This window comes from Papio anubis, chromosome 5, assembly GCF_008728515.1.
Source record: "Papio anubis isolate 15944 chromosome 5, Panubis1.0, whole genome shotgun sequence".
In the NCBI taxonomy this organism is placed as follows: domain Eukaryota; kingdom Metazoa; phylum Chordata; class Mammalia; order Primates; family Cercopithecidae; genus Papio; species Papio anubis.
This window is the reverse complement of record NC_044980.1, coordinates 51,582,748-51,654,668: the sequence shown is the minus strand read 5'-3', so window position 1 is coordinate 51,654,668 and position 71,921 is coordinate 51,582,748. Positions and strand designations below refer to the sequence as shown.

At 39.7% G+C, this 71,921-nt stretch overlaps 2 protein-coding genes and 1 pseudogene across 9 annotated transcripts; 2 read left to right on the top strand and 1 right to left on the bottom strand.

The window, feature by feature from the left end:
- The window catches only part of LOC110743465, a 7,867-nt pseudogene extending 296 nt beyond the window's left edge, over positions 1 to 7,571 (top strand).
- A 20,991-nt stretch (positions 7,572 to 28,562) lies between these two features.
- MIER3 (MIER family member 3) lies at positions 28,563 to 61,442 on the top strand. 2 transcript variants are annotated; one of them, XM_009208447.3, is made up of 13 exons: positions 28,563 to 28,633; positions 30,075 to 30,099; positions 33,929 to 34,074; positions 41,989 to 42,123; positions 43,329 to 43,449; positions 45,278 to 45,363; positions 45,530 to 45,602; positions 47,632 to 47,783; positions 50,286 to 50,367; positions 52,163 to 52,254; positions 57,014 to 57,141; positions 57,223 to 57,365; positions 57,471 to 61,442. In XM_009208447.3, the coding sequence occupies exons 1-13, from the start codon at positions 28,625 to 28,627 to the stop codon at positions 57,926 to 57,928; spliced, it is 1,650 nt and encodes a 549-aa protein (XP_009206711.1). In that variant the 5' UTR covers positions 28,563 to 28,624; the 3' UTR covers positions 57,929 to 61,442.
- On the bottom strand, positions 33,848 to 71,687 carry SETD9 (SET domain containing 9). Of its 7 annotated transcripts, none has more exons than XR_648008.4 (7): positions 71,206 to 71,687; positions 69,417 to 69,781; positions 67,843 to 67,966; positions 66,976 to 67,091; positions 66,006 to 66,111; positions 45,885 to 46,020; positions 33,988 to 34,064 (listed from the first exon to the last, which is right to left on the bottom strand). XR_648008.4 is itself a non-coding variant. In XM_009208443.4 (6 exons), exons 1-6 carry the CDS (start codon positions 71,301 to 71,303, stop codon positions 34,046 to 34,048), a joined length of 828 nt encoding a protein of 275 aa, XP_009206707.1. In that variant the 5' UTR covers positions 71,304 to 71,687; the 3' UTR covers positions 33,848 to 34,045. The 7 variants fall into 7 exon arrangements, 5 of the variants coding, with proteins under 5 accessions (XP_009206707.1, XP_017814833.1, XP_017814832.1 ...); XR_648007.3 differs by lacking the exon at positions 33,988 to 34,064 and adding an exon at positions 43,357 to 43,440; XM_009208443.4 differs by lacking the exon at positions 45,885 to 46,020 and having other exon boundaries at positions 33,848 to 34,064.
- Positions 71,688 to 71,921: the final 234 nt, after the last annotated feature.

Genomic DNA, 71,921 nt, shown 5'->3' with positions numbered 1-71,921 from the left:
TCTTTTCCTCCCGTCCTCCCTCCCACTTTGATGTCCCTGATAGGCTGTGTTCAAGGAGACTTCACCAGCATAGGAGGTCAGGGCTGGCTGCCCGGAAAGACCTCTGTGGGTGGGTGACAGGTGCCAGGTGATACCGGGGAGCAAAAGAAGTTGACTAAAGATCAGTTGCTGAGCATACTGTAAATATTTAGAATCTCAACCCAGAGAGTTTTCCAAATTTTCTTTACCTCTCTAATAGTAACTCTGTGATACCACCTATGAGGCTACTCCAGGAGCAGCACATGGGAAGAGAATGTTCCAGAGCCCAAGGATTACAGCATGCCTGGCACTGTGATCACGCTGGGGCCACAGAAGCATTCAAGGATCCCACAGTACACTGACCAGCACACTGACCATTGTTAATCCACTGCCTTTTTTGTCCTGTCTGGAACCTGGTTCTTTATGTTCCTCTTCCCACAGAACAGTCTTTCAGTTCCAGCTCAGCTACAGCCAACCCTCATAGAGATCCTTAAGCAAAGACTACTTTGCTTCTGAAGTCTCAGTCTTCTTTCCCATGCCCCATTTCTTGCATCTGGGTTTTGGTCTTTGAGCCTATTCCCATTAACCTGGAAGGTGTCCCCATATCCTATTTGAATAGGAGCCTCCCTTTGCCTTGCCAGTTTCGCTCCCAGGGACCAGACCCACAACTATTGATACGGGAGAGCTGGGAAGGGAAGAGCATGGTCCCTTTAAATGATGCAGAACCAGGGAAGGTAAGTGCTGGGTAGAGGAGGGCATGGTCCCTGGCTCGGGCTCTACCCCCACGGACATAGATGAGGACAGGCACTTCTGCCTTTGCACCCAAATGTTAAATTTTCCAAGACCACCCTGGCTCGCCACACCTCCACCCTGGATCAATAAAAACCTGAGACCCTAGCAAGGCAGAGAGAGAAGCTGCTGGATGGCAAGAGCAACACATCAGCAGAAGAAGACACAAGCAGCTGGATGGCAGGAGGAGGTCGGGACATCAACGGGAGCACGCTAGTGGAAGAGCACACCGACAGAGGTCTGCAGGCCATCAACCAGCAGAACAACTCGGAGTTTGGCCGGACAGTCAGAGGAGAGCCCGGTCTGCTGAGCGGCTGGATTCCAGAGGAAAACCACCTCCCTTCCGGTTCCCCCATCTGCTGAGAGAGCTACTTCCACTCAATAAAACTTTGCACCCATTCTCCAAGCCCAGGTGTGATCCAATTCTTCCGGTACACCAAGGCAAGAACCCAGGATACAGAAAGCCCTCTGTCCTTGTGACAAGATGGAGGGTCTAATTGAGCTGGTTAACACAAGCCACCTATAGACAGCAAAACTAAAAGTGTACCCTGTAACACATGCCCACTGGGGCTTCAGGAGCGGTAAACATACCCCCCTAGACACTGCCGTGAGATTGGAGCCCCACAGACTCCCCGTCTGTCTGCTCCCCTAGAGGTTTGAGCAGTGGAGCACTGAAGAAGTGAGCCACACCTCCGTTCGCACGCCCTGCGAGTGGGACAAGGGAACTTTTCCTGTTCCGCTATCTCCACTCTTTTTTTTTTTTTTGAAATGGAGTCTTGCTCTGTCGCTCAGGCTAGGGTGCAAATTCTCTCCAAGTGAAATGTTTTTAAAAGCAAAAGACAAAATGTTGTCTAGTTTTACTATTTCCCAATTTTACGTTCTAGAACGTGACTGTTAAAGTATCCTTAGGGCATATGCTCTGCAGCTCCCCTTTATGCCAAACTTCCTTATAATGTGATTATTCCGTATTATTATTTAAATCATTTTTATGTGTCTTCAAAGGACCTACTTAGTAGCAGGATATCATAGAGAAAAGAGCACAGGGTTGGGTCGTGGTCCCTGTCTCCCTAAAATGTACTAGCTATTTAAACCATGCAAAACCCTGACCTTTGTGGGGTGCAGTTTTCCCATCTGGGACATAGGAATAGCATTTCTCTACCTGCCTTATAAGGTTGTGAAGATCAAAAGATAAAGCCTTTTATGAACTTAAAGCATTATGCTAATGTCAGATATGGCTGTTAGAGTACAATAGTGTTAAAGATATATAAAGTTGGTTTCTTCGACACTTTTCTTCATCACCAAAGATATTTATTTATTTGTAAACCTTCCTGAAAATCACCGGTGTATTATCATTTTATTACAAACCAGTTTGTGGAATAGGTTGAAAAGCATTATTGTTTTCATTTTATGGATGAGAAAACAGAGGCTAAGAAAAGACAAGTATGGGATTTTACCTAAGACACTGCTGATAAACTGTAGAACAAGGGTGAGAAGCCAGTTCTGCTTCTTTGGGCTACGCTTCTTTTGTTCTCTTCATTTGGGGTCTCTCTCTAACCAGCTTTAACCCTCGTGCTGTCCCTTTGTCTAATCGCCTCTGTGCCAGGGGCAAAAACTGAAGCAAGCCCTTGGGTGCCAGGCAGGAAAGTGAGGAGCTGAACACTAGTGGATGGGTGGAGGGCCAGGCTGTGCAGAGCAGTGGGTCCAGGGGAATTGCAGGGTGAGAGCAAAGTTCAGGGACCAAGCCAGAGATCAGTTACCAAAAGAATTAAAAAATTCTGAGTGGGTAAATACGACAGGCAAGAACAGTATAAACAGATCAGAATCCAGGCAATTGCAGTTGACCAGCTGTAACACATGGGAGCCAGGCTTAGGCACACAGTGGTCTGGATCAATTTTCTGAGAAGGGTTCTGTTTGCATCCCTTTGAAGTTCCAGGCCTTGCTCTGAGGATGTGCCACAGCATGCATCAACACAGACTTATTGAGGTTTTATTGCGAACCATGAGATGAATTAGGTGCAAGAGATGCAATTATGAATAGGCACGTATAAGGTTCATGTTCAGAAGCACTTAGACTAGTGCAAGGTTTTCCACCTGGGCACTAGTGACATTTTGATGAGGAGACTGTCCTGAGTACTGGCGGATGTTTAGAATAGGCCTCTACCCACTAGATACTACTTCCACCTCTCCAGTTGTGACAACCAAAAATGTCTCCAGGGATTGCCAAATGTCCCCAAGGTGTGGGGGCACAGGAAAGGACAGATGACCCAATGTTAGGAATCACTGGTCTAGTGTTAATAATGATTAACAATTACTGAGCATTTACGAGGTGCCAGGCACAGAGTTTGACACAAGCAGCCAAAAGACTGATGATGGAAACTCTTAGCAGGCCCTACTTAAACATTTCACCAGATTCTCCAGGGCGCTCCATTTCCTCCACAACCCTAGCGACCAACTCCAATGGCATGTGGACCATTTGCAGCCAAGCGCTCTGGTTTGCCTGGGTGCTTCTGCTCAACATAACACAAGTTGAGTATGTTGAGTCATATGCTTATGAGAATTGTATTTGTTCCCAAATGCTTTGAGCCTATTGTACTTCTTAGAGTTGTACAATTTAATTAAAGAGTACATAAACTTATTAAACATAAGTGTGAAGAGTTGTTCCTGAGAAAATTAAGTGCAACGCTTTGGAAAGATATAATTTAAAAAAACTTTCTGTTCAATTAAATCTGAATAAGAGCAACTGTAAAAAGGCAGAAAAAATTATAAAAATCTAGAAGATGTAAGGTCTTGTTACACTTTATCATTATTTTTAGAGACAGGGTCTCACTCTGTCACCCAGGCTGGAGTGCAGTGACATGATCATAGCTTACTGCAGCCTCAACCTCCTGGGTTCAAGCAATCCTCCCACCTCAGCCTCCTGAGTAACTGGAACTACAGGCATGCACCATCCTACGCAGCTTTGTTACACTTTAATGAATACCAAACAGGACAGACATGGTGGTGAATGCCTATTGTAGTAGTTCCAGCTACTCGGGAGGCAGAAGCAGGAGGATCGCTTGAGCCTGGGAGTTTAAAACCAGCCTGAGCAACTTCATCTCTAAAAAAATAAAAAATTAAAAAATAAAGAATCGCAAACTGAAAATTGTCACCAATGTACTATTAATCTAAATTAAGTAAGAGGCAAAGTGTGAAGTACAGTGAGCGGATCATTCTCAAAGAAAAGATCTATGCCCTACATAAGGATGTATAAATAAGTGAATATTTTTGTATGTTTTAAGTTGAAAGAAAATGTTTAACGTATGTATGGTATTTAATGATTATTTTTATCAGCCAACTACCTGTCTTCCCAGTTGCTTTAGATGAGTAGGATTCTCTTGTATTGTCCTTGTCTTTGAGATGAAAAGTTGAAAGACAGGGAACTTGCTGGGTGCTTACTGGAAATGGTGCAGGCCTCAGGCTATTTGAACAATTGAATTCAAAACATGGATATCAGACCAAATCGCTTAATGTATATCAACAATATGAATGACAAAATTAAAGAAGAAGGATTGAAGACATTCCCATGTGTCCTGTTTTCTCAGTTTGGCCATGTGGTAAATATTGTGGCTCTAAAGACCATGAAGATGAGTGGGAGACACTGGGCTCATCCACAAATGCCTTGAGACAGTTACAAGGATTTCCATTGTGTGACAAACCAATGCAAATCCAGTATGCAAAAACAGATTCTGATATTATTTCTAAAATGTGTGGCACTTTTGCTGACAAAAGAAAAGAAAAAAGCCCAAACTGTGGAACAGACAGCAACAACTGCAAACAGAAAGCCTGGTCAGGAAACACTGAATTAAGCTGATACCCAAGGAAATTCAACACCAAGTCCTCAGGTTCTTACTACCCTCCGAATTCTGTTTCATTTTTAAGTTAATTTACCAGCAGAGACTCATGAGATGATGTTATCTGTGCTATTTAATCGGTTCCCTGGTTTCAAGAAAGTACGTTTGGTACCTGCGAAGCATGGTATTGCTCTGGTTGAATTTGAAAATGATAAGTAGGCTGGAGCTGTCAGGGCATCTTTACAAGGATTTAAGGTCACTTTGTCCTACGCCATGAAAATCACCTATATCAAGAAGTAATACTTGGGATAGTCATCATTAAAAGACTCAATATTATTTATAGTGTTTGTTTTAGTAACATTTGGTCAGGTCATTCTAATAGTTAGGGATGGGGAAAGTCAAAGTGAAAAAAAACAGAGAAGTGACTTAACTAGGTAACATCTAGGACAGGGTGACCCAGGAATGAAGTCTGTGTGCCTGGCTGTGGTTCAAGCTCTGGACCACAATGTGATGCACAGACAACCCCCTCCCCCAACCCTGCAATGATGCTCTCGATCACGCTAAAATTAAAAATGGCTGTTCAAAGCCATCATGAACAAAGTTATTAGATGGCAAATTAGGAGATGACTGCAACGTCTAAAAACAACCAGAGATCATACAAAATTGAAAAAGAAGAATTGAAGATATTCATCCACATCCTGTTTTCTCAGTTTGGCCATGTGGTAGCTACTGTGGCTCTTGTATCTAGAATATACAAAGAATTCCTAAAACTGAAACGAAAAAGAAAGGAATGCAAACACAAAAATGACTAAAGTGCATAGTAGGCAATTCCTTTGACAGAAAAAGAATCCCTAAAGACTAATATGTATAAGAAGTGATTAATAATTTTAGTAATCGAAGAAAAGGAATTTGAAACAACAAAGAGATACCACTCTATGGCTCTTAGGCGGGCATAGGTTAGCAGCATAATGCCATGAATAGGCACAGATGCAAAGATGCGGGAACCCATGCACTGCTGGTGAGAATCCAGGTGTGAGCAGCCACTCCAGGGGCAACCTGGCCCCACCCTACGACCCAGCAATTTCCCTGCTAGGTGTACATCTCCAAGAAACCTTTATACATCCTCCTTAGGGGATATGTACAAGGATGTTTGGTACAGCATTAGGGTTAGCATGGGTCGTCTAAGAAACAGATGGCAATAAGCAGATTAAACCAATTAAACATACAAAAATTTTCTTAGAGGGAATACCTTTGAGAGAAAATAGGGAGGGATAGGAGAACTCATACCACAATGAAATCTGACCGCAAATGAAGGAGAGGGAAAGAAGGTTGGTGGAAGCATCCTAAGAACCTGGTGGAAGGTTCTCCAAATCCACCAGGAAGTCCTCAAGCCCTAATCAGCCATGGGAAGAGTCCCTGTCTCCCAGGAATGAGCCTGTCTTAGTCACCCTGCTGTGCTCAGTCACTGGCTAGGAGCAGTCCACAGGAAGCATGGCCTCAGGTAAAACCCAGAGCTAGCTTTCAGAGCTCAGAGCTGAGCCTTAGGTCAATTACACTCCTGCAGTTGGAGGTCTATGAGGCATAGTCTCATGGGTTCCACATGTTATTTGGAGTAACAGGGACAGGAAGGCAACGTGTATGCCAATCACAGAGACTGTGGATAGGTAATGTGCAGTAGACACCACCAGTGAGCAGTTAGAAGCAAAGAAGTAGATGTATACCTAACAGCATAGATGGGTCTTTAAAACAAAGTATAGAGTGAAAAAGGAAGAAACAGAATGGGATATCCAATATAATAATATTTCCAAAATGTGAGATACATATACATGCATACAAAATGGTAACACTCAATATTCAAGCCTACACATGTAAACAAAAAGACTCCCACTGTGCTCATTAGAATGGTTGCTAAGGTGGAATATGGGGGTAAAAAGGACTAAATAAAGGAATATACGAAAAAAGGACTTGAACTGAGCCTGAGTAACTCAATCTAATGACTCTGAGGGTCTAAATAAACAAATCAACATAGTGCTCACCTCATGCTTCCCCCATAGTCATGACACAGAAGCAGCCTCTCTGGAATTCTTTAATAGCAGCAACTATAAAAGCAGTCTTCTGTTGTAAAAACAGCAGCTCTTTGCACAGAAGTGTCTACGCTATCCCTGGTGGTTTAAATTCAGCTGGCCCTATCAATGCCTCACTTTGAAGCAGCGCAGACCCAGCCACAGCAGCAGCACAAAACAAAAAATAATCACAAACTGAAAATTGTCACCAATGTACTATTAATCTAAATTAAGTAAGAGACAAAGTGTGAAGTACAGTGAGCGGATCATTCCCAAAGAAAAGATCTATGCCCTACATAAGGATGTATAAATAAGTGAATATTTATACCTAGGTCAGGAGGGTCTGACCTAGGAACTGCCTCAAGCTGCCTGCCCACCTGCTCTCTGTCTCAGCTTCTGCCTTCCAGCTAATGTCTGGGTTCTCCATTCCTGCCCTGGTCCCCTAGTTCTATTGTTTGTTTTTGTAATGGCTTTATTGAAATATAATTCACATGCCATACAATTCACACATTTAAAGTGTGCAATTCAATAGCTTTTCCTATAATTGTGTAGCCACAATTTCAGAATATTTTCATCACCCTCAAAAGAAACACTGTACTCCTTATCCATCGACCTCTAGTCCCTTCATGCCTCCCCCACTCCCAGCACCAGGCAATCACTAATCTACTTTTTGTTTCTATAGATTTGCCTATTCTGGACATTTCATAGAAATGGAATCATACAATAAGTGGTTCTTTGTGACAGGCTTCTTTCATGTAGCCTAATGTTTTTAAGATTTATCATCTTGTAATATGTATTCTTTTTAGGGTCGAATATTCCATTGTAGCGATGTATCTTTTTCTCTTTCTTAAAGACAAGGTCTCACTGTTACCCAGGCTGGAGTGTAGTGATGTGATCATGGCTCCCAGTAGCCTCAACCTCTCAACCTCCCAGACTCAAGCAATACTCCCACCTTAGCCTCTTTAGTAGCTGGGACCACAGGTGTGTGCCACCACACTTAGCTAATTTTTTAATCTTTTTTTTAAGAAACGGGGTCTCACTATATTGCCAAGGCTGGTCACAAACTCCTGTATTCAAGCAATCCTCCTTTCCAAAGTGTTGGGATTACAAGTGTGAGTCACAGATCCGTATTTTGTTCATCCATTCTTTAGTTGATGGACATTTGGGTTGTTTTGGCGACTATGAATAATGCTGCTATGAAATTTGTATATATGTTTTTGTGTAGACATATGTTTTCATTTCTTTTGGGTGTATAGCTAGGAGTGGAATTGCCAGGTTGTGTACTAACTCTACTTTTAACCTTTTGAGAAACTATCAGACTGTTTTCCAAAGCAGCTGGATCATTTTGCATTCCCACCAGCAGTGCATCAGGGTTCCAATTATTCCATATCTTCATCTACTCTTGCTATCATCTGTCCTTTTGATTAGGATCCTTCAGTTTTTGCCATTAGCTCCCAGCTCCTCCTGAACTCGCTGACCTTAGCCGACCTGCACGCACTTGGCATCTTCCTTGGCTTCAGCGCTCTTTGGGATTCCCTGTGAAAGGCATCTTTTACCACACTAGCAGAATTAGCCCTTGGCTTCCTCCACTAGAAAATAGGGGTTGCAGATAATGGGGTTCTCAGATTCTACCCCCAAAATAAAAGAATAGAAAAAGGGGAAAGCTGAATGTAGCTGACAGCTACCTTAGCCCTTGTGGTAGTTAATTTTATATATCAGCTTGACAGAAGGGATGCCCAGTTAGGAGGTAAAACATTATTTTTGGGTGTGTCTATAAGGAGTTTCCAGAAGAGACTGGCATTTGAGTCTGTAGACTGAGTAAAGGCTCACCCTTTCCAACATGGACAGCCATCATCCAATACACTGAGGGCCAAATGGAACAAAAAGGCAGAGAAAGGGTGAATTATCTCTCTTTTCTGCAGCTGGAACATCTATCTTCTACTGCCTGCAAACATTGTAGCTCCTGGTTCTCAGGTCTTTATACTTGGTCTGAGTTGCATCACTGGTTTTTCTGTATCTCCAGCTCCCAGACAGCAGATCATGGTACTTCTTGACCTCCATAATTGCATAAGCCAATTCCCATAATAAATCTCATCTTTATCTCTATTATCTATCTATCTATGTATCTCCTCTTGGTTCTATTTTTATGGAGAACTCTGATTAATAGAGCCCTTTTCTTTTTCTTCTGCTCTAGTTGCTAGAATGACAAGCTGAGGAATCCAGGACGGTCTGACCTAGGGACAGCAGCAATTCTGGAATTCCAACCTGACAGTGACAAGAATGACAGCACAACCACGGCAATTACCAATTTAGAGATAAGCTTTCATTTCCTTAAATCTTTTCATTTTCTGCAAATGCAAAAATAAGAGAAAGAAGGGTCAGCATTGGGCATGGTAATAACGAATAAATCTCTGTTTTTACTGACAGTAATTTACAGTTGATAATGTTAATTGCTTCTGTTATCAACGACATCATTTTTATGGCTGGTTTATTTAGTAACAACTGTTGGCAGTTGTACCATTTCTATGTGTTTCAGGCTGAAGGGTCCTAGTTCAGGGTGAGACAGATTTGAAGATTATCATGGTTGAAGAAGAAATGCTGTCATCGCAGAGGAAAAAAAATACCAGAAAAGTTATGGATTATGTTTCTTTTTAACCCTCCATTTTGAGGCTGGGGAGGCTGGGATCATTTAAGTAGAGGTTTATTCCTTTGGAAAATTGACTTGAGTTTGGATTTCTCAAGTGTATTTGAATTTCACCCCAGGAAAGCAGGCTCAGTGAGGATGTTTTCCTAAGTAATGATTATATGCATGGCAGAGCCTTTACTTAACAATCATTTAAACTTGGGAATAGATTAAATCCATTAACTAGGCCAGTGTTTTTCCCCTTACTGTGGTCATTAACCAAATTGCTAGCTTTAGTTGGAACTCAGATAACTATTTAAAGATACCCTAGACCTATTGTTTTAGCATTTTTATTTCAACAGACATTACTAGATGACTAATTTTCAATATTTAGTTTTACAGAGTTTAAGTATAAACTTTCAAAGCATAAATTCTTTTTATTTTTATTTTTAGACAGGGTCTCTCTCTGATGCCCACGCTGGAGTGCAGTGGCATGATCGCAGCTCACTGCAACCTCTGCCTCCTGGGTTCAAGTAATTCTCCTGCCTCAGCCTCCCGAGTAGTTGGGATTGCAGGTGTGTGCCACCATGCCCGGTTATTTTTGGATTTTTAGTAGAAACAGAGTTTCGTTATGTTGACCAGGCTGGTCTCAAACACTTAACCTCAAGTGATCCACCCGCCTCAGCCTCCCAAAGTGCTGGGATTACAGGCATAAGCCACCACATCTGGCCTCAAAACATAAATTCTTTTTTTTTTTTTTGACATGGAGTGTCGCTCTGTCGCCCAGAGTGCAGTGACACAATCTCGGCTCACTATAAGCTCCTCTTCCCAGGCCCAAGCGATTCTCTGGCGTCAGCCAGAGATTACAGGCACCCGCTACTGGGTGGGATTACAAGTAGCTGAGATTACAGGCACCCATTACTATGCCTGGCTAAGTTTTGTATTTTTAGTAGAGATGGGGTTTCACTATGTTGGCCAGACTGGTCTCAAACTTCTAACTTCAAGTGATCCACCTACCTTGGCCTCCCAAAGTGTTGGAATTACAGGCGTGAGTCATCACACCTGGCCTCAAAACATGAATTCTCTTGCTAAATGTAATTCATATACATTTAAGTGCCCTTGTTTTAAGGGTACTGATTAATGAGTTATGCATTTGTGTAACTACCACCATAATCAAGATATAAAACATATCTATTACCCTTTTCTTCTACCTTTTGCTGTCAATCCCTACCTATTTTCTGGCCCCAGGCAGTCACTAATATACTTTTGTTACTAGATTAGTTTTGTCATTTCAAGAATTTAATATAAATGGAACCAGACTGTGTTTGAAATTCATCCATGTTGTTGCATGTATCAGTTTTTTTTCCTTTTTATTACTCAATATTATCTCATTGTATGGATATATCACAAGGATAAAGTTTACCCCAGGAATGAAAGCTTGGTTTAACATTGAAAATCAATAATTATGATTCACTATATGACCAGAATACATGTGAAAAAGCATATGATCATCTCAATATAGTTAGAAGAGGTACTTGACAAAATTCAGCACCCATTAATGATGAATACTCTCAGCAAACTAGTAACAAAAGGGAGTATTCTTAATATGACAAGGGCTTCTACAGGAGATATGATACTTAATAGTTGCATTGGTTATCAATTGCTATGTAACAAATTACCCCAAAATTTAGCAGCTTAAACAATAAGCACTCATCATCTCACAATTTCTGGGAATTAGGAATTTGAGAGCCACTTAACTGGGTGAGTCTGGCTGAAGTTCTCTTAAGAGGTTGCAATCAGAATGTCAGCTAGGGCCACAGTCATCTGAAGGCATGAGTGGGACTGGAAGAGTTACTTCCGAGATTGCTCATTCACATAGCTGTTGGAAGAAGGCCTCAGTTCCTTAATTGTTATTTGTAGGAAGCCTCTTATCCTTACCATATGGATCTTTTCATAACGTTTCTTGAGGGTCCTCATGGCTTGGCACATGGCTTCCCCCAGAATAAGTGATCCAAAAGAAAGAAAAAACAAGGAGGAAGCCACAGTGCCTTTTATCACCTAGTCTTTGGAAGTCATATACGATCATTTCCACTAGAGTATATTCATTAAGAAGCAAGTTACTAACTACAGCCTGCATTCAAGAAGAGGGGAATTAGGCTCCACTTTCTGAGGGAGGAGTATTAGAGAAATTATGCATGCATTTCAAAACTACCACAATGTGAAAGATGGAATGTTTCCCCAGGAAGATCAGAATAAAGTAGGATCTATAGATTCAGCACAGTCTGAATCAAAATATCCAAAAGCATTTCATAGAAACTGATGAGCTGATTCACCTAAAATTCATATGGAAATAACGAAGATGTTAAAAAGCCAAAATAATTTAGAAAAAGAACAAAGTTGAAGGGTTTATGCCACTTGATCACAAGGTTTATTATAAATCTATAGTCATCAAGACAGTGTGGAATTGTATGGACAGACATATAGAGCCATGAAACAAAATAAGGATTCCCCAAATAGATGCACATAATATAAAATTAAAAATATGATAATAAAATATATATATTATTTTTGTCAAAGGCACCAAGTTATTGTAATGGAGAAAGTTTTTCAAAAAACACTGCTGGAACAACTGTATGTTTATATGGAAAAAATGAAACTTGACCCTTAACTAATACTAGGCATAAAAGCTATTAATAATTCAAATAGATCATAGACCTAAATGGTAAAGTTAAAACTGTAACGTATCTTTTTAAATTTATTTTATTTATTTATGTATTGTAGACATGGGAATCTCATTATGTTACCAAGGCTGATCTCGAATTCTTGGGCTCAAGCAACCCTCCTGCCTCAGCCTCTCAATGCGCTAGGACTACAGGTGTGAGCCACCATCCCTGGCCAAAACTATAGCATATCTTTAAAAAGATTGTATTAGCCAGGGTTCTTCAGAGAAACAGAACAAATAGGAGAGAAATAGATACAGATGTAAGAGGCAATTTATTATGAGAATGGGCTCATATGATTACGGAGGCTGAGAAGTCCCATGATAGACCATCTACAAGCTGGAGAACTAGGGAAGCAGGTGGTTTAGTCCCAGTCTGAAGGCTTAAGAACCTGTGAGAACCAATGATGTAACTCTTGGTTTTAGGCCAAAGGTCTGAGAACCTGGGGGCTGCTTGATACAAGTCACTAAGTCCAAAGGCCAGAGAATCTGGAGTTCTGATGTCCAAGAACAGAAGCCCGGGATATCCTAGCTTCAGAAGAGAGAGTGAATTCATTTTTTCCTCTGCCTTTTTGTTCTATATTTGCCCTCAACCAATTGAATAATGCCTGCCCATCCTCATATTGGGTGAAGGTGATCTTCCTTATTCAGTCCACTGATGCAAATGACAATCTCTTCCAGAAACACCCTCGCAGACACACCCAGAAATAATGCCTTACTAGCTATCTGGGCATCCCTTAATCCAGTCAACTTGACACCTAAAATTAACCATCACAAACATGTAGGATAAAAATCTTTGAAAAATTGGATTAAGAAAAAATTATTATGCATAGGCTACAAAAAGAAACCTTAAAAGAAAAAGCACTGACACATTGAACTTGATGAAAATTAAAATATTTGTTTCTTTAAGTATTACTTCAACCGAATAACAGAGCTTAGAGTAGAGAAGGCTGTGTGTAATCCAGGTATTAAGGTTCTCATTGACGAAGGGCACTGGTCAGGCAGTCATTAAGTGATAGTGATCAGGAGTTGAGGTAGGATGAGAGAATGCTAGGATTCTTAGCAGATGAAGCATCCTGACTTAGTATCAAAGGAGCAAGACATAGACCCTTCCTCCTGACCCTGAGGCTTGTGCAGTCTGAAAGGATGGTGCCCTAGGGCATCAAGGAGAAGAGGCAAATTTCAGTTAAGGCAGGTGGTAGGGAAAAATGCCTAGGGAAATGGTCCAAGATGTAAGTGGCACGTTGATTAGAGTGTCCTTGTTTGGGTGACTATAACAAAAAGACCATGGATTGGGTAGCTTTAAAAACAAACATTTATTTCTTACAGTTCTACAGTCTGGGAAGTCCAAGATCAAGCCACTGGCAGATCCAGTGTTTGGTGAGGACCCTCTTCCTGGTTCATAGTTGGCCATCTTCTCCCTGTGCCCTCACATGGTAAAAGGGACAAGGGGATTTTCTACGGTCTCTTTTCTTTTCTTTATAATAGAGATGGGTTCTTACTGTGTTGACCAGGCTGGTCTCGAACTCCTGGCCTCAAGCAATTCTGCTACCTTGGCCTCCCAAAGTGCTGGGATTTCAGTCATGAGCCACCATGCCTGGCCAGGGGTCTCTTTTCTAAGGGCACAAATCCTATTCATGAGGGATCTATCCTTAGGAGCCAATCATCTCCTAACAACTTTGCCTCCTAAAACTATCTATCACCTTGGGGATTAAGTTTCCAAATACAAATTTTGGGGGAATACAAACATTCAATCTCCAGCACAGAGTGACTTTGGTGGAATGACTGGGAGGAAAGTGAGCCATCCTGGGAAGCCACCCTGGGAAGAGGAAGCCCTGAGGATAGAGGACTGGAGAGACAGGTTTTAAACCATGGCTGCTGGAAAGCAAGGACATAAGACCAGGAAGACTTAGTCCTCTCAGTCTCCTAGAACAGTGGTCTTCAAATATTTTTGCTTGATTATTCTCCCAAAGTAATTTTGAAAAACGCTCTCACTTTAAAATAATTGAAATATAACTTATGTAAAGTACACAAATCTTAAGTGTAAGGCTTAAGTCATATATTTATACATGTATGTTACCACCACCAAGATCAGGGTATAGAACACTTCCAGCAGCTTGAGAGGTTCCTTCATGCTCCCTTCTTGTTGATATCTGCTCTCTCCTTCCCACAGATAACCACTATTCTGACTTGTATTTCCATCTCTCACATTTTTATGTTAACATGTAGGGCTGAGTGTGGTGGCTCACGCCTGTAATCCCAACACTTTGGGAGGCCGAGGTGGGCAGATCACTTGAGGTCAGGAGTTTGAAGCCAGCCTGGCCAACATGGCAAAACCCTATCTCTACTAAAAATACAAAAATTAGCTGGGCATCGTGGCAGGCACCTGTAATCCCAGCTACTTGGGAGGCTGAAGCATGAGAATTGTTTGAACCCAGGAGTCAGAGGTTGCAGTGAGCCGAGACTGCACCACTGCATTACAGCGTGGGCAACAGAGCCAGACTCTGTCTCAAAAAAAAAAAAAAAAAAAGTTAACAAGTAAAGATTTCTATTATAAATGTAAACAGTTGCAAAGGATGTAATCCCTGTCATATTTTATATATTATACCTTGCCCTGAAGATTTATCCAATTTAGCTTATAGAAATGTCTGTCATCAATCTTTTGTTTTCTAAGATACAAGATTCCACTCTGTCACCAGACTAGAAAACAATGGCACAATCAGAGCTCATGGTAACCTAGAACCCCTGGGCTCAAATGATCCTCCTGCCTCAGCCTCCTGAGTAGCTGGGACTACAGGCATGCACCACCACACCTGGCTTGCCATGCAAGATATTTTTTTTAGATGGAGTTTTGCTCTGTTGCCAGGCTGGAGTGCAGCAGTGGCATGATCTCAGCTTACTGCAACCACCGCCTCCCGGGTTCAAGTGATTCCCCTGCCTCAGCCTCTCAAGTAGCTGGAGTTACAGGCATGCACCGCCATGCCTGACTAATTTTTTGTGTTTTAGTAGAGACGGTGTTTCACCATGTTGACCAAGATGGTCTCAATCTCCTGACCTTGTAATCTGCCTGCCTCGGCCTTCCAAAGTGCGGGGATTATAGGCGTGAGCCACCGCGCCCGGCTGCCCTGCAAGATTTTTATACCCAGATAGTATATTTGGGGTTTGGAAGAGAGGTCACTGTGAAAAGGAGGTGGAAAAGTAGAACTTGCAGAGTGTGGTAAACCAAATTTAGGAGATGGTGCAAATGGAAATGGAAGATATGTTAACCAATCAGCTTAAAGTGACCAGTTCCCACTTGCCCCTGGGAAGCCTATGTGTACCCCTAGGGCAGGTTTTCTCAACCTTGGCACTACTGACCTTTCGGGTCAAATATTTCTTTGTTGTGAGGGCTGCTCTGTGCATTGAAGGATATTTAGCAACATCCCTTACCTCTGTTTACCAGAAGCCAGTAGCATTCCTCCACTCAAGTTGTGACAACAAAAATGTCTTCAGACATTGCCAATGTCACCTGCGGGAGCAAAATTGTCCTGGGTTGAGCATACTAAGGTACTCCAGTTTGAGGACTGTTGCCCTAGAAGATAGAGGCGTCACAGAACTCCTCTGTGACCTGGGATGGGGGCCCATAGTTGCAGCGTAGGACCCAGTTTCCCTTCTTTTGTTAGTCCACAGAAGTGGCACCTGCACCTTATTTCCCAATATGCTGGCAGCGGTGGGACTGGAAAGGCAGGGAGCACAGGAGTAAGGGCCAAGTGGTCCTCCTTGCAGGGATGAGCAGAGTGGGGGCAGTGGTCTTCATCTTTCATTCTAGCCTTTGAAGCTAAGGAGACGTAGGAACCTTCTGTAAATATGGTTTGGCAACTTCATCAGAGATATCCCTATGAGACCCCAAGAAATACTAAATAAGACTTGTGGAGGGCTAGGGATCTTTTAACGACAGAGAAGGGCAAGCTTTAGAAAAATTCATTTTTAGTCTTAAGCCCATTTTAAAAACCCCATTCAAGTACAGTCTAGGGCAGTGCTACTCAAAGTATGTGTTTGTTAACTGTTTCCAGTCTCTGATGAGATAAAGACCTAGTGCTAAACTATCAATCAACATACTGCTTCCTTCATTGAGAATATCGTGCTATTAAAAAAAAAAAAAAGTCAGCTGAAATTAGTTTAGTACTTAATGACTTTAGGGCACAATGACATCATTTATTTACAGTCTTGCTCAAGCTCCTTATCACTGCAGCAGTACACACTTGCAGTAGCTAGGACAATACACTGAGGATTTTTAGAGGGTCTTGAAATCAGTTTTGGAAATTTCAATCTTCGTTTTAAAAAATATAGTGGCATAGAAAGATATTAGGGTGCATGTTATTTCAAAAGAATAAGTATTATTTTAGAAAACTTTTGTTTTCGTATAAATGTGCACTATATAAATGTTTATGTGTACTGTGTCACAATGTAAAAATATATTTCTAACTGTGGATATTGGTTAGAAAAGTTTCAAAAGTATTTGTCTGGGGAAACACGGAAGTACAACTGTGCTGATTTTAGGTGGAATCATAGCCCACTGTGATCCCAGATCTTTTTCAGCTATACAGCAGCAGTAGCTACTAGCAATAATTAATCTATATTCCTCAGTTTGCCCAGGTCCCCTGTGGATGGCACCTGTACACACCTGGTTCTTGCATCTTATTATCTAAGGGTGTTCTCTGGCTGAGACAGTAGGCTCAGCCCTCATGAAGGGCAGGCTGAAAGTGCCCAGGAGTCAATGCCAGGAGCAGCTTTTACTGTGGATGGGAATTGGTAGCTAAAACTCCAGCTACGTCACCCCTTTTAAAAACTTTACAATTCAAAAGCATTACACATCATTTCCTAAGAGGGTCCTCTGTGGGACTGAACCCTTGTTGCCCACAGTGGTAAGCTCTTATTAGTACATCATTTGTTGGCTTTCTCCCTTCTGTGTTTCAGTTTCCCACTCCCTTGCAATGGAATCATCTTCCAAATACACTACTTCATCCAAATCTTTCCTTTTTGAAGAACCAGACTGTATTAGTCAATTTTCACACTACTATAAAGAAATACATAAGACTGGGTAATTTATAAAGAAAAGAGGTTTAATTGACTCACAGTTCCACATGGCCAATAAGGCCTCAGGAAACTGACAATCATGGTGAAAGGGGAAGCAAGGACCTTCTTCACATGGCTGCAGGAGAAAGAAGTTCAAGCAGGGGAAATGCCAGATGCTTATAAAACCATCAGATCTCATGAGAACTCACTATCACAAGAACAGCATGGGGGAAATTGCCCTGTGATCCAATCATCTCCCTCCCTCTCTCAATAAGTAGGGATTATAATTCGAGATGAGATTTGGGTGGGGACACAGAGTCAAACCATATCACAGACTAACCCAACTAGATATTGGTCTCTAATTTGTTACTTTAAGAGTTGTCTTTCATTGATTACTTATTAGATGTCAGCTAATATGCTAAGCACTTTACATAAGTAATCTCATATAATCTTTACAACACAGATTGAGGAAAGGAAACTGAGGTTCAGATAAATTAAATGACTCATCTAAGGTCACATGGCCAATAAATAGGGAAATCTTCCATTTGAACTCAGGTCTGTTTTATCCTGATGCCCGCTATGCTGTAACTGTGCTATTTTTTCTCCCATTGTACACTTCCTCGGCCCATAAAGTTATTGACTATCTAACAATTTCTCCAAGTTAGCCTATCTTGTTTAGTTAGCCTATCTTGTTTTTTGGACCAATCTTCAGCCTATGCTATGCCATTCCATATCCTTCCCCTGAAGTGCTCTGAGTGACAGAGGTGCCAACTCCTGTAGGCTGCATTTCCCAGGCTCCTAGATCAACCAGCTTCTTCCTGCATTCAGGCAATGGGAGGTGCTGGCAAGAAACTGGAGGGAAGAAGACAGAAGTCAGACTATTTCTCCCTCTCTCTGTGTCTCGAGTTGCATCTCTAGCATAGCTATATCTTCAGCTCTAACTAGTCAGGCATTAGATGGTTGGTTACAACTTCACCCAGTGGCTCTGGCTGCTGGTAACATTGATTCCTCCTTTTGTCTCTCCAGCTTAGGGGTGGTAGCAACTTTCTGCTCTTGCAAATCTCTGGATTGCTTCACAGTCCTCTGTTTGGCATCTCAGCTCTTTCATGACCTGTGTAAGCAATTCATGGATTAATTTCCTTTGTTTTAAATTCTTAGGCTGGTTTCTGTTTTTCTAGTTGGAACTGACTGATACATTGTCTAGTCCTATATTTCACAGAGTGGTGATGATTCCTCTGATCTGATTATACATAATGCAGGAATTTGTCATTGATAAAGTGATAGCTCAGAATCAGCCCCAAAATTGCTTGCCAGTGTTTGTCTCTAATGAACAAGGTGTTTTCGTTTTTTAAAATTTTTATTTTCCAGCTAGCAGTTATGCCAATGTTCTAGCCTGGGTTCCCTAGAAAGCAGAGCGTGAAGCAAGGACTGGGTGATGATGTTGTTTCTGGGAGTACTTGGGAGGTACAAAGTCACGGCAGCAAGTGCAAGGGAAAAGGGAAGTTAAACAAGGGAAGATGGGAAACCATGCAAGGTGATGCTTACCCATGCTGGTCATTGCTTCACCACAAAGCCACAGGTGACATCTGGTCTCTCAGCAGGTACATCTGCTCCCCTACACTATCTCAGGACAGACTGTGTGGAGACAAAGTGCTTCAGAGTCATCAATCCAAGGAATTTAACCACCTGCACCCTTCGGTCTCCCATTTCCCCATCATCAAAGTTTGCCTCGGAGAGTGTTAATGTCTTCACATTTCTGTCATAGCATCCAACCCCTTCAGTCACTCAGGAAGCCTGGTACTACGCTTGGCAGGCTGGCGCACTGTGTGAGTACAGAAGAGGCAGGAGAAGCCAGACTCTAGGACACAGCTGCCTGGACAGAGCTATCATCCATGGTGGAGGCTGTGAGTCTGGGAGGCAGTTTGAGTGGAAGGAATCTGAGGGGGCACATGTTATGGCTGGAATTCTGTCCCCCCATATTCGTATGCTGAAGTCCAAACCCCTGGTACCTCAGAATGTCACTTTATTTATTTGGAGGCAGGGTGTTTAAATACGTGATTACGTTAAATAAGGTTAAAATTGAGATGGGTCCTAATCCAATCTGACTGATGTCTATCAGAAGAGGAAATTCAGGCACACAAAGAGACATGAAAGATGCAGATACAGAGGAAAAGACCATGTGAAGAGGCAGTAAGAGGGCAGCCACCTGCAAGCCAAGGAGAGAGTCCTCAGAGGAATCCAGCCCTGCTGACACCTTCATCTTGGACTTCTACCCTCCAAAACTGTGAGAAAACAAATTTTTGCTGTTCTTGCCACCCAGTGTGTTATTTTGTTATGGTAGTCCAAGAAAACTAGTACAGCACAAAGGATGTTTCTGAGATAAACAGTTCTTGAAATCCCTTCTTTCTACATAGAGAGGTTCTTCCAAAGGATTGGCCTGTTCTTATACAACTTTGACATCATAATTTTGGGGAGAAATCCACCCGGTGGTGGAGTGGGTTTATTTGTATGAACATACAGATGTTGGGGTTTCGTTATTTCTAAAGCTGTCATGGAAGCTGGTGAGTGAGGAGAGCTGCCTTGCAGCACAGCTGCATAAAATATTCCCATACAGATCCTAGCATAGTGAGCAGAATATGTACCTTTCTATCCCAGATGGAAAGGCCAGGTAGAGCTGAGGTGGCCAACATGGATCTTGTGTGGACCAAGCAAAACCTGTAGCTAGGGGTGAGTGGGGATGTTAGAAGTGACCCAATCATGTCCCAGAGAAAACGCTGAGAGTGAAAGCCTAAGAAGCATGTCCTAGTGAGTCAGACAAGTAAGGGGGCACCACGGTGCACTGCTCTGTGACGCAACATGAAGCGGAGTTAGGCATCAGAGGTGGAGGAGGGAGAAGGGGATGAGAGCAAGTCAGAAGAGGTGAGCAGCAGGGCTGACTGCCCACTGAAGCTAGAGAACTAGTGTCCATAGCTAGGCTTCCTGGTACGTGTATCACATGGGCAGAGCTAACCCAACAAAAGGCCAAGGAGAGAAATGATTTCTAAATGGATTAATAAGTGGATGACTGCTCCTGTATAACAGTCTCCCTAAGGATGCATTAGGAAGCACTGCTTGTCTTCATCGTCTATACCTTGGGCTATTTCTTTCCAAGAAAGTGACTGCTGTTGAACTAGATCCTGATGCATTCATTCAACAAACATTTGCCAAGCACTGTGCTGAGTCAATTGTATGCAAGGAGGGACTGAGATAGCTCTCTCTGCTTACCATCTTTCAAGTACTGTGTAACTCTGATTATTTTTCCTAAATTATTGTTGCAATAAAGTTGATCTGATACACATTTTTAAAAATCCAGTTTCCCAGTTTATTCCAAAAGTTAGGATCTTTAGTTTAGCACATTTTCCCCCCAAATGAGATTGCTTTTTCTCATTCATAATCAAGATTTCACTTAAATGCCATCTTTTTGTTTTATAATGATTCCTGTTTTACTTATTAGCATCTTGATATTAAGAAAGGAGTCCAGGCTTTAAATTTAAGCAAACTTGGGTCCAAATTCAGCTCTATCATTTTTAAGCTGGGTACATTTTAATTTCTTTGAGCCTTAGTTTCCTCATCTGTAAAATAGAGAGAATAACATTCACCTTGCAAGCTAATTGGGAAATAGGAAATAATATGCATTTAATAGTTACTCAATAAATACTTATAACATGGAATTATATTGTATTTATGTTTAGTTTGTGCAAATTAAATGAAGAACAAAGAAGAAAAAATGGTATACTTTTGCTATTCCTGAAATATTTCCTAAGAATAATTTTTTTAAATGAAACTTTAAAAAATGCCTTAGAAAAGTGCCACATTGAAAGTGAATATACAGCTTCCCAAAAAGTCCAATGCAGCCAATTTTCCTTCAGTATTGGGTGTTTCTTTAGTTGAACACCAGATGATGAAGTTGGCTTGTATTTACAGACCATGCTGTACCAAAAAAAAAAAAAAATTGTGTATCTTTAAACACCAGAGTTACACTCAACGCAGCAAGATGTTCACACTAGGAGAAGCCAAACAAGAGTACAAAAGATTCAAGTCTCCCATCTCAAGCTAAACCTGGAGCATATTCTTTGAATGGAATGGAGAACAGAGGCACTGGCATCCCCTAAGTTGTGCATTCTTTATTCCAGATAATTTAAACAGCCATAAAATAAGTCTAGTTTTGCTAACAGTTGTACTAATAATGTTTCATCGAGAGAAATCCCTGTTTATCCTTGCCCTTTATACCCCAGCTCAAACCCAGTAACCTGCATTTGTTGCCCCCAGTTTCTTTGTGCTAAATTCTTATATTGTCAAGTGAAGCTTTTCCCAAATTCTCTTTAGCTTCCATTCTAATACAGTACAACACAGAACTATGAAGTAATCGTCAGTTTTTATGGTTGTTTGGCTCAAGCTTTTTGGTCAATCTCAGAGAAGTAAACCTTTTTTTACCATTAGAGTTAATGAGACACAAGAAGAAATCCTTACAGAGGCAGTTTTGAAATACACTGAAATCAAGGAAATATAGTAAGGTTTTAGGCCATATTTAATACATGTTAAATCTCCCTGTCTTACATGTATTTTAGTCAAAGGTTAAGCATGGTGTGAGGAATGGGGTATTTTAGTTCTTGTTGAGATTTTGCAACATCAGATATATTATACTGTGCCACAAAGGTGGTAAAAAGGATAGCACTTTTCATTTAATGACTTCCTCTTGGCCTTTGTCAAATAATGCATTGCTCTTGAAGGGTTTGGAAAGAACAAAGTGAAGAATCCAGCATCGGTAAGAAATACTAATCATTACTGAAATCTAAGCAAGTATTTTCAACTAGTCTTCACACTCATCTGTCGGCCATAGTTTTGAAATGTTTTCAGAGACTTTCACATTTCCATGAACACTGGATAGAAGCCACAAATAAATATTCTCATGATTTCTCTTATAATATTAATATTTTTCCACTTCTTATAAAAATAAAATGATAGGCCAACTCCTGGACTGATTATCTTTAGCAGCAGCATATTCCTTTTACTATCATCCAATACATGTATATAAGAAAAGTTTGAACATAAATACAATTAATGAAGTATTTCTGAATTTTTACTCATAATTCTCTTTTATTCCAAAGCAAATATCAGATGTTCAGCAATACCAGATTCAAAAGCAAATACTAAGTGCACACATTTCTTAGTCTGCACGGGTTTCTGTAAAAAAAAATTATAAACTGAGTTAAAAATTAAACAACAGACATTTATTTTCTCATAGTTCCGGAGGCGAGAAGTCCATGATCAAGGTCCGGCAGAGTCAGTTTCTGGTGAGGGTTCTTTTCCTGGCTTGCAGACGGTTGCCTTCTCACTGTGTCCTCACACAGGTTTTCCTTGATGCATGTACGCAGAGAAAGAGAGGAGGGAGAACGTGCACCTATGAGAGAGCAAGCTCTCTAGTGTCCCTTCTTAAAAGGACACTAATCCTATTGGATCAAGGTCACCCTTTTCCTGCTCTGCTCTGGCCCCTGGCATCCTGGAAAGCCTGTCCAAACTTCAGAGTTGATGGCAGGTGTTGTCTGCAGTACTCGAGAAGCAGTGGACAAGGTCAGAGAACATCTGGCAAAGGCAAGTTCAAGGTGCTGAAGGCTTGCACAGTTAAGTCCCAAAAGTACCAGCTACCACTTCGGAGGGAGCTGAGAGCCAGAAAACAAAGACAACCCAGGAAGCAGGGGCCAAGAAAGTGGCCAAAGTTTGAATATAACGAGAGCAGCAAGTCCAAGAAAGTAGCATGGAGATCTTAATTACTTCCTTAGAGGCCTCATCTCCAAATATGGCCACACTAGGGGTTAGGGCTTCTACATATGAATTTGGGGAGAACATAAATAGTCAGTCTGTAACATTTGTTTACCAAAGAAATACCGTGCCTTTTATCATATTCTTTGCAATATGCATAACATTACTTGTAGCTACACGCTACATTGTATTATAACAAGCTAAGTGATGAACTATGTATTGATTACTCTTTTTATAACTTATAAAATGAAAAAATTAATTCAATTAGATCTGACATCACTTTAATCTTGAATTGCATGCTTTTAGTAATCTATCTTATAATCCATGTTTTGTAATTTATTTCTCGGTGGTTTCAAATATGCCTCAAAATAAGAATTAATATCCTTCTTAGAACTGAAAAGTGAAATCAGACTTTTCAAGTCAGACTTGGCAGTTTGGTTTGACAAAGGGGACAGAGTTTGCTTGTCAGGTTATGTGGCAGACATTTTCCACAAGTGAAATATTTAGGTCTCCGGTCCAAGGCTTTGACAAAAATGTATTTAAAACATGTGATAAGATATAAACATTTTATTTAACAAAACTGTATATGTAAGAGAGTCTTAAAATTAAGAGTACTCCCATTTTCCTTCCCTTTTCTGAGCCTGTTGAGTTAAACAATTGCCTCTACGTGAAACAGTACAATTAATAGTCATTTGATAAGTCTTGGCAAAGGCTTTTTTCGTAACCTCATCAAAATTGAAGTGAATTATAGTGATGAGCTATAAGAGCTTTGTAAACAATCCTTTTTCAAGTCAGGGAGCTTTTAACTCTTAGCTTCCAGCAAAGTTGAAGGAACACATTGAAAACACCAGTGTATAGATCATTAAAAATAATGTTTGATAGAAGATCATAACATGATGTATTACTAAGGAGATCAAAACTGGGCAATGGTTTAGTAACAAAACCCTTCCATTCCTATCTACTTGTGTATGAATATGGTTTCTCAAACCTTACTTCTATACAAATAAAGATTAAGAATAAAATTGATGTTAGACTCTCATTCTAGCAGTAAGTAATATTCATCCATGGGTACATGAATTAATTTTTTAAAGATTCTATTCATCTTATCAATAGATTGATTTCCAATGCAATTTTTGTTCAAAAAGCTTTACTCAACACTTGTTAAATACATGTATATTGTTTAGATCAAACGCAAATGAGTAGTAATTGTACTGGTAATTCAAACTGGAGGAAAAGTATTTCTCTTTACTATCAATTTACAAGGATATTTTTGTTGCAGATAAAGATTGTAGGGTATCAACAAAAGACTTCTAAGCATAAAGCATATTACACTTCTTTGGAGAAAGCAGAATGGGAATATGAGTTCAAGGAGAAAAAGGAATCACGTAAAATTTCATACCATTAAAGAAACATGTTTATGTCTTTTTAAAAGAATAATGAATTATCAAATTGTTATGGTATTTAGATTCCATTGCATACATTTTAAGTGTTATATAATGGCTTTATTTTTTAACGACCATCATTACAAAAGGTAAGTATATCCTTTGCAGCTATTTAAATTTATAATGACAAAATTAGAAGTCAATTAGAAAACATGAGAAATGATACAGTTATTACAAATTCTTTTGAGGATGTTCCTGCCTTTAAAGCCATTGAATTGGAAGTTCCAATCGGGTATGCTTGCACAGGTATGTCAGCCTGATGGATCCATCTCATTTTAAGAATGGCCCTGACTCATGGGCTGGATAAATGTTCAAGTCTATGGACCAAGTTCCCTTCTTAGAAATGAACTGAAATCTCTTTTGAACTGTGAGAACTCTCCCTTTTTTTAAAGTTACCATGCAGATCATCTTTCTTTTGTTAACAATCTTTGTTTAGGCAAAACTTATTATGATCAATTAGCTTTCTCAGACAGTGGCCATTCATTCCAACAAAAAAATATTTAATTGAATATCACACAGGAGAAGTGGATAAATTCAGAAAAATGCAAGTAGTTTGGTCTGATGCTGGGTCTAACTGTTGGCATTACAGTCTTATAAGCTATGCTGAGAAGTAATGCTAAGATGATGTTCTAGATCAGAGTTTGCAACCTGGAAGCTCCTAGGTTAACCATGATTTACTTAATATGATCTATTCGATCTACACTGTGTTTAAATTTTTTGAAAATCAGTTGACAAAATTTTACAACCAGGAGATTTCACATAAAAATTCAGTTTTCCAGCTGTTCTTGGAATATTGAAACTGGAAACATTGGGCCAATCAGCTGAAACTGGCTCACATAGTACATAGTGGCTTCCCTGTTTAAGTAGGACACATGTCTCCAAATTTGCTATTACTTCAGCATTTGTCTACACTAGCCTGCTTCACTCATTCATTATGCCTTCCTGACTACTATGGGCATTTGAGTTTGAGACATTAACTTTGGATAGTTTATTATTTTCCAGTGGGTTAGATGGAATCTGCAGAAGCCTAAATATCTATGTTGCATTACTGTGGCCATATTAACTGCTTTCAGTAAGTCATGCATTCTTATTGTGCCCTCAACTTTCACACACAGTTACCAAAAGAAACAATGTTGTAAAAGCTGCTAGTGCATTTGGGGACCTGGTGGAGGCTGTTTCCCTCTGCATTACTGTATCTATGTAGTGCAGACAAGACATTTCTTTTAAAGTGTTCTGAAAAAAAGTTTGTTTTCATCAAAGAATTTGTATATTTTTTCTACATTTGTATGCTTCTCCAATGAGAAGCAAGCAACTGATTACATTCACCTTTTTCGCTTTGGCTGCCAGAAAGCTCCACATTTATGACTTAACTATTGTATTGTGTCACACCTCATAACTTGCATATCCTTATTCTTATTTTTTCTGTGGTGGCAACCTCCTAGTCTAGTTAGTTTCGTTGGTCCTCATTTTTTATATTTATACTTGTTTATTTTATTGTATAAATTTACTGGAAGCCTCTCAAATTACATGTGTATAAATAAACCTTTCTTATTTCCTTTCTAAAGATGGTTGGAGGATCTATGACATTTTGGTTCTCCTTCGGAGGTTACTATGGTTTTTAGTTTTCCTTGCTCATGTATCCATTTACCACCTGTAGAAATTACTTAGCTTGTAAGCTTTTGGAGGACAAGGACATTTTTATGGTGGTCCCACAGTGCCCAGCATCTAGTACTTTCTATATAATGCCCTCTGTTGCATAGTGACAGGATAATAAAAGTAAAAAACAATAGTATTTTAATTTCAACTCCTTGGGACAAAAGGATTTTTAATCTGTACTGACTCCTGAAAGTCTTGTCAATCAGAAAAAATGAGAGCTCCATCTACATACAGTAGACTTTACACACTTTATCATAAAATAATGTGTTATGTAAGACTGGGTGGTAAACTTTCTCTAGTGATCAGGTGGGGGAAAGTAGTTCTGCTTCCTTTAACTGCTAATTAATTTAGCTTCATTTATCTTTGTCTGAATCCTTATTTAATACCATGGACTCAGACTCCCTACACTATGTACTACAATAGGGAGCACATAAGCATCGAAATTACAAATGCCTATACAAAATCTTTACAATTGAATATAAAGAGAGTCTACAGAAACACTACTAGATTTATGGCAGTGAATAAATCTGTGTATATTTCAATTACGGCAAAACATATAATCTAAGACTACATTTATAGTTTGGATTAGCCAAGTTTGCTGGGAAGAAAATGTTTTTCCCAATGTAATGTATGAGGCAGGTTGTTGGAGACACTTTCTTGACGTGGCTCAGACTGTGGTCCAGCTGCTCAGAGCACTGTTTCATGGCTCTGTCCACAGGGTGTGCTCACGGCCTCATTTCTAAAGTTATTCACTTGTACTTAATTTCAAGCCATTTTTTTTTTTTTTTTACTTTGAAAACGCTGAACGCCTCATTGAGGAGAATACATACAATGTGTGCCAAGGTCTGGTTTCAAAGTTCAGCTGTTTTTGAGTTATTTGACTGGACAAAAGGTCGAAAGATATCTTTCACAGCAGGGAAAGTGTAATTTTCCATGTCTTTATGATGTTTAGAAATAGTTGGAGTGATTTTCCCTAAAATTTCCATAAATAAATAACTTTTACCCGTGGTGTAAGCTTGATTTTGAGATGCCTTGGCAAAAAATTTGAAAATAACCCTCTCCCTACCTCCAGTCTCCAGCCTCATCCACAGTAGGCGCTCCAGCAATAAGGGAATTGGAGGGACCCCAGGTTAAAATCAAGCCCTTTCATGTTTGGATTAAAAGTATAAAGTATGAAAAGTTTTAGCTTCTAAAAAAACTTGTCTTTATCATTTAATATTATGTATGTTTTAGAAAAAAGCTGGGAGAAGAGCTCTGCTGTCTGAGATCACTCTCTCCAAATTCCTGTAGGGTCCTGCTATAATTCCTGATTGAGTTTGCATCTCACTTATCCTGTACCTTACAGCCGACTTTCTTTTCCACAGATAAAACTGGCCTCCCACTTCAGGACAATGTGTCCTCTGAAATTGCTAGGGCAACTCCATACCTTACTTTAACTTCTTGCAGGACCTAACTCTCCAATCAGCCGTTAGCGTATATTTTTGTGTACTTGGCTCAAAGGCTTTCAGTGTGGATGTGGCCCTTCCAGAGAGTAATCTCCCCCAATGAAGAGCAAATGGTCATAAGGCACATGTAGAAGCAGGCATTCCTGTTAAGCCTTATGCTCCGTCTTTCACCCATCCACTTGCACAAGGGACTAGTTTCCTTTTATGATCCTACCCAAATGTTTGGCCTTTTTGGAGAGGTGAGGGAAGTCGGGGGTAGAATTTTTGAGACTCAGTTCAGGGCCTTTGATATGCTGTTCCCGTCCTTCAACAGATGTATCAAGTATCTCTGGGTCATCCCCTAAGACACACTGGTGATGAACAATTTCTAGAACTGGTCTAATTTTTTTTCGTAACAGGACAGTTTATATTTTTTGGGCATCTTCTTGAACTGTACAAGTATGTTCAGCATCATTTCTCTGCCCTGTCGATCTTTTGTCTTTTCTTCTGTGCTGTCAATAACCTGTTTGGCAAATGTCTACTTCCATTGTCCACTCCGTGAGCCAGTGTACACCGGTCTCCATTTCCCATTCCTGCAGGTCTCTTCGTGGAAATGGCAAAGTGCCTGACTGTTGTCCTCTCATTCTGGACTGACTCTGCCATCCACCAGCCTCTTCTCCCATTTCCCAGAGCTTCCTCCCACGTCTATTTCATCGATCACCTCCTCCTCTTAGGGAAGTTGAGTCTGTCGAGTTCCCCTGCACATCTCCTGCCAGTCCAAATTTCCTGCCCGCACGCCCTCCCGCGCCGCGGTGTCTGTGGGTCGGTCCCCAAAAGCGCCCGCCGGCTCTTGGGCCTCCACTGGCTGGACGTGGGTCTGTCCCGCGCCCGTGCGTCCGTCCGTCCCCCACTTGCCTCCAATTCCGCAGGAACTTTACTCCAGCCGGGAGAAGGACCGTAAGAGCGGGTGCGCGTCTGGCCGTCTGCGGCGGGCGCGGGGGTGGCGAGGGGCGCCAGGCGGTGTGGGCGTGCGAGCGGGCCGGGGGCGTCGCGGGCCGCCCTGCCCTATAAGGGGCCGTGCCGCCTCCGCCGCCGGGCGGGTGCCGGGCGGACCGCGGCGGCGGCGGCGGCGGCGGCTGCGATTGGCTCAGGCGCCCCATCCGGGGACTGGGCTCGGCGCTGCTCGTTCGCCCTAAAGGTACCAATATGGCGGAGGTGAGCAGGGAAACCGGGCAGGAGCAGCCGGGCTGGAACGGGCGCCCGGCGGCTCCCCGCGGCCCCCGAGCCAGCCTGGGGGATCCGGGGCTCTTTCCGCGGCCCCATGAAGGGCGGCGTGGCAACGCGGGGGTCGCGGGGCGGCGACTGGCCGCGGCGGGGCCGGCCGGGGGGCGGGAGCGGGCGCGGGAGCGGTCTCCCTCCGGGACTAGGCCGCGGCGGCTCCGGCCCCGGTCGGGCCGGGCGACGGAGCCGGACGGAGGTGGCGGCCGGCGGCAGCGAGCCCTGCCCCAGGGACGGGGCAGTGCCGTGCCCCCGGCCGCTGACGCGGGCCGCCGGCGCCTCCGCGCCTCTTCCCCGGGCCCGGGTGGGTGTAAACCGGCCGAGCCCCCCCTCCGCGGCCGGATCGCAAAGAGGGGAGCGGGCTGCGCCACTGCCCTGCGGGAGTCGTGCGCTGTGCCCCGGGCCCACCGGGCCCGGGCTGCGGCGCGAAGGAGCCGCACGCTTTACTTTGCTGGGGGCGCGGAGAAGAGCGGGATGCGCGGCCACCGGGCTTCGCTGAAGAGCGGGACTCCCCGCCCCGTAGCCCGGGAGGTGCGGGCGCCCCTGGGGTTAAAGGGCAGACCGAGACCCTCAACGCCCTCTCCAGGAGAGAGGCTTGATAGCCCCAGTTTACTCTGGGCTGGAGGAAAGAAGGCTGGGCAAGCGAAGCTGCCCCGGCCATGTCCCCCGGGACTGGTGAGCTGGGGGGAGGGGGCGTTGTGGCAGGAGCCCCTAGGCTGGAGCTCGCCGGGGCTGGAGGCGCGCTGGCGGTCCAGGGAGGGACTGAACACTCTGGAAGGAGCCAGCATCCCTGAAACTGAGAGGAGCTGCATCTCTGGACTCGGGAGAGAGGATGGGGGGCTCGCGCTTTGGTTTGGGGGCGAGTGTCCGATTCGAGCTGGCCTATGCTCCAGGGGAAGAGATCGGCCTCGGAGTTGGGGCTCCCGGGCCCCAGGGGCAGACTGGGTGCTCAGAACGCGAGTTCCTTCCAGAAAAGGGTGTTACGTTTCGAGTTGTTTGGGGCTTCGGAGAGCTGGGCGGGATTTGGGGGACTCCGGAGATGCCAGGGATGGGGGACTGATGGTGCGAGCCGACTGCTCTGGGTTTTGCTTCTCCGCTTTTTAACTTGCTGAGCTCCAAGAAGCGACTTGGAGTTGCCTCTCAGACTCCGGGCTTAGTCCCGGGTCTGTGAGTTTGTACACTGGGGACTCGGGGAGGAAGGCGAGGCAGCCAAGAGGGGGCCCGAAAGGGGCCGGGAAAGATTGGAGCGAAGCTACGTCTTGCACTTTTGGCAGCTGCGGTGGAGCGCTCGACTCCGCCTCCTCTGCGCCCTGTTGCCGGCGCTGCCTCTTTCCCCGGCTGCGGGATCTAATCTCACGTTTTCTTCTCTCTCTCCTAGGCTTCTTTTGGAAGTTCGAGCCCAGGTTTGTCCTATTTTCTTACCTCTTCAGTGGTTCCTAGTGGGTAATGTGGGCTCAAAGATCTGTTGCTAAATGATTCCCCACAGAAATGTATCTTGCAGGTTTTTGTTCATTGATTTAAAGAGTTTCAATGTGCATTTAGTAGTTAAGTTTGGGGAAGGAACAGTTATACTGTTCTTTGTTGTTTTCTCTTGCATGTTGGAAAGGTAACTGTTACAAAGCTGCTACGACAAGCGTTCTTTTAAGTAATATGGCTTTAATTATTACATATCTTATTTTTTCTCCGAGCCTGAAACAGTTAATCCCAAATTAACTTGACACCAACTTTAGCAATTTAGATTTTAATTTCGGTTTCTTCGAGAGACTTAATTTGTCAGAACTCTGGGACTACTTTACTAACCGTAACTCCTCATCTCCTCTTACTTTGTTTCTTTTTCATAATTAAATGTCTATGAATTGTGTTAAAATTGGAAGTTGAGAGGTAAAGCTACCTTAAAATAAAAAAAGAACTTCCAAGTTCGTCACAGAAAAATGATGATTTCGACTTGTGAGCTGAGACAATCTTAGGTCATCTAGTACGGTGTTTCTTAACTTTCTTGAGGTCAGAAACCCCTGTGGGGATCTAGTGAAAGCAAGGGATGCGTCCCAGAACTCTGCACATATGCACAATTACACACAATCTGGGGTTTGTAGAATTCCTGAAGCAGGTCCATAATAAGGACCTCATGCTAATCATGTAAGGATATCTTTGTTTCAGTTTCTCATCCCCTTTCTGTTTACCTCTTCGCTCTCTTCCCTCTCATAGTCTACAGCAAAAGCACCTCTGGACTGGTCCAACTCCATTATTTTACACTTGAGGAGACTTTTAAATAACTTTAGGTAGTGGTGGAGCACAGATGAGCTCCTAAATCTTCCATTACAACTTGTTTCCGTAGAGTGAACAGTCTGTTTCCTTACAGTATTACTTTTTGTATCTACTCGACCTTCAGAGCCTCACTTGACTGTCATTTAGGCTACATCTTTAAAATTTATTCTAAAAATTTTTGTTAATTTTGAGATGAACTTTTTTGTTATAACTGATTTTAGGAAAATATATACACGATGTCAAGCAGCTGGATTAATGGAATTTTTCCGTTTGGCATCACTGACTTCTTTTAAGAAGTTTCAATCTAAGTAAAAAGCCAAAAGACAGTGTAACCTGTTTTTAATCAACTAGCCTGTTTTGTTGTTGTTGTTGTTTGTTTGTTTTTTTTTTTTTTTGAGACATCAGCCAGGCTGGAGTGCATTGGCGCAATCTCACTGTAACCTCCGCCTTTTAGGTTCAAGCCATTCTACTGCCTCAGCCTCCCAGGTAGCTGGTACTACAGGGATGTGCCACCACACCCGGCTAATTTTTCTGTATTTTTAGTAGAGATGGGGTTTCATCATGCTGGCCAGGCTGATCTTGAACTCCTGACCGCAAGTGATCCGCCCGCCTCAGCCTCCCAAAGTACTGAGATTAATTAACCAGTTTTTTTTTTTTTGAGACGGAGTCTCGCTCTGTGGCCCAGTCTGGAGTGCAGTGGCCGGATCTCAGCTCACTGCAAGCTCCGCCTCCCAGGTTCATGCCATTCTCCTGCCTCAGCCTCCCGAGTAGCTGGGGCTTCAGGCGCCCACCACCTCGCCTGGCTAGTTTTTTTTTGTATTTTTTAGTAGAGACGGGGTTTCGCCGTGTTAGCCAGGATAGTCTCGATCTCCTGACCGCGTAATCCGCCCGTCTCGGCCTCCCAAAGTGCTGGGATTACAGGCTTGAGCCACCACGCCCAGCCAATTAACCAGTTTTTTAAAAAGAGAATTTTAGAGTTGAAAGGGATTTTTGAGGTCCTTTCAGTCATCCCCATGTATTTTGCAAATGGAAGACAGGAGCTAGACCTAGCAAGTTTAAATGACTTGCTTCAGGTCCCAAAAAGCCAAGGACAAAGCTGGGAGTAGACCCTCAGGTCCTTCGATTTTTGGCCCTTATTGAATACCTTCCATGTTAAAGGGGAAGCCTGTTGTGCCAAGTGATAGAGGAGTAACAGAAGAGCCCAGAGGAGCTCTGCTACCAAAGAGGTGGAAAAGTCAGCATCTATTTCATTTCTGCCTCTTTGGCATACCATGGAACTTGCCAGGAATTCCTCAAAAAAAGAAAATTTGTGATGGTGGATGTGAGCTAATTAATATTCGTATGTCTTTTTGTTTGTTTTTTGTTTTTTGAGATGGAGTCTTGCTCCGTTGCTCAGGCTGGAGTGCAATGGTGTGATCTTGGCTCACTACAGCCTCGACCTCCCAGGTTCAAGCGATTCTCCTGCCTCAGCCTCCCAAGTAGCTGGTATTACAGGTGCCCACCACCATGCCGAGCTAATTTTTTTGTATTTTTAGTAGAGACAGGGTTTTGCTGTGTTGGCCAGGCTGGTCTGGAACTCCTAACCTCAGGTGATCGCCCCACCTTGGCCTCCCAAAGTGCTGGGATTACATGCATGAGCCACCGCCCCTGGCCCGTATTTATTTTTAAATTAAACCACATGTAAATCAACAGGTTTTTAAATGAGCAGATATTTTTCAACGTTAAGGAAGATAACATAATGTAAACCTGCCAAAAAATTAAGTCCTGTAGAAATTGTATTTTTAAAACTAATTAGAGTTCTCTGAACCCAGAATCAAAAATAATGAATTATGTGTGTGGTTTTTCCGTAGTGAACAATCTTTGGTCTAGTTCCGTGTTTTGGTAATGATCTCACACTGTCCTGAAATGTTTGAAATTTTAAAATATTCAGTAGCTTGACTGAGAACAGATTAAACTTTTTATGTTGAGTATGCTTCCATCCACTTCTTCCTTCCCCCAACCTCAGTTTCTGATACTTTCCTTCCTTTCTCTGAGGGTTACTGGCCTAATTGAATTGGATACTAGAGTAAAACAAGTGGAGAAAGTCCTGTTTTCTTATAAATTTGATTTCATTTCTTTGGGATTGTGGATTTTAGTCATTTCTTCTCTTGGTTTTTGGAGTTTCCTGTAGATTTAATATTTGCTATTAAAAGATATTACAGTTTTATAAACAAGTATGAATTATCCAAAACAACTTGCAATGGATACATCTTCCAAAACCTTCAGATGCGATTTTCTGTATTCCCTACACATAATCCTAAGAACTTTGTTAATAATCCAAAGTAAAGCAAAGTCTTACAGTTTAATGCTTGTCTGATTAATGCTAGGGAACTTGAAGTACTGTTAGAGACATATAAAGTGATACAATGCTTTTAAAAGCTGAATGGCTATATAGCTGCTTCACAGAAACTTGTATTTGTTTTATAAAACAGATTTTTGTTGTGTTTTTGTGTTTATTTGAGGGTTAGAATTTGAGTAAAATTTATATAATCCTGAAGTGTGAGTCTTAGTGTATAGTAGATTCTTGTGAAATCTTCCGTTCATGGAAATTTAATTCTTCTGACATTTTGCTTTGCGTTTAGACAGCTGTATTAAATGAACTGATAAGCAAGTTTGACTCCTTTTTCTATTAGAATGTTTCTTTAAGACCATGCTGCTTAGATCACTTTGTTGTTATAAGATGTTTTCTTGTGGACTAGACCCCTTATAAAAGTGTTTGTGAATAACTTTGCCTTGTTATTTTGCTGGTTTAGACATATTTTCAGAATCATAGGGTCTTAATTTATGACCTATAAAGTATATAGTAAATTCATTTAGTAAAACCCTCATGTAAACATTAAAAGGAACTGGCAGAAGAACACAAATTTTTATTTTATTTTGTTAATAGCCTTGTAAATGTGTAAAGTGATTCAGTTTGTTTTATTCCAGTTGGGTCTTTGTCTTCTGAAGATCATGATTTTGACCCCACTGCTGAGATGTTGGTCCATGACTATGATGATGAAAGAACTCTTGAAGAAGAGGAAATGATGGATGAGGGTAAAAACTTCAGTTCTGAAATTGAAGACTTAGAAAAGGTATAAGATTTACTTTAATATACACATTTATAAAGAGTTTGAAATTCTGTTGTAATTTTTAAAATAATCTACCTGAAATAAAAATAGGATCATAATCCTTTTTTTTGTTTTCACTTTTATTTTGGGGGATAGCCTAATAAGTGTTTTCATTTAATTTTTCAAAATTATTTTGTATCTCTTAACCTAATTTTTAAGCTTATATCAGCACAGTGAAGTACGTACACATAGGCATTTTACAGATGAGAAAATTGAGATACGGAAAACTATAGGCCCTAAGATTAGTTCTGAATCCTAGTCTAGCCCTCTTCCCATTATATCATGCTGTTCTGCTAAGGGTCAAACTTGAATTTGGCTAAGTACTATAGTAGATACAGAGAGAAGTCTTTTCCTTCAAATAACTCATAATCTAGTGGAATATTTTAAGAAAATTGAAAAAGGTTTACTGTATTTTCAAATATAAATTGGTAATATCCCATCCCCTGCTCCTTTAAAAGTCATCTTTTAAAAGATTGGCAAGAGTGAGTGTAATTTATAATTTTTTAAGCCCAAGTCGATATAAATTCAAATGAACTGTATTTTTAACATGCATTTATACCAGGACTGTATATAGAGAGGTCCCTATAGGGGTTACCTTGAAAACGTGTAGGATTTATGCTTACTTAACCATATTTGAAAATTTCTAATCAGCCAGAATAACAAAAGATTTCAGAAATGATACTTATCCTCTGAGTTATCCTACACCTCTTTTTCTTAAAAAGGGCAAGCACATTCTTATATATATATCATCTCCTCTGCTTAGTAGCTTTGTGAGGCAGGAGTGGAGTATTATTTTATTTCCTTCTTCACGTTAATACACAGGGAAACAGAAGAGTGACTTAACTGCCCTCCCACTTGCTCTGATCTGTGGTTTTTATCTGTAGTAAAGTGCAACTGTATACATGTGGTCTCTATTATTTTTATTGATGTTTAAAGAAACATGAAAATGAATTAAAAAAACAGTAGAGACACAAATATAAAGAGTAAGGATCAAGTTTTTAGAAGGAATTTCAAATTATGTTTTAATTATTTCCATATAACTTGAAATAGTGTATTAATCTTTTATTAGTGGAAAGATTAGTGGAATAGTGATTTAGGTATTGGTGCGTATTAATAGTCTTAGGGGATTGATGTTAATGTTCATTTGCAAGAATTATAAGTTTTTATGTTCATAGTAAATAAACTCAGTTGTGTGTTGACTGTAATATGGCCCATATTTTAGTGTTCACAAATTTTTATTACATCATGTGTTATGGAAAATAAGGTAAGTACAAAAGTAATTTTCTTTTAGTAGCTCTTTGAGTATAGAATATGTGGCTAGATTTTAGTTATTAAACATACTAAAATAGGATTTATGTAATATCTTTATATATTTTAATGTATTCATATTACTGCCTTCTGAGAGCTTTCAATAGTCCTAGATTTATAGGTAGAACTTTTTTTTTTTTTTTTTTGAGAAGCCGACTTGCTCCATTGCGCAGGCTGAAGCGCAGTGGCATAGTCTTGGCTCACTACAGCCTGTGCCACCTGGGTTCAAGTGATTCTCCTGCCTCGGCCTCCCGAGTAGTTGGGATTACAGGCATCCACCATCACACCTGGCTACTTTTTGTATTTTTGGTAGAGATGGGGTTTTGCCATGTTGACCAGGCTGGTCTTGAACTCCTGACCTCAGGCAATCCACCCGCCTTGGCCTCCCAAAGTACTGGGATTATAGCGTGAGCCACCGCACCTGGCTGGTAGAACTTTTTAAAGAGTACTTATTTCTGCTTTTATTAATATATAATTATCCCCTTGGTGTTCACTGTGAGAAAAATTCAAAAATTCAGAAAAGCACAAATGAGAAAGTAAAAAATCATTTTTTCTACCACTTAGACTTTAGTATAGGTTTTTTCTTTTTTGTTAAAAGAAAAAAAGAAAAAGCATTTAGGCTGGGGGCGGTGGCTCACACATGTAATCTCAGCACTTTGGGAGGCTAAAGTGGAATGATTGTTTGAGCCCAGGAGTCTTGAGACCAGCCTGGGCCACATAGTGAGACCCCATTTCTACCAAAAAATTTAAAAATTAGCTGGGCATGGTGGTGCATACCTGTAGCCCCAGCTTCTTGGGAGGCTGAGGTGGGAGGATCACTTGATCATCCCAGGAGTTCAAGGTTGCAGTGAGCTATGATTGTGCCACTGTATTCCAGAGTATGTGACAGACTGAGACCCTGTCTGGGAAAAAAAAGATCACAAGACATTTAAGCAAATTATATGTGTATTGTTTAGCAGCCTGTGCCTTAAGGTATCAGACAGGCGTTAGTTATTAACATGAAATGCATCTCAGACAGTCTCATTTGGTCCATCCAGCAATGCCATCAGTTGTGTCAGATGAACGTTGGCATTATTTTTCTAGGCTCAGAGACCTTGTTGATTGTAGGACGTAGTGTTGATTTCTTTTCTTTTTTTTTTTTTCTTTTTTTGAGACGGAGTCTTGCTCTGTTGCCCAGGCTGGAGTGCAGTGGCGCAATCTTGGCTCACTGCAAGCTCCGCCTCCTGGGTTCACGCCATTCTCCTGCCTCAGTCTCGCAAGTAGCTGGGACTATAGGTGCCCACCACCACAGCTAGCTAATTTTTTTTGTTTTGTTTTTAGTAGAGACAGGGTTTCACCATGTTAGCCAGGATGGTCTCGATCTGCTGACCTTGTGATCTGCCCACCTTGGCCTCCCAAAGTGCTGGGATTACAGGCGTGAGCCACCGCGCCCAGCCTACTGTTAATTTCTAAACAGTGTAGGGGTAGGGGGAGGAACACTTGTATATGAAGTTTGCACTTTAGTATCAGGCTACATCCTGATTCTGATACGTGAGGGAGTGCATCATAGGATCAAGGAAATGATGGTATGTGAGGAAATGGAGGTGAGAGGGATTAGGTGATTTGTCCAGTATAATGGTTAGCAATTAGTGGGTCTTCTGCCCTAAATATGGTACTCTTCCTGATATAAGTCCTTTGACTTAGAGAACAGTTCATTTATAAGTGTGACTACATTCTACTGTGTTCCTTAAAATGTAAATAGGTTCAACAAAATACCCAAGAAAAGGAAGAGAAAAATCCTTATACCTGGGATAAGGTGTTGGATCACACTTCTAAGCTGATTTAGCTACCACAGATCCTTACAGACTTTGAGACTTACTAATTCAATTTTGAAAAAATTGTTTTTATGTTTTAAAGGACTTAAGTGCTTTATTAATAGGCTCTCATAGAAAGCTCATTTGTGAAGTGCTTCAGAGACTAGAGTCACCTTTTCCAGTTTTGCTTTAAAAGTTTTGGTACAAATGATTTGTGTTTTAGCATCAACCCTCTGGCCACCACTGTCATCACTTGAACTTATTAATGAGGTTTCTATGAAGATGGTCACCTTCTCCCTCAACAGATGGTCATGCCTGTGTCTTTATAGAAAAGTGGGGGTTTTCTTGAGTGAGTGCTGGGAACCTCCTGTCTCCCTCACATATACAAACTTTCATATTATTCTTTTCCCTCCTGTCCTGTGAAGTATCTGTGATATCCCAGGCTAACCTCTAGATTCTATCCCTCCTGCCCTCAATTTATTCTTTTACCCTTTTTTTTAAATTTCCACATAAAAATCCTACTCATGTAGATCCCACATTTGGAAGAAATTCTCTTTTGATCTTGTGTTGCTCTCAGTCACTCCCCTTTTGTAGCCAAATCTCAAGTCACATATGTACTTTCTTCCCCTCCCGTTCAGTCCTTAGCTTGGCTTCTTCCACCGTGCCATAAGGCCACCAATAATTACTTATGTAGAGATGGTCTCACTCTGTCACCCAGGCTAGAGTGCAGTGATATGATCATAGCTCACTGCAACCTTGACCCCCTGGGCTTAAGCAATTTTCCCACCTCAGCCTTCCAAAGCCTAGGGATTACAGGTGCACCCACCACCCTGGCTAATTAAAAAAAAAAAAGTTTTTTATGGAGAAGGGGTCTTTCTATGCCCAGGCTGGTCTCCAACTCCTGGGCTCAAGCTATCCTACCTTGGCCTCCCAAAGTTCTGGGATTACAGGCAGCAGCCACTGCGCCTGGCCCAGGTCACCAATAATTCCTGATTGCCAGATACTAAGATTTCTTGTCTTTTTCTTGCTTAATTTCTTTTTGGAATTTGACCCAAGTGACCATTCCTGATTATCCATACTTGTTTCTGCCTTAATTTATGGAATCCTACTTTTTCCTGGTTCTGTTCTCTGACTTCTCCCTCCTTATTTTATGATCTTTTCTTTCTTTGCCCGCATTTTCATTAACATTCTCTGGGGTTTTGGCTATTGTCTTCTCACTCTGTGTGCCTTTTCTGGGTGATCTCACTCAAACCACTGCTTTAGCTTTCACCTTAAACTGATCATTACTGTCCCATCCTTAAATTTATCTTGTGTTTCTGTCTCAGTGGTGCTATAGTTACCTAACTTCCCAGGCCAGAAATCTGGCAATCCATTTGAACTCCTATGTTGCTTTCATTCTTTCTATCAAGTAACTCAAGAAATGGATCTTTCCCTAAATTTCACTCAAATAATCCCCCTTCTTAGTTCAGGCTCTCATTCTACTTCCCTTAGAACATTATTTCCAAAATACGAATCATGTGTAAGAATTTTCAGACATACCCATTGCCCATAGTGTAACATATTTGAAAGTTCTTCTGATAAGCATAGATCCCCTCCTCTTTTCTCTCTACCCTCTCCGTGGGTGAGCTCATCAACTTCTGTGGTTTTAAATATCATCTAGATGCTAATGAATGCCAGATTTATATCTTTAGCCCAGCCTGGTTCTCTGAGCTCCAGGCTCCTGGCCAACCTGACTTTTCTACTTGGATGTTTCATAGTCCTCTTAAACTTAACCGTGTCCTTTGCAAAACTCTTGTTTTTGTTTTGTTTTGTTTTGTTTCCTTCAAAAACCTTTTATTCCTTTAGTATTCTCTATCTTGGCAGAAGTTACCACCATCTAGGCAATTGATCAAATAGAAAACTGGGGAGTCCTCCTTCCCTTTCCCTCCCACGTCCAGTGACCCATTTGGTTCTACCTCAGAATATGTCTCTTCTCTTCACTTCTCTCCTCTTGTGTATCACTACCCTCACCTAGCACGAGGCTTTTTAAGTGGTTTCCCTGCTTCTCCTGTATCTCTCCACCCTTCTCAACTTTTCTTCATGCAGGTGTTCAGTATTTTAAGAAGAAATAATGCCATGGTACTCCCTTTTTATGAGTCTCCGATGGCTCCTCATTGCCCTGGGAATGAAGTCCAGGTTCCTTTCCTTGGCCCTGAGGCCCTTTGTGATCTGTCCCTGCCTCTCTTTCCATTCTCTTGAACCATTCTTCATTCTACTCACCAAACTTTGGCCACTTGGCTTAGTAGGAAACCACCTTCAGCCCTTCAGGCCTCACATGTGTCATTTTTTTTGCCTGGAATACTCTTCACGGGACTGGCCTTCTCAGACTTCAGGCCTCTGCTGAAGATTGCTGACTGTCTCTCCCTGCTACCCTCTGAAAGCGGGCCCCGAGTGTTACTCTGTATCTCAGTGCTGTGTTTGTTACACTCATCAAACTTGGCAGCCCTATATTTGTGTATTGTCAGAAGCCTTGTCATCTTTCAAGACTTAGCTCAGTCTTCACCCTCTGTGCATACCTCCATACTCCATACGAGTATTCTTGGGATGTAGATCTGCCCTTCTCTATACTCACAATTGAATATTGAAGTCATCACATTGTGTTATAATGGCTAACTCATCAGTTTCCCCCACTAAGACTGAATTCCTTGTGAGCAGGGATTCTTCAGTAAATTTAATTTTTATGTCCAGTAGCCAGTAGCTAGTAGCCCTCAGCCAAGTACTTAGAACTGAGTAAATGATGGGAAGATGGACCATCAGTGCATAAGAGGTGAAAATTGCCACTCCCCATTTCAGGAAGAAAGACTGAAACTGTGAGGTTCTGGAGAAATGCTACTGACAGGTGCTTGGCAAAGGCTGCAACCCAGGCACCTCTTAAATTAGAACCAATATGAGCCAAAGGGAATGGGCTACGTGGACTCTGCAAGGAGCAAGATAGGACTGTAGAGAGACTCTAAATCTGAGTCTTGTTACCTTCAAGGGATTCTTTGGTTTGGAAGAAAAATAATTCATGGAAGTTTCCCTGTGGTGTAAGTGAACTTCACCCTGTTCTGACAATCCAACTCAATTTATGCTGACTCCATGCTCCCAAAGGAGTTTTGGTCGATTTAAATCCCAAGCTAAAAAAGATTTTCATGATCATTTATGGTCATTAGAAAGGTGTATGTCTACTACTGCAAATTTATAAATTAGTGTTCTATCATATACCTGATTGTGTAAGTTCATTTAGCATGAATCTGTTTTAGTTATACACAATGAATTATGTAAGTTCCATACCTGCAAAGGTGCATCCCCTGTGGGCCCTGTGGGCAGCCAGCTGGCCCTGTAAGGAATCGTCACTGGCTCTTCTCAGGTCACTTTGTGATCAACTGTGGGCATGTTTTGCATACTCTGCTTTAGCGTTTTCATGCTGTTTGCTTTATGGATTATTTTATTTTAAAGGGAAAACTAAACCATAAGCAAATTTTAAAAATCTTTTAATTGATGGATACAGAAATCTTAAAAATATTTAACAGATTAACTAGTTCATGAGTATATTGTTTTGAAGTTATTTATTTGAATGATAAATAGTTCCTTTTTTTTCTTTTTTGTATTTTTACTAGAGATGGGGTTTCACCATGTTGGCCAGGCTGGTCTCGAACTCCTGACCTCAAGTGATCTGCCTGCCTTGGCCTTCCAAAGTGCTAGGACTACAGGTGTGAGCCACTGTGACCGGCCTTGAATAATAAATAGTTCTTTACACTTTAGTAGTTAAAACATAGTCATGTGTCGCTGAACGAGGGAATACATTCTGAGAAAGGCGTCATTAGGCAGTTTCATTGCTGTGTGAACATCATAGAGTATGCTTAGACAAAAGTAGTTAATGTAGCCTACTATACACCTAGGCTATATGGTGTAGCATATCATTCCTAACACAGTTGTATATGCAGCCTGGCTGTATATGCAGTCTGCATGCACTGAATGTTATGTAGTATATCGTAACACTTATTTTCACATGGATTCCTGAGAGGGAAACAGTGACTTGGTGTCACTATGAGGCATGGCATAGGTATTCATAACATAGGCAGCACTGTAGCCGGGGCATGTAATTTTATTAAAGAAGCCAGTAAGATAACTGGGGAACTGGGATTCAAACCCGGAATTAAGCCTCAGTTTTCTCACCTGTAAAATGGTGATAATAGTATAATCTTCCTCAGACAGTTGTTTTAAAAAAACTGGTATAAAAATATGGGATGTAGTAAGAATATAAGAGGATAATTGTGCTTTGAACATAAATATTGCTGATGTTAGTAAACATTCAGCAAAAGTTTTTCTACCAGGTGTCTTCTAATTAACATGAAGAATAAAGCAAGCGGTCAGCTGTTAAATGCATGGAAAGAAGCTGTGAATTACAAGTTATTGATTGATTAATTGGAAATGTTTTCAGGGCAAATCTTTATGTTAACTTGAAAGCTAAAAAGCACTAAAGCAAATATTTGAGGAATTTTTAAAATAGTAAAATGCTTCTGGAAAATAAAAACTAAGGTGTTAATTGTTAGGCTTTTGTTTATACATTAATTATAGGTCTAGGTGTTTGGTCCTGTTTTCTGACAACAGCAGAAAAAGAAAAACTGAAGCTTGCCTTTGATTTGTTCTGCTGTAGTGATAATGTGCTTTATGAACCTAAGGGGACAGTAGAGTTTACCTGCAGTTCAGTATTGTGACATCTGCTAAGTCTGTGTTTATGCCCTGGCTTGAACAGGAAGGAACCATGCCTCTAGAAGACTTACTGGCATTCTATGGCTATGAACCTACGATTCCAGCAGTTGCAAATTCCAGTGCAAATAGTTCCCCAAGTGAACTGGCAGACGAACTACCAGACATGACACTAGACAAAGTAAGTGTGAGTATTTGAAAGAAAAATTCAGGATCTGTTACCATTGACTGCTTTTATTAGAGTTTTTTTTTCCATTTAAAGTATTATTTAATAATTCTTAAATGTAAACTTCTTGTTGACCCATTGTGCTTATTTCGGTGGCTGATATAAACATTGTTTGGCTTTGATCACACTATGTTAAGAGTAGTATTAATAGCAGCTTCATGGTACTTTGCATGCCTGAATATTCTCCTGTAATGTTTTCATCTTTCCTGTGTAGACACATTGTATCTAAACTTAGATCTTGGCTTAACTTCTTTTGATCCTATAAACACATAAAAGCCTTGATTAATAAATCCCCCAGAAGCCTTCAAACCAAGCTGGCTTAGGCGTGGAGTGGTTGGAGAGAAGTTCTGTTTTCTTGGCTCTGGGAGTGACAGCGGCCGCAGCAGCCAAGACCACGGTGATCCATCTCTAACATAGGCTGGTTGTGGGGAGGCCTAGTCCCTACTGAGGAAAATTCACACAGCCATGGCCTCTGCTAACAGATCCCTGGGAACCTTTCCTTGCCTTTCAGATCTCAGGCAGGGAGAGGAATCCACATCTTGGAACCTCTTCCTGTGAGTTACACTGTTCCCACTTTTAAGTCAATGTGATATTAATGTACCACAGACTTTAATGACCATAGTCATTCAACAAGTATTTATTGAGTGGCTACTATGTGCTAGGCACAAGGATGACTGTATACTTACATAAAAATTAATTCAAACGTGTTTCTTTTAAAATTATGTCAGTAGTCAGAGCTGTTCATTAGTTGGATTTTTAAATTATGGAAGAGTGGAGGTTGGAGGCATTTTTTCAGTTTTATTTTATTATTGACAGAAAATGAATATAATTGTTAAGCACTTAAAAGTCAGACTATTTTTGTTGTAAATTCACTAAAAATTAGCCTACAGCTTTAGATAAGCTCTCTGTATACCCACAAATTAGGCAATTGTTTGTTATAAGTATATAGTTGCACTAATTATCATTTAATAGTATATTATTGAATATTACATAATATCAAATACTAAATATTTTTGTACGTGAAGTAAATAATAGGAGAATTTCATATTTCTTTCATAAGGTTCCAACTGCTTCTTAATTATATGTTATAAAAAGATAGTTTTCTTAATTAATGAGATGTAATCATTTCTAACTCTAGCACTGCCTTCTTATTCTTCCAGGAGGAAATAGCGAAAGACTTGTTGTCAGGTGATGACGAGGAAACTCAGTCTTCTGCGGATGATCTGACGCCATCTGTGACTTCCCATGAAACTTCTGATTTCTTCCCTAGGCCTTTACGATGTAAGAAACCCAGTGGATTACTGATTAATAGTAACATTGATACTGTAGCTTTAGTACATTTTATTGTGTTCAGTAATTTATGTCAGAATATTCTAAATATTTTATGTGGTTGAGATAAAATACATCTGTAATTTAAACAAGATTATAACCTTTCTTTTGGGATAGAGGTGAACTAATATGTCATTTAAAAATTGAAATATTTGGCCAGGTGCAGTGTCTCACGCCTGTAATCCCAGCACTTTGGGAGGCCGAGGCAGGCGGATCACTTGAGGCCAGGAGTTTGAGACCAGCTTAGCCAACATGGTGGAACCTATTCTTTACTAAAAATACAAAAAATTAGCCAGGCATGGGGGCATGCACTTGTAATCCCAGCTACTTGGGAGGCTGAGGCATGAGAATCACTTGAACCTTGAGGGTGAAGGTTGCCGCCAGCTGGAGATCATGCTACTGCACTCCAGCCTGGGCCACAGAGAGAGACTCTGTCTCAAAAATAATAATAATAAGATAAAAATGGAAATATTGACTTTATTTTTACAAGGCCATTTTCCTTCTCAAGAGTCATCTGTTGCTATGGTAACCATTCCTAGTTTCACCACAAAATTTTTTAGACTTTTTTGAATTTCTATTAAAAGGCTCCTGCTCTCCTGGTTTTGAATACTTACCAGTGCTCAAAAGGTATTTTCACTTTTAATGATAAATCTTTTTCCTATTAGTTCTTGGTGTTACCTCTTAATGTTTATCAGTAATACTTAAAAGGTTTTGGGGTTGGGTGTGTGATCCCAACACTTTGGGAGGCTGAGGCGAGAGGATCACTTTAGGCCAGGATTTCTAGACCACCCTGGGTAACATAGCAAGACCCTGTCTCTACAAAAAAAATTTAAAATATAAAACTTAGCTGGGTATAGTGGCATGCACATGTAGTCCCAGCTATTTGGGAGGCTGAGGTAGGAGGATCACTCAAGCTCAGGACTTTGAGGTCACAGTGAGCCATGATCAGGCTACTGCTCTCTAGCCTGGGTGACAGAGTGAGACGCTGTTTCTAAAAATAAATAAATAAAATGTTTTGGACTAAAATAATTTCTTAGATGCAATCTGCAGTCTCACTTTTTTTTTTTTGCTATTTTTATGGTAGACGAACTGTTTGGTTAATAAGTTCAAATATCCATGCATTCGTGTGTGTACAAAAACAGTTTCAGTGGACCTAATATGCAACTCTGTGTGTGTATCTCCTTCTGGATTAGTATAATCAGAACTCCAGTGTTTTACTTTCTTTTTAAGGTGGCCACAGTGGTTTCCTTTTACCTCCCAAACTATTTAATAGTATACCATAATAATTATCAGGATACTATACACTTTTTTTTTTGAGATGGAGTCTCACTCTGTCGCCCAGGCTGGAGTGCAATGGCGTGATCTTGGCTCACTGCCACCCCTGCCTCCCAGGTTCAGGCAATTCTCCTGCCTCAGCCTCCCGAGTAGCTGGGATGACAGGCGCCTGCCACCATGCCTGGCTAATTTTTTTGTATTTTTAGTAGAGCCTGTTGGCCAGGCTGGTCTTAAACTCCTGACCTCAAGTGATCTACCCACCTCAGCCTCCCAAAGTGCTAGGATTATAGCCATGAGAGCCACTGCACCGCCCAGGATACTATACACTTTATTAGGATTTTCAGTGTCTCATTTTGACCAATGTCGATTGTGAAAATCATGCCGGTGGTTTAGTATACTTATGCTGATCTCACTTATTTAACAACATTTTAAAAAATACAACAGGCATTCTTCCAGGTTCTGCAAAAATAGGCAGTAAAAACCTTTTAAATTTTTGTCTTTTAAGCAAATACTACATGTGATGGTGATAAGGAATCAGAGGTTGAAGATGTTGAAACAGACAGTGGTAATTCACCTGAAGATTTGAGGAAGGTAAGTTGAGTTAACATAGTGGACTAAATGGGCTTTTAAAAATATTTCTGAAATGATTTATGATAATTTTGTTGTTTTGACCTGTAGAAACTGATTAATGAGTTGGGGCTTTTTTTCAGTATCTATTTTTATAGTAAGTTATTTTTACCTCTCAATTTTCCTGTAGGAAATAATGATTGGTTTACAATATCAGGCAGAGATACCCCCTTATCTTGGAGAGTACGCTGGTAATGAGAAAGGTAAGGAAAGCTTTTGATTTTGATAATGTTTGGTAGATCAGGTTACCACTTGATATGTTTATTTAAATACCTGGTTTCATACCAGCCTTGGCAATATATAGATAGATTTGGGAAACATGCAGAGTTAGGATATTTAGGCCTGACTTAGGAAAAATGTATCAAAGTTAATCACTAGACTCAGTTTCCCCCAACCCCCAGCCCCGCCCAAGGCACACATAGTGCTTGTTAGCCAGTACGCTCAGTGCCTGTTGGAATAGTGGAGAGCCTCCCACAGTGCTGTACCTTGGCCTTCATCCTGCTTCAGTAGAAGTGGGTAGGATCTCATCACCTGAGATAATGAGAATGTTAAGGATATAATCTTCTGGAAAGAAAACTCTTGAGGGTAAAAGAGACTGGAAGAAATTCTCCTTCCCCAGCCCTGGAAGAGCAGGAAGTGAAATGTAAGGATCTGCTGCTTTTGCTTGTATACTCCTAATTATGTGTAATCAATTTTTCCTTACGTTTTTGGTGCATTCCAATGGTAGTTGGTTTTCAAAATACGGAGGGGATAAGGTGGTAGGATATAAAAATACAGTTACACCTTCTTAGTTGAACTCCGGAACCAAGTACATTAGGAATATTTCCATGGGTGTTTGACTTTTTTCCTAAGTTGATTTATCCCTGTGAAGTCAAAAGGGCAAAAGCAGCACCCAGCACAATACTTCCTGAGTCCTTCTTTTTCCTTTCCTCCATGCCAGGTCATCCTCCATTTAAAGGAGGGAAGGACTGGTTACCCTGGGATTGTTAGGCATGGCAGCCACTAGGAACACTGTTTTCCTAAACTGCTTTCGAAGTGTTAAAAGACAGTTGTCCCAGGGGAAACAAAACATAACTAATAATCTTCAGATGTGCCAGCCTTCTCACCCCACCACCCAAATGCCACACTTGGCCCTTTGAGCCAAGTACATGCTCAGCAACTGTAGGTCCTTAAGTCACACATAGTAGAGGTGAAATTTTGTCAGTGCTGCAGATTGGAGGGAAGGTGTACTTTATCTTTTGAGGGAATAAACCCAAATTGTTTTACCTATTTCACTTGTGACCAGAGATAAAGTAAGTTCTAGGAACTTCTCTCAAAAGACAAGTGTTACTGCTTCACAGGCACACTTTATTTTTAACTTTCCTGCTACCTGGGACTGACAATGCCTGCTTCCTACAGTTGGGATTATAATGCACTTATCATGGTCCCTGACATGCAGTGTGTTCTCAGTACATTATTTTTATTAGCTATAGTCAGTACTATGCACTTGAAGAATGGATTGCACTTGAAGCACTGGACTAAATACTTGGGCAGTTCATATTACTTTATTGTGTAAAGTAGAAGCTTTGAGTAAAGTGGCAGAGTGCATTAATAAAACAAACTTGTTTTAATGACATTTTGTTCATTAATGTATGAGTCTGTTTAAGAGATTGTAGAAAGTTTACTTTTCTTACTGTTTCTTCCTCTTCCCAAAAACCTCCCTAGGGAGGTTTGGTTAATCTACTTTCTCCTTTAAATAAAAGTTATCTTATTGGGAGAAAAAGTATACCTTTTTTAGCTATTTCCTTATTACCAGATATTTTGGGTTTTATTTATTTGCAATTTTTAACCCCTAGAGATTTCATAGAGCAATTTAGGGATTTCAAGAGAAAATTCCAATGAGGTTGTTAGAGAATTTACACAGGTTTTGTTTGCCCCTTCATTAGAAGAGTATAAAATAACCACTATGGGGTTTTATATTAGACTTTACTAGGCATGGAGAGCCTTCAGATTGGTCAGTATATCCAGCCACCAAAAAAGCTACTTGCTTTGGCCACTGGAATCCTTGGCCTATAATAAAGTTAAATTTTTGCTTGTGTGTGAAAGGCCCTACTTAACGGATAATCAGATTACTGGTGTCTTCAAAGTTCTTTACTTGTCCCACTGGATAGCCTATCAAGGAAGACAAAGAATTGTGTACGTCTTTGAGTGTGTTCATGATTTTTAATGTGTTAATGGGATTTTCTTTATCAGTATATGAAAACGAAGACCAGTTACTTTGGTGTCCTGATGTGGTTTTGGAGAGCAAAGTTAAGGAATACCTTGTTGAGACTTCATTAAGGACTGGCAATGAAAAAATAATGGATAGGATTTCTGCAGGAACACACACAAGGGACAATGAACAGGTATACTTCAACTTCTGTGGAAACAGCAGCCAGTTTACAGTATCTTCTTGATTTCTTATATTTGATACAGTTATTTTTAACATGTGAAGTAGGTATCTTTTCTGATAGAGTTTTATAATTTGCAAAAGACTGGTTTAAAAAACCATAACCTTGAGTTCTAGAGATAACTTCACTGTAGTTTCATATCTTTTCTTCAGGTCTTTTTAAAAATACCTTTACATATGTCTTACTTGAGATGCCATTTTATATCCTTTTAATTAATTAATCTTATTCTCCTTTGCCATTGAGAATTATTTAATACTTCATTCTTGATGTCTGTATAGTCTATCCTATACTTTTTTAAAAAAAAAATTTCACCTAAATTTCAACTTACTGTGTACTATCCTATACTTACAATTCATTTATTTAAACATTCTCTATGGTTGGACTTTTAGATTTTATAAGTGTATTCTTTGAATTGTTCTCAACTTTATTTAGGAAGTGATTAAAAAGTAATGTCTATTACGACTGTATAAATTTGACTTAGGAGCATTTGTTAAGCACTTGTGTACCTGTAGATTCAGAATACTGTCCTGAGTGCATGTGGGATGGGGGATGGGAACATTGCCTATTAAGTTTTTCAAATGCCTCTAAGTTTTGCCCCTCTGACATCATTCTGCTTCTTTCATATGCCTTTATCACTAAGAATCCCCAACCTTGACTAATGAGTATTCAGAGGTGGGCAGACACAAACTTGAATTTTGAAGTAACATAGGGAAGTCATACTAGCTGTCAGAAAGAAATCTCATTGGGTTTTTGTATTGATATTTGAAGTCTATATTAATTTTAGAAGAATTAAAACCTTTATAACATTAGAAATTCAAATGGTTTTGCTTTTTTGAATATCACATGCATCTCACTAATTCCTCAATATCTTTTATGTGTGTGTGTATTCAATGCTATTGGAAAGGGGATCTCTATTTTATTTATTTATTTATTTTTCCGAGATGGAGTCTTGCTCTGTCACCCAGGCTGGAATGCGGTGGCGCGATCTCAACTCACTGCAACCTCTGCCTCCCGGGTTCAAGCAGTTCTCCTGCCTCACCCTCCTGATAACTGGGATTACAGGCATGCACCACTGTGCCCAGCTAATTTTTGTAGCCAGGCTGGTCTCAGACTCTTGACCTCGTAATCTGCCTGCCTCGGCCTCCCAAAGTGTTGGGATTACAGGCGTGAGCCACCACGCCTGGCCCTCTATAATATTTATAATTGTATATTGTTGATGTTGAGAAATACCAATTTTTTTAAAAATGTAACTTAAACTGTTGAAACTACCTGACTCAGTTGTTTCTCAGGTTTTCTAGTTTGCCTTTTAAAAAATTTATGGGTGATATCATTTTTGTTTGACACATCATAATTGCATACATTTATGGAGCGGTTTTTTGGTTTTTGGTTCATGATTAAATTACACTTTTGTTCCTTCCTTACCATTATTATTCCTGCTTTATATCTTAATGCATTAGCTGTAACTCTGAGATACTTGGTAATAACAGTGATTTGGTGCCTGCTTTTGGTGGAAGTAATACATCTAAGGTTTTTACATTAAGAATAATACTGGTCCTTGGTTCTACTATCTTTATTATAGCAAGATAATATCCATCTATTTATAAGTATTGTAGTTTTTGTCTTTTTAGAATTAGAAATGAATATTTATCAGATGCTTTTTAAGCAGCTGTTGATTTGATTTTTTTTAAATTAACATTTAATTACACATGTTTAGGTACACAGTGATATCTTGATACACATAATGTGTAGTGATCAGATCAGGGTAATTAGCTTAGAGATGACTTTTTAAAATGTAGGCTATTGATATATTAAAAGTTTTCCTAATATTGAACCATCTTCACTTCCTTAAAACTTACTTGGGAAGGTGGATTATTTAACTTTCAACTGAATTCTGTTATTCCTGTTTATTATGTTCATAATTCCAAGCAGATTTAATAGGAATATATTCTAATTTTAAAAAGTGGCACCTTTCATAGTAGATGGAAATAACTGAGACCGTTATAATCCTAGTCTGAAGTGCCATGCCTGTTATTCCAGGCCTGCTGCTGTTCCCTTATATTAAAACTAAAAGAGACAGGGAGGAAATGACATCAAGGGACAGACTATAACTAATTTTTCCAAACTAGAAAAAAAAAAGCATTTAAAATAGGGGAAACTCAATCTTAGACCTAGTGTTTTTGTTTGTTTGTTTGTTTTAAAAAAAAGTCAGAATGATACAGGCAGGTGATTTCTGAGAGGTAGCGTGAGGATGAACATGATTTCACATGGTACCAGAGTCAATCTGCACGATAGTTACATAGACTAAATGCTTGGGCAGATATACCTTCAAATGCCCTGAAATTAGAGAGGATTTCAGTGTTTATCAAGACTCCAATATTTATCAAGACCCTTATACCTGTTTTTTAAAATGCTGTTAGGTATGAACTTTTAATACTTTTTATTGAATATCCACCCCAGGCATTATATGAACTTCTCAAGTGTAACCACAATATAAAGGAAGCAATCGAAAGATACTGCTGCAATGGAAAGGCCTCTCAAGGTAAGAAACACTTGGGTTTAAGAGAGGGACATGACAGGGATGGTCATTTGGGGATCAGAATAAGCAAAGTATCCTAAGGGACAGAGCAATCCTGTAACACTTTTTTAAGATCTGGTTCAGCTCCATAGCAAATAATTTTTCCTTTTCTTGCGCTCTATTTTTAGATGTATCAGAGATTGTTCAAATACAAATTAGTCACCCCCCCTGCCACCTCTACTTTCTGGAAGAAATAGTTACAGAACAAAGCAGACCCCAGAGATGACAATATGTCCAAAGTAATTAAAAAGAATAGTTTTATGATTTCATTGAAAAAAGGTTTTTTCTTTTTTTTTTTTTTTTTAGCCAGACAGGAAATGAAAAGATTAAAGATTAAAAAGGAAACATGTATAATATATTCCACTGAATTTATTTCAAGAAGTATATTTTTAGTAATCATGTAATAACATTTTATAGTTCTTACGTTTTGTCAAGGAAAATGGTTAACTTCTATTTCAGTATTTTTTGTCATTATATAAATGGATTGCATGCACCATAGCTTTCATTAAATATGTGTAGAATGAAAATAATACTTAGTAATATTACTAGATGACTTGGAAAAGTATGAAAACTAAAAATAATACATTTAAACTTACGAATTGAGATAGTCTATTAAAATGTCTCCCTTAGAAAAGCTGCTTCTTTGAAAAGTATTTTAGACTCTCAAAACTCTCAAAATACAGGTTTCTTCCTCAGTTCAAACTATTTTTCACCTTTGTTACAGACTATTATTAATGGCTTTGGGGACCTGGTCTCCAATACCAAATGAGACACTTCATAGATACAGATGAGTAATAACTAATCTTAAGTCTAGGCTATGACTCTTTGAAGACCTTCCAGGTCTTTGCCCCAAGTAGATACGGAATTCATCAACATTAACATCTGCTGGGAAATTGAATGGGATTTATTATTTTGAGAGCATGGACCGTTTCTTATTTCCTTTATATTTCCAGAGTATAGCACTCCACACACCAATTTCAAATAAATATGTATTGATTATACTTTAATTATGGTCTCTAATTAAAGAATTTATGGTTTTGTTTTTTGTCTTTTTTGAGACAGGGTCTCACTCTGTCTCCCAGGCTGGAGGGCAGTGGCATGATCACAGCCTAGTATATCTTTGATCTCTTGGGCTCAGGTGATCCTCCCCACCTCAGCTTCCTAAGTAGCTGGAACTATAGGTGCCCGCCACTACGCCTGGCTAGTTTGTTTTTTTGTAGAGACAGGGTTTCTCCATGTTGCCCATGCTGATTTCAAATTCCTGGGCTCAAGCGATCCTCCTGCCTTGGCCTCCCAAAGTGCTGAAATTACAGGCATGAGCCACCACACCTGGCTAGAACTTGTGGTTTCGATGTAAGACCAAAACAGAGCTGCTTTCCCTCAATAAAGGAGATAGAGTTTTTTTTTTCTAATTAAAAATACGCTCATTGTTAAAAAAATTTTTTAAATCAGAAAAACAGGCATGTTATAGAAAAATGTTAAATTCTCATCCTATAATGTAGTGGAGAAAAGCAGTGTTTATATTTTTGTATCTTAGACTTGATCTGTAGTATGCATACTTTTGGTAATTCTAAAATCTCCTGCATGCAGAGAGAGAGAGAGAGAGAGAGAGAGAGTGTGTGTGTGTGTGTGTGTGTGTGTGTGTGAGAGAGAGAGTTTATGACCTTTTACAGGGAAAACTTAACTGAAAATAAATCAGTGATTCACGTAAGAGAATTTGGGGGCCCACGAATTTTATTTAAAAATTTTTTTTTAGAAGGAATGACTGCATGGACGGAAGAAGAATGCCGAAGCTTTGAACATGCACTCATGCTTTTTGGAAAAGATTTTCATCTTATACAGAAGAATAAGGTAAATTAGGCAGATTAGTACAGATAAATTACTAGTTACAATGAATGTAAGCAACGAATTTATAAGTCAGTTAAGTAGGGAAAAAGCAACAACTTACTAACGTTCCCCTGCCCTTAGCATTTCAGATATCATTCTAACATAACTAATTTGCTCAGAGATGCCACAGCCTGCTTATGGAATGGCTGGTAGTATATTCACATATCTTTCCACATGAACAGTTAACATAGAAAGTGGATTCACTGTATTTTTTAGGAAGTCTCACTCTCATTTCTCCTTGACTTTCCTTTCTTACCAAGCCATTCAGAGGTTTGTGGCCTCAAAATAATTTCTCTTCAGCAGTGAGAACAGCTGTTGCTGAAGGAAGAAACATTTTTGCTAAAACAACTAGAAACATATTCTAACACCACCAAATGCTAGTAAGGATGTGAAGCAACAGGAACTCTTATTCATTGCCTGTAGGAATGCAAAGTGGTACAGCCAAGTTGGAAGATAGCTTGGAAGTTTCTTATAATACCAACCATACCATACTCTTACCATATAATTTAGTAATCCTGTTCCTTGGTATTTACCCAAATGCGTTGAAAACTTATGTCCACACAAAAGTGTCTATAGCAGCTTTCATCACAATTGCTAAAACTTGGAAGGAACCTGTATGTCCTTTGAGGTGAAAGGATAAACTGTGGCATCTCCAGAGCTGGACTATTATTCAGCACTAAAAAAATTGAGCTAACAAGCCACAAGGAGGCATGTGAAATCCTAAATGCATATTATTAAGTGAAGGAAGCCAATCTGAAAAGACTCCATACTGTAGGTTTCCAAATATATGGTATTCTGAAAAAGGCAAAACTGGAAACAATAAAAAGATCACTGGTGCCAGGGCTGAGGCAGGAGGGAGAGGTGAATAGGCAGAGCACAGACCATTTTCAGGGCAATGAAACTTATCCTGTATGATGATACTGTAGTGATAGAGACATGTTATTACACATTTGTCAAAACCCATAGAATGTACATCATCAAAAGTAAACCCTAATGTAAACCATGGTCTTTGGGTGTTGATGTGTCAGTGTAGATACATTGATTTTTAACAGATGTACTACTCCAATGTAGGATGTTGAAAGTGGGAGAACATCAGGATATATAGGAACTCTCTACTTTCTGCTCAGTTCTGCTGTGAACCTAAAACTGTTCTTAAAAACTAAAGTCTATTCAAAATACATATTTGTGTTCATTAGAATAGTTTGGAATAATTCTCATTAAAATATGTTTTGTTTATTCTTTTCATCCTAAAGGAAGGCAGGGTTCTGAAGCATTTGGCAGGGGTAGATCAGTATTTTATGCTTTTACAAAACTAATGGACGTTAGTTTTTAGAGCAGTTTTAGGTTTACAGCAAGGTTTACAGCAAAGCTAACCAGAAAGTATTGAGTTCCCGTATGTCCCTTCCACCCCATAGTTATTATTTTATCTTTTATTATTAATATCTTACATTAGTGTGGTACATTTGTTAAAATTAATGAGCCAATATTGGTACATTATTATTAATTAAAGTCCATTAAGCTTTGCTCTTCATGTTGTACATTCCATTGATTTTGGCAAATATATAATATATATCCACCAGTACAGTATCATACAGAGTAGTGTCACTGACTTAAAAATCCCATGTTATTTTCTTCCCTCTGTCCCTTCCCCCTCCTCCCTAACAACCTCTAGCAGCCATTGATCTTTTTATTGTCTCTACTGTTGCCATTTCAGAATGTCATATGGTTGGAATTATATAGTATGCAGCCTTTTCAGATTGGCTTCTTTGACTTAGCAATATGCATTTAAGTGTTCACCATGGGGTTTTTTGTTTGTTTGTTTTGAGGCTTGATAGCTCATTCTTTTTTTTAATCACTGAATAGTATTCCATTATGTGGAGGTACCAGCGTATTTATTCACTTACCTATTAGAGGATATCTTGGTTGCTTCCATGTTTTGGCAATTATCATTAAAGCTACTATAAATATTCATGTGCAGGTTTTTATGTGGATGTAAGTTTTCAGTTCATTTGGCTAAATACGAAGGAGTAAGGATTACAGGATAGAATGGTAAAAATATGTTTATTTTGCATGAAACTGCCAAACTGTCTTCCAAAGTGGCTGTACCATTTAGTATTTCCAGCAGTAATGAATGAGTTCTATTGCTCCACATCCTCACCAGCATTTGGTGGTGTCAGTGTTTTGGATTTCACCACTGTAGTAGTTTTTAATACCATCTCTTTATTGTTTTAATTTGTAATTCCCTCATGAGGATGATGTTGACCATCTTTTCTTATGCTTATTTGCCATTTGTGTTATTTTTTCAGGTGTTCATTCAGATTTTTTGCCAAGATTTTAATTGGGTGGTTTGTATTCTTGTTGAGTTTAAGGAGTTATTTGTATATTTTGGATTCTCGTCCTTTATCAGATACATGTTTTGCAAATATTTTCTTCCATTTTGAGGCCTGTCTTTTTATTCCCTTACCAATGTGTTTGCAGAGTAAAAGTTTTTAATTTTAATGAAGTCCAACTTAGAATTTCATCTGATTGTTCATGCTTTTAGCGTTCTATTTAAAAAATCATTGCCATTGCCAAACCTAAGGTCACCTAGATTTTCTTCTGTTGTCTTCTAAGAGCTTTATAGTTTTGCATTTACATTTAGGTCTATAATCCATTTTGAGTTAATTTTTGAAAGGAGTAAGGCCTGTGTCTATATTCATTTCTTTTTTTTTTTTTTTTTTTCTGTATGTGGATGTCCAGTTGTGCTAGCGTTTGTGGAAAAGACATTCTTCCTCCATGGAATTGCCTTTGTTCTTTGGTTAAAGATCAGTTGACTGTATCTGTGGGGTATATTTCTGGGCTGTCTCTTCTGTTCCTTTAATCTGTTTGTCTTCCCCACCCCCCGCCAATATCATACTGTCTTGATTACTATAGCTTTATAGTAAATCTTGAAGTTGGGGAGTGTCAGTACTTTGGTTTTAAATTTTTGTAACATTATGTTGGCTATTCTGGGTATTTTGCCTCTCCATATAAAATTTGTTTGTTGATACCCACAAAATAACTTGCTGGGATTTTGATTGGGTTTGCGCTGAATCGGTAGATCACGCTGGGAAGAACTGATGTCTTAACAATGAAGTGTCTTCCTATCCATGAACATAGACTATTTTTTCATTAAGTTCTTCTTTGATTTCTTTAATCAGAGTTTGGTTGTTTTTCTCATATAGATTTTGCATATATTTTGTTAGATTTATACCCAAGTATTTTAATTTTGGGGTGCTAATGTAAATGATCTTGTGTTTTAAATTTCGAATTTCAATTGTCATTACTGTTATATAGGAAAGCAATTGACTTTTGTATATTAACCTTGTCTCCTAAAACTTTGCTATAAGTGCTTGTTAGTTATAGGAGAATTTTTGTTGATTCTTTGGAGTTTTCTACATAGACAGTCATGTCACCTGTGAACAGAGACAGTTTTATTTCTTCCTTCCCAACCTGTATACTTTTTTTCTTGTCTTACTGCATTAGCTAGACCTTCCAGTATTGATGTTGAAAATTTCACACTTTCTATATGTTTGAAAATCTAATGTTTCTCAAAGATGAGATAAAGCGTATAATTTAGTGAATAGATAAGACATTTTTAAAGAAGTCTGGATTGTCCTTTTAAGTAAAAATAAAACCATCAGTTTTGTAATGACTTACGAAATTTACTCTATCCATTCATTCTGTAAACAGTTACGTCCTTCCACTTCACTTACCAGACATTGTTTTAGACACTAGAGATACAACAGTAAGACAGAAAAGGTCTGTGGCCCCACAAAGCCTGCATTCTCTGAGAAGACTTACAGTTAATGATGTTTATTGAAAGGTATACTGTATTTCTTGGTTTAAAAAGCTTATTCGTATATTAGTAATCTTATAGCACAACTTGCTCAGGAGTCAGGTTAGAGATACTGAAACTTCTTTATTGGGTACTGATTAAGCAAGGGAGAAAGCGTTTATTGGATAAGGATGAAAAATTTTGTTCACACATCTGAATTCATATCTGTGGCTGTATGTGGTTAGAGGAACCCTGGTTTGGGTGTGGAACCAGGTTGGTGAGGCTCAAATTTTATTGTTATTTGCAGAATCTGTTGGATCTAAAAACCAAACATACTGGAGGGAGAAAGCCCTGCCTTTAGCTAGCAAGTCATCTTAAATTCCAGATGCTATAGACTGTTGATCCATTTGCCAAGGGTTCTTAATCTCTTTCGGATAGTGGAACTCAATCTGATGAAGCTGTATTCCTTCTCCCCAGAAAAGTATACCTAAATATAATTTTGTGAATTTAAATAGATTTCAGTGAAATCCATTTATGGACCCCTCAGAGGTTAGTTAATCCAAAGTTAAGAACCTCACTGTAGTCAAAATCATAGAGCTCAGTGAAGAAAAGTAAAGAATGCCAGTGTTTAAGATTTTCAGTAAAGGTGTAAGATAATTTTTGGATACACACTTGTTTTATAAACTAATACATTCTGATTTTTTTTTTTTTTAAAAAACCTTGGACTTTTGAAAATGGCCTCATTATTAAATGTAAAGGCATTCCACTAATAAAAGTGTTCAGAACTTTATAATTTATTAAAAGTGTTCAGAACTATATAATGGGAAAATAAGACCCATGGATTGAAGTTGTAGTTTTGGGAAAAAAAAGTTGCTTAAAAAAATGGTTGAGTTTGTTGGTTTTTTAAAAATTCAACTTTTTCATTAGGTGAGAACTCGGACAGTTGCTGAATGTGTAGCATTCTACTATATGTGGAAGAAATCTGAACGTTATGATTACTTTGCTCAACAGACAAGATTTGGGAAAAAACGATATAACCATCACCCTGGAGTTACGTAAGTACTGTGGCCTTGACTTCAAAGACTTCTTTTTAACTGTGATATACAGTCATAGAATTACTGGGGTGTGTTTTTCAGGGACTATATGGATCGTTTAGTAGATGAAACAGAAGCTTTGGGTGGGACGGTAAATGCTTCAGCCTTAACTTCTAACCGGCCTGAGCCTATTCCTGATCAACAACTAAATATTCTCAACTCATTCACTGCCAGTGACTTGACAGGTAAAATGAAGACCTTTTTGTGTTTAGTACAGTTTGTTGCAAAATTGTGTCCTCTGTTTCGTGTCATAGGACCACTTACTTAAACAATTTTCCATTCCTTTTTAGCTTTGACCAACAGTGTAGCAACTGTCTGCGACCCCACAGATGTGAATTGTTTGGATGATAGCTTTCCTCCACTGGGCAACACACCCCGTGGACAAGTTAATCATGTGCCTGTGGTAACAGAAGAGTTACTCACCCTGCCCAGCAATGGGGAAAGTGATTGTTTTAATTTATTCGAGACTGGATTTTATCACTCGGAGCTAAACCCTATGAACATGTGCAGTGAAGAGTCAGAGAGACCAGCAAAAAGATTGAAAATGGGCATTGCCGTCCCTGAATCCTTTATGAATGAAGTTTCTGTAAATAACCTGGGTGTGGACTTTGAAAATCACACACATCACATCACCAGTGCCAAAATGGCTGTTTCTGTGGCTGACTTTGGCAGTCTCTCTGCCAGCGAGACTAATGGTTTCATCAGTGCCCATGCTCTGCATCAGCACGCGGCCCTACACTCTGAGTGACCTGAGTGAGGAGCCCGGAACTGCGTGTGCAGTACCAGTAAACTTGAGGGGAGCTATCAGGTTTGCATAGTCTTTCACTGGAAGTTTGAACCTTTCTCACTATGACATCAGTGATGTCAGTATGTATAGAACTATATCTTGATTTATCAAGAGTATTTTCATTTTTCAATCCATAAATGTGGAAATGAACTATGATCAGCAGAGTTGGGAACTAAGATTGAACTCTGTGGTGCAGCTTTAAGCTCTGCTTCTCTCTTCCTCATCTCCCAATACCTCTTCCCCACTCCCTTCTTTTTCTATTCTTTTCTGTTCCCCACTGCCCTCACTCCCAATTTTAAAACCTGTAGACAGAGGCCACCAGCTCAAAACCAGCACAGATGTTCTGAACTGAATGGTGTGGCCTCTTTTTGTGTAAATTCCTTTTGCCATAATGGATGCAGTGGAATAACAATGTTTACAGGTACCGATCCCGATCCCTGCTCAATGTAGCATTTTTTTGGTTTTATTTTCTTAATAAAAGCAGGGGTAGGTTTCTTTAAACTGCACAAACATGCAAGGATTTTTTAAAAATGGAAACTTCTCTCATGTTATTCAACTAGAGCACTTCAGTTTACAAAACAGCAAGTCCATCTTTATGGAAGCCAGCACGAGGAACTGTGTGCAAATAATGAAGACGCTTGCTTGGATCCCGTTTCAAAATTCTAGACCAGGGCTACCTTACACAGAATTGGTCATGTTACTGCCAGGAAATTTCTGTGTAACTTCATTTATTGGCTACAAATTTGGCATTTGAAGATGTGGTACTCAGATGGGGTTTTGTCCACCATTGTCAAGATTGTAATCTTAAAAATCATACCAATCATTGATAATTTAGTTTATCCTGAGGCAGTCGACTTGCGGAGGCACAGTCTACAAAGCCTAGGATATTGCCACTCAATGGTTTACATTTTGGGACACCTTTTGTTTGTAGCACTGCAGTTCAAAGTGTTAATATTTAGAGGGACTTCTAGATTTTATACCTAATGCAGTAGAACCTTGAAGTATATTTAAGTTTTTTTGTTAAGCTTGAACAGTTGGCAAGAATAATGTGAGTTCCTATCTGAAATAGAATGGTACATTACCACTTTAAGTTTTAAAAACTGATAGATGTTCAGATGTATCTCAAACTCAGTTTTATTTTTATTCCAAATATTGTGAATGAGAAGCCATTGTCCTAAACTTTGGCCATTTTTGCGCTATAAACATGCATTTTTAAGTTATAAGGTGAATCAAACAATATGTAATACAGTATTAGGATGTAATCTTTGCTTTTATAGTACTGTTAAAATAGAGAATTACCTTTTTTGCACCGTCTTAAAAGTTTTGATTTTTACTAGTTGCTTTGCAAAAAACTTAAATGTTTGGCTGCATTGCTAATATTTGTAAGTATAAGTTGCTTCAAGGTTGTGCTGATGAGTAGATAGGATGTAGTGATCTTACTAGTGATCGAAAGGGAGGGTATTTATTATACAAACTGTGAACTGCAATGACATCCTTAGTTTTGGATGATGTGTATTCTTGTTTTTCTTTGCAGCATTTTAATGAAGATTGCTTTGAAATGTTTACGCAGTAGCACATTAGTATAAAATTTAGTTTAGCACAGTGGACAAAAAGTAGTTAAATTAATAACTTAAAATCAATTTCTAATTTATACATCTGAAGTATAGCATTCCTGTATGCACACAGTAAATAATGGGTAGCCTGGGCTCTGCGTTACTTTCTTATATTTTTATCCAAGTTGTTAGCTTCTTATTGCTGTGTTGTTGTGCTAAACTTTGAACCTTATTTCTTTTATTAAAAATCAGTACACTTTCTATAATTTAGTAAGATACTGGCCATAATCTTCCATTGTTATAACTTTAATTTTCACTCTGGGTTTACAGTGGCTGGTCTGTATAAATAATTTACACAAAGATGACTGAATGCTAATACCAGTTGCACTTAAATGAACATGCCCATTCTCAGTAGCTGATGCAGTAATATATTCAGTTTATCTATGCATTGCTGGGGTCTTGATATAAGATGGAAACAGTGTTTCTTATCTAAAATTTTGATTATCAGCAAGTTGAATGGACACTTTAGTTATTTAAATAAAGATTTTTGACCAAAATCCAGAAAATGATATGAGAGAAAAATAAATTCCAGCTAGTTTAATAGATTTTTAAATGCCAATCTGATTTTAGCCTCTTAGAGAGTGCTAACTAGCTGGTAATGTTTACTTTTAATTCCTTGTTAAAATGAGGCAATAATTTGCAAGATTTTTGTATATAAGTGTAAATTCTTCATATCTTTTTAGATCTAATTCAATATTTTCTGACTACTTCAGCCATGTATAATACCATTTTTGTGCATGCTTGATGTGACATTCATAAATTGTACCACTATGACTTTATCCATGTAAAATAGCTATTTATTGAATTTTAAAAGCTGGATTTACTGTTTTTTTCTCTCAGTTTAAACATCTTAACAGAGAATTTGTTACTGTTTATTAAAAGAATTGCATTTGGAAGCAAGAAAACAACCTGATTTGCAATCACATGAAGAAACAATAATGCCTTTATTATCAAGTGTTAAGCACAATTCTTATAACAAACTGTGATAAATTCTTTTTTTTTTTTTTTTCCTTTGCCACATTATTTTCTTATGAACAAACCAAAAATTCATGGTGAGCAGTTGCAGTGTTGGCTGATATATCTTTTATGTACAGGGAATTTGAAGAGGACAGTGGATTCATTTAGAAGTGTAACTGGTGCTGTGATTATAGCAATACATTTGTTAGTTGTACTTCATCTTTTTCATGCTAGCTTTTTAAATGTTTAGTTTTCCTCTTGTCATGGTCAGCTGCTGAATTTACTTGAAGGATGTAGATTACTGTTTAAAAAATACTAAAATCTGTACAATTAGGTCAAAGAATTGTGCAATCGTTTCCTTTTTAATTTTTAAAATGTTGAGGGTCATAAATATTTGAGAACATCAGATCTAATAGAGCTTAGTGATACTATTTAATTTAACCAAAGTCTCTAGTGAATATTTCAACTTTGAATGTAAACTAACGAATAAACCTGACCACCAAGGAGATTGTTTGCCCAGAGTTTCAAAGCACATTGTCTACAAATGGAAATTGAAATAATTTATAAAATATTGACGTTACTATGTTTTTTAAAAAAGTTCCTAATTTTTTCACTAAATGGAGGAAACTATTAGTTTTATTGTTAAACATGGTAGATATTAATATTCCTCTTAGATGACCAGTGATTCCAATTGTCCCAGTTTGAAATAAGTACCCTGTGAGTATGAGATAAATTAGTGACAATCAGAACAAGTTTCAGTATCAGATGTTCAAGAGGAAGTTGCTATTGTTGCATTGATTTTAATATTTGTACATAAACACTGATTTTTTTGAGCATTATTTTGTATTTGTTGTACTTTAATACCTGGTGTACAGTTCCAGAAATAAAAATCTGGGAATCTTTTTTTCTTGGTTTGTGTGAATATTTGCCAAAAGTAGACATTTTATTTAATGAATCTTAAGCTATAGCAAATAGGTAGATATTATACCACTGTTAAATTGGTTTTAGATGCAGTAAATAAGATATAGTGAAGTTGGTAGATTAAATGTTTTCCTTAAATCCTCTATAATAGTTTTCCATCTATAATGAAAGTCCCCCTGTAATTCCAGCACTTTGGGAGGCCGAGGCGGGTGGATCGTGAGGTCACGAGTTCAAGACCAGCCTGACCAACATAGTGAAACCCTGTCTCTACTAAAAATACAAAAATTAGCTGAGCGACGTAGCGCGTGCCTGTAATCCCAGCTACTCAGGAGGCTGAGGCAGGAGAACTGCTTGTGCCCTGGGGGCGGTGGTTGCAGTGAGCTGAGATCCCACCATTGCACTCCAGCTTGGGCAACAGAGCGAGACTCCATCTCAAAAAAAAAAAAAAAAAAAAATCCCAAAGGAAGGATTATACTTTTAGCTTAATTCAGGAAACATGTTTCAAACACTGTTCTAGGTAACTGTCTTTTAGGAAGACAGATCTGAAATTTGATCAAATATTACTTGATAGACTACATTTATGGTCTTTCTTATCCATACAATTCATAGTTTGATTGACCCTAGTCATATCTTTCCTAAACATCTTTTTAAGATAACGTTCCTATCTTGGCCTTATTTCACAAGTTTGTCCCCATATTTCATTTGCTCAGACCAGAACTTCATGTAGTTCCATTTTTAAGATGCAGTGATCAGATATCCAAAGTTTGTACAAGGCCAAGAAGGGGATAAAAGGAAAGCAAAAACCTTGACTCCTCTGCTTTGGTTACTTGACTAAAACCACATTCCTTCCTTCTCAGACACCAAAGGAGCTTAGCGCATAGGGCTCTGTGGTGGACACATGCACAGAAGTGCCTTCAGAGCGCACACATATTCTGAATACATCAAGAATGCAACAAAGTGCCATGTTTGAGAGCTCATAGTATTTCAGGCTTTAGGAGACGGAAAAGCCTGTGGAAGCAGGATAATCTCTAGTTACATCTGTGTTACTGGAAGTCATTTTGGCCATAATTTCCATCTATGGTATGTTTGCTGGTGGTAAGTGCTAAAGAGAATGAGGAATATATCAGGGGTGGTGGCAGTGAGGGATTGTAAATTTCAATAGGGCGATGAAGCAACGCTCCTCACTGAGGTGACAGGAAGGGAGAGAACAAGCTATGTGGCTATCTGGGGGAAGATGTTTACAGGCAGAGAGAACTAAGTGCAAAAGTCCTGGGGTGGGAATATATGCCTGGCAGGTTTGAAGAGTGGCCAGGAGGCAGGTGTGGGTTGGGGTGGAGTGAGCAAGAGGAGAACAGGAGAGGAGCTCTGAGATCCTGAGCAGATCATGCATGTGAAGGACTTCATAGTGGGAGGGTTTTGAGCAGAGGTATGTCAGTACCTGACTTTCATTTAAAAGAATCACACTTGGTGATATGTTCTGTAAGGGGGACAGGAGTGGAAACAAGGAAGGCAATTGAGAGGCTACTGAAATAGCAATAAACGAGGTGAGTAAAGCTGGTGGTAAGGAAGTGAAGGTGGTCAGAATCTGGTTATATAGGTTCCACGAATTTCTGAGGGGCCCAGTGAAGAACACCCTCCTTCCTATCCAAGTTTGGAACTGAGAGCGCTGGAGTCAGGTCGATGGAGGTCAAAGTAACTATTGCTAATAAAACTGGGGAAGGCAGCTTCAGGGCTGCAGCCAGGTTGGCCTACCAATATATCACACCTCTAGACTCACTCTGTCACTGGCTGGGCTGGCTACAGGCTACTGTCTGCACAAGGCAGAGAACTGCCAGGACACATTTTTTCTGCTGGCAGCCAGAGTCCACAGGGAAGGAACTAGGAGGGTATAGGACATGGGTGCTTAGTTATTTTCCAAACATAATCAGGATGTCACTCTTCCTCCAGTGGGTGGAGAGATAGGCTAGGAACATTACTAGTGGAAGCCTCCACATGAAAATATGAGACACGGGGAATACGTGTTCCTCCCACCAACACTATCTTGCACTTTTTTTTCACCTTTTCCTTGGTGTGAAAATGTTCAAAGAGTAAAGAAAACAGTATAATGACCTCACATTTTCCCCTTACCCAGCTACAGCAATCTTTATGTTATACATACATATACCAATTTACTCATGGCAACACAATAGATATTTTTTACTCAATTCTGTAAAAATAAAGTTTTTACAGAAGTTTGTACACATCAGCAGTACTACAAGAACTGCTGATGCCTGGCTACAATTTTATAAACCACCACAGAGCTTACAAAATAAACAAAAGAAAAATTGAAATTATAATTTCAAAGAGTAGGTTTTAATTTAATAAGCTATTGTGTATTTAGGTGAAAACCAATTAAAATTGGAATTGCATTACAAATTTGAAATTGTAATGAAGCAAGTAGCTTTTATCATGAAATTGGAACATAAATATAATATGAACAAAAACATAAAAAATTCCTATTCCAATTAAGTCTCAAAATATTTGTTTTACAGGTATAACTCAGAGAAGTGATTAACAATAAACACTTAGAATTAATAGATGAGTAGAAAACCTAATAATTTCTGATTCACAGTTAGCTGACAATTGTGTAGTAGTTTGAAAAAAGCTCTTCTCCTTGACTGATGTCCCTAAGTGCGACAAGAACAACACATCGAAGTGGGCTGAAAACAAAAAGAAAGATATACAAAAGGTAGAGCATTGACAAATATAAGCTCATATTTTTAATATAACCAACATGGCTTTTACAGATGTGACTTTACTCAGGTTTCTTACATTTTAGTTTATGCATTTGATTTACACGAGGAAATTGTTCTTATTCCTGGTGCAGGCATTCTAAAGAGTATATCTATATCATTAAAAAATCACAAATCAATGTTTATACAACTTACTACTTCTTCTGAAAACACTGTTTCTAAGTTTAGGCCCCCAAAACTAGTATCACAAAAAGGATTTTAAAATGACATTATAGTTTTTCTTGTGTTCATTTGTATCTTATATTCTGAAAAATGAAAACATTACTTAAAATTAGTTGGAGTTTTAAAAAATGCTTTTTCCTAGACATCATAAGATATTGTTTGTTTTTTTTTGAGATGGAGTCTCACTGTGTCCCCCAGGCTGGAGTGCAGTGGCGTGATCTTGGTTCACTGCAACCTCCCGGATTCAAGCCTCCCGGATTCAAGCGATTCTCCTACCTCAGCCTCATGAGTAGCTGAGATTACAGGTGTGTCCCACCACGCCTGACTAATTTTTGTATTTTTAGTAGAGATAAGGTTTCACCATGTTGGTCAGGCTAGTCTCAAACTCCTGACCTTGTGATCCACCCGTCTCGGCTTCCCAAAGTGCTGGGATTACAGGCATGAGCCACCGTACCCAGCCTAGATATTGTTATATATACACATTCAACGTTCTAATAACATCATCCCCCGGAGAATATGGCTAAGAAAAGCTAATTGTTAAACACACATACACACACATGCAGAGAAGCAAAAATTATCAAGTTTTTTGTTTTTGTTTTTTTCTTGTTTTGGGACAGGATCTGGCTCTGTTACCCAGGCTGGAGTGCAGTGGTGCCATCTCGGCTCACTGCAACCTACACCTCCTAAGGTCAAGGATCCTCCCACCTCAGCTTCCCAAGTAGCTGAGACTACAGGTGCTCACCACCACACCCAGCTAATTTTTGTATTTTTTGTAGAGAAGGGGTTTTGCCATGTTGTTTGGGCTGGTTTCAAATTCCTGTGCTCAAGCAATCCGCCCACCTTGGCCTCCCAAAGTGCTGAGATTACAGGCTTGAGTCACCATGTCTGACCTCAAGTTTTAAATATAAAGAATAGTTCATGTTTTCAATGTTATTCATCTTAGAAGGACAATTTAATAGGTCCTATATAAAATAAAGTTTGCTAGCAACTCAGCGAAATAATACAAAGATTATATCTTCCTATAGCACTGTTAAGAAAGAACTCTTAGCTCTCCAGAATTACCTATATTTTAAAATTTCTATTTGAATATTCTCGGTAGACTTTCCACTGAATGAACAGAAAATAAATGCTATGTTAAAATATGTGTCTTCTGAATATAGTCCTTTTTTTCATTATTAAGAACCTAATAGTGAAATTGGCAAAGAAATCATAGTGTAATTTGGTGGCCTCTTTTGGATGCTTTCTTATAAGGTAGAGAACATGATATTATAAATGAATAAAGTAAAAATATATTTGAAGATTTTGTAGGTAGGGAAAACAACAGAATTATCTGGAAAAACTTTAAGGTGGATACTTATGAAGTATTGCCATAGAATAAAAATGGGTAAAAATAAGCAGACTGACCTAAGTTAAATGAAAATTTTAAATTTCAAATAAGCCTACATTAACAGGTTAAGGTGTGAACATAAAAATCTAAGTTATAATTTTTCACTAAAAAAAAATCTTACCCCAAATTCTATATAGCTTTTTCTTCTATATTTTTTTAAGTACAGCATAAGCAGAAGATATGAAATGCTCTTTTAGCAAACGAACCTTTGTTTGTCATAGCTGTAGGCAATGTTTGGAAGATACTGCTTCAGTTCTACAGGGAAAACTGCAGGCACATCAAATTCCTGATAACAGACATTAGCTGCTCTGTCTAGGAACAAGCACAGAATTTTTAGAAAAAGAGCCATTATACAAGGTCATGGAAAACAGAACTGAATTATGACACTTGATGTCTGTTTTTCTAAATTATCAAAACATGCTCAAAATAATTACTACCATGTTCCAGGCACTGTTAGATTTTATTTACTTATATATATTTGCAGATACATATATGGTAAATCATAAATATATCAAATATTCAAAAAGCAAATAAGGCATATATAACACTTTTTATTTACTTTTTGCATAAACAACATATATAATAAACATATATGTTTAGATAATATATACCAACATACATAATATATATGTATGTTTTCTTGTTTACTTTTTATATGTCAGGAAATAGAGGCTCAGAAATGTTAAAGGTTAAATATTAATAAACAAGTCAGGCTTGGACTTCATTTCTCACTAACGACAAAGGCCATGTTAAATGTAGTCAAACAATCAAACTTTTACCTATGGGAAAGTCAACTCCTAAAGAAGATATAGTGACTCACAAACTTAGCAAAAGAAAGCAGATACTAGTCTAGCCATTAATCTACAAGGCTATATTGAAGCACTGACATAATAATTTCTATTTTTAAAATGCTAAAATAATAATGATCAAAGGACAGTTATCAATTGCCTATATTCACTGCAAAATCAGAAGAAAAAGAGTAAACAATTCTAAATAATGTATATCATTATTTCCCCTAATTCTCTGATATTGTCTGTCCAAAAGTGATAGTTGCTTAAGGACTTGACTAGCTTATTATATGTTACACTCAACAGCCCTTGGCACTCAGTCATATGATAAAGGAGTAGAATTAGCCATTGCTATATCGCGTCTCACAGCCCCATGATGCCTTCTTACCATTGGAACAATTGTTGACATACTGTCCCACAGCCAGAGGGTTATGAATTTCTGACGTTAGCCATGTACTATCACTCATTTTTAAAGGGCCGAGTCGATCCCTCCCATTGCAAGATCTGAAACAGGTGAAAGCATTAGCTAATGGATCTGTATCTTAAAATAGAATTCCAAAATACAGAATTAACCCTATAATTACACAAGTGCTTTTTTTCTTTAAAAAAAAAAAAAGGCTTTTGTATAATCAGTAGGGCAATTGAGTTGTTACACAGCAGCTATCTAAACAGAATTTTATTTAAAGTATAAATGCTGGCCAGGCGCAGTGGCTCACACCTGTAATCCCAGCACTTTGGGAGGACGAGGCGGGCAGATTACTTGAGGTCCGGAGTTCGAGACCAGCCTGGCAAATATGATGAAACCCCATCTCTACTAAAAATACAAAAATTATCTGGGCCTGGTGGCACATGCCTGTAGTCATACCTACTTGGGAGGCTGAGGCAGAAGAATTGCTTGAACCCGGGAGGCAGAGGTTGCAGTGAGCAGAGATCACACCATTGCACTCCAGCCTGGGCAACAGAGTGAGACCGTCTCAAAAAAAAAAAAAAAAAAGGTAAAAAAGTAAAAATAAAATAAAATAAAGTATAAATGCTGAGCTGGATGCGGTGGCTCAAGCCTATAATCCCAACACTTTGGGAGGCCAAGATGAGAGTGTCGCTTGAGGCCAGGAGTTTGAAACCAGCCTGGACAACATAGCAAGACCCCATCTCTTTTTATAAAAAATAAATAAAGCACAAATGCTGTTAGTCATAATCATTGTGATAAGTGTGGTTCTGTCTCATTTAATTAAATATGAACATGGACATCACTTACCTGTACACAACTTTTGATATTCCTTTGTCATTCCCATCAATGAGTACGCCATCCAGGCATCTAAAAATAAATGGATTTCCAATGGACTGGAAAAAGATCGGCTCATACTTCTGATATACTGTACCTATTATACAACAAGACAAAGAAATATTACAGCAACATGAAAAATCATAAACACTGCGGTAAGAACCCTTCTTTGGAACACAATCACATTCTGTTTAGTTACTTTCCCCCTTCTAAAGAGTGAATGCCCAATAGCAGATGGAGCACAGAACCTGGTCATCCACACAGCAAAATAGAATTTGGCTATCTTGATTAATGATAATATGAACAACACATTTTAGGCTCAGTTTTAAAAAGTCATATATATACACACACACACACACACACGAACATACATATTTTTAAGTAGAATGTGATTTAACATCTAAAGAGTTTGAAGAAATTTATTTTGCTAATAATTAAATAATGTAGACACATATGGGAATAGATGAGTCTGACATTAAGGCTGTTTCTCCTTTCACTGGCAGAAGAGGAAATGAGAAAATATTTACCTTGTGTGTTCTATGTTCCAGGCATGTTAATCTATTTATTAAACTTGTTTTATTATTAATTAATTTATTCTATTTAGTTTTTACAAAATCAGGTTATTTGTACAGCAGGAAACTGAAACTCCCTTGCTTGGAGATGTAAAATTAGAAAACAGGAGAATGAATTTTTAAAAACCTGGGTCTATCTGACTCAAATATTCACACACACACTTTCCACTATACCAAATAATATAATGTTAGTTTAACACATAATGTAGTCTATTTAGCATCTAATAAATGATCTTGTGCCAAGAAATTGCCTACTTTTCAAGTGTAGAAAGGGCAGGAAGGTCTTTATTCAGTGATTTATGGGTTTAAACGCTATCTTTTACGTTTTGATCTGTACCTTTTTTTTTTTTTTTTTTTTTTGAGATAGAGCCTAACACTGTTGCCCGGGCTGGAGCGCAATGCCACAGTCTCGGCAACCTCGGCCTCCCGGGTTTAGGTGATTCACCTGCCTCAGCCTACCAAGTAGCTGGGATTACAGGCGCACACCACCACACTCGGCTAATTTTTTGTATTTTCAGTAGAGACAGGGTTTCACTATGTTGGCCAGACTGGTCTCGAACTCCTGACCTCGCGATCTGCCCGCCTCGGCCTCCCAAAGTGCTGGGATTACAGGCGTTAGCCTATCCATACCATTTTTATTTTTAGCTATCAACTAACCAAACTGACATGTTTCTCTAGTGCTTTTTAAGTAATTTGTCAAAGTGGGTCATACTATGTTCTAAATTTAAACACTGACAGGAAAGCTTTCCTTGAAAGAAAAAGTGCATTTATCCCAACGAATACTCCAGGATACTTTCTAACATGTAACAATTTACAAACAGTTAATTTCCGAATTAGAATTATAAAAATCTATGGAAACTCAAGTTTCCAATTTAATACCTTACTCTAAGGATTGCAAGGCTGGGTATTTTATTGAACTTATATTTATCAATACATAAGACGCTTGGCAAAGTATAATAGTAATCGTGCTGTTACCAGGATACATAGATACGACTGCGCCTTTTGGTACCAATCCTTTCGTAACGAAGACACCTTTTCCAGCAGAAATCAATGAGCTAGTTGCTTGGGCAACACTGAAACCCAGAGTCTTGTAAAGAATTTCTTCTGGCTTAAAGGTACTTTGCTGATGTCTGTTTTCAAGCAGTTTCACCCCTTGATGTTCAACTGCCAGTAGGTCTTGATATTTTGATTTAACAGATTCTGGAAGCATAGTCAAGATTTCTGATTGTTTATTGAAATCATTTAAGAATAGAGCCTGGAAAACTTTCAGTAACGTTCCTAGGACATCTTCATCTGAGATAACTTTGTCTTTGGATTCCTCTGGAACATACCGGAGGGTCCTGAAAATGGGAAAAGTTTCTATTCACTACCCTTCAACTGGTAAAAGCCAAACTTATCTGCATACTTTTTGGGTTCTTGGCCTTAAGGAACTATAAGCTTATTCTCATGTGTGTGAAGGGCTGGGAACTAAGTTCAGAAAAGAATTGTTTGGGGGAGTTCTAGTTAGCTAACTCCCAACACTTCCCACCCAAGCAGCCAGTAATTATGAAAGACCCATTCTATACCATACGCTGTGGGGTCCTTACATTATTCCATTTTTGCAGACAAGGAAAGCAAAGTTGTTAAGGAACTTGCCCAAGGTCCCAAAGCCAGTAAGTGGGAGAGCCAGAGGCAGAAAGTAAGTTCAGCTCTTTCCCGTACTACACCCAACAGCCAAGCTGAATGTCATCACAATGAGAATGAATGACCTCACATTAAATTGCTTTTTAGAAATGGCCTTGTAGATTCAAAGACAAATTCAACATCGTATACTTTGTGACACTCTCTCCAGGAGTACTAACGTCTTCAATGACTGCATCTCTTATTTCCATAATCATTATCTTTTTGTACTAACTGCATTATTTTTACTTGAACAAAAAAGTTGTAATTCCCGCCTCACGGTTCCGTAGTCATGATACAACTGATCTCCTGTTTCCCTAGTATGCAACCTTCGGGAAAGGGCTTTGTTTCCCTATTTTTCGGACACTGACTTCAGGGAGGCCCGGTCGGCCTCTTTGGTGAGCACGGTGTTGAGATGATCACTGGTGAGCCCTTAATAACGCCTGCGGGACGCACCCCAATCCGAAACCCACCATCCCGACTTGCTTTTGAGTGGCGTTCTGCCCGTTCTTAACGCGCGAGCTACTCCACGCTATTCTCACAGCCGGGACGGGCTTCTTTAACCACGTGAAGTACTTGTATGAACTATGAAAATAAACCCTGGTTTGGCTTTTCTGAGGAAATTCAAGCACCTAATTAAGGCTTGGTGGAGAAAAAGCCACGCACTCCCACGCGGTAAGAGCGGTCTTTTAAAAAAGTTTCCATTTTTTCCCCAGATACAAGGTCCCTAGTCAGTGCGGAACGCAATACAAAACAGGAGACACCTCCGGCTGGCGAGCCCTGCCTCGCGGGCCCGGCAGCGCGGCGGACACTGGGAAACAGGACATAGGCCCCGCCCACCTGAAGCCACCGCCCACTTCAGACTTCCAGCTCGCCTCTGACTCCACCAGCCTCAGCCCCGCCCGCCTCTGGCCCAGGGTCCTTAAACCCCTCCGCGGCCTCAGTCCCCGCCCACCCGGCCCGCCCACCTCAGTCCCTGCCCTCCCTGGCCTGCCCATAGCAGACCGGCAGTCTGCTTCAGGCAGTCCGCCTCGCGTCCCGCGGCCGTGGTGGCGTCTGGGAACTGAAGGCAGGCGCCCCTCGTTCTGCCGTCCCGCCCTCTCACCTCGGGTTGTGGCTTAGGTTCAGCGCGATCCAGGGAACGAAGCGGTACTTGTAACGGCCCCATCGCTGCCACAGGCCCCGCAGCAGACGTCCCGGCATGGCTGCTCCGCGGGGCCCTGACCAGGACGGCGCGGGGTAGGCGGATCGAGGCCTCGGGCCCGTCCCGGACTGGGAGGAGCGAGGACCGCGCTCGGCAGCCTTCCCCTGGCTCCGCCCTCAGTGTCCCTGGCACCGCCTGACTTCTGTTGCTCTGGGGCTCCGTCCTGCCCCTTTCCTGACCTCTACCTCTGAATGAGAGGCGCGTAGAGCTGGAAGGAGGTCCCCTGACCCCTTTTTCTTTCTCCAGTCGGTCGGGTGTTTCCGTGGGCGCACACAGGCGCTAGCCCTGGTTGCGAGCGAAGGGTCACCGGGCCTCAGGGGCCAACTCGCCCCCGAGACCGCATCCCGGGAGCGGACCGCCTGGTTTCTCTGTCACGGCGGTCTGGCCTGCCCTTTGTCCCGGCCGCGCTCTGTGTTCCATCCTCCGTCCGCCTGAGCTCTGCCTCTTCCTCGACGTTCTCTCCCCCTCTCTTCGTGGCCCCCGAGCAGTCCGACTTCGGGAACCCGAGTTTCAGCCCTCCCCCGACAGCAGCCCTTCTCCTGCGTGAACCCGTGTTCCCAAAGTTACCAGTTTGGGCGTTTTGCGAATATATACACGTAAAAGAACAAAATGTCATG

Bases quoted from the DNA above. Each gene is read 5' to 3' on its own strand.
- MIER3 (XM_009208447.3), top strand. The intron at 45,364-45,529 runs GTAAGTTGAGTT...ATTTTCCTGTAG, and splicing joins CACCTGAAGATTTGAGGAAG to GAAATAATGATTGGTTTACA. The intron at 57,366-57,470 runs GTAAAATGAAGA...ATTCCTTTTTAG, and splicing joins CACTGCCAGTGACTTGACAG to CTTTGACCAACAGTGTAGCA.
- SETD9 (NM_001168931.1), bottom strand. From the start codon at position 71,303: ATGCCGGGACGTCTGCTGCGGGGCCTGTGGCAGCGATGGGGCCGTTAC. The intron at 69,782-71,205 runs GTGAGAGGGCGG...TCCCATTTTCAG, and splicing joins AACCTAAGCCACAACCCGAG to GACCCTCCGGTATGTTCCAG. The intron at 67,967-69,416 runs GTAACAGCACGA...GTTGTATAATAG, and splicing joins AGTCGTATCTATGTATCCTG to GTACAGTATATCAGAAGTAT.